Here is a 72,089-nt window from a genome sequence, read left to right as displayed (position 1 = left end):
CCATATAATAATTGGCAGCAAAAATGTTGTTATATGAAAAGAATGTCATAAAACAATCGCCACCTTGTGGACGCAAAAGTTTATATATATTTCGTAAAGCCATTCTAAAAAAACGAAGAAGAAAACCATAATTTAGTAAATTCAAGGAATTAAGGAATCGGCTTTATGGAGAACTACTCTATATACGAACAAGTATATACGGCCGTAAGTTCGGCCAGGCCGAAGCTTATGTACCCTCTACCATGGATTGCGTAGAAACTTCTTCTAAACACTGCCATCCACAATCGAATTACTTAAGTTGCGGTAACGCTTGCCGATGGCAAGGTATCTTAATACGTGATATATAATTCAGTTTGACAAACAACAACAACATTTTCTATAGAAATAAAATTTTCACATAATTTTCTATAGAAATAAAATTTTGACAAAATTTTCTATAGACATAAAATTTTGACAACATTTTCTATAGAAATAAAATTTTAACAAATTTTCTATAGAAATAAAATTTTCACATAATTTTCTATAGAAATAAAATTTTGACAAAATTTTCTATAGAATAAAATTTTGACAAAATTTTCTATAGAAATAAAATTTTAACAAAATTTTCTACAGAAATAAAATTTTAACAAAATTTTCTATAGAAATAAAATTTTAACAAAATTTCCATAGAAATACAATTTTGACAAAATTTTCTATAGAAATAAAATTTTGACAAAATTTTCTATAGAAATAAAATTTTCACAAAATTTTCTATAGAAATAAAATTTTCACAAAATTTTCTATAGAAATAAAATGTTAACAAAATATTCTATAGAATAAAATTTTGACAAAATTTCCTACAGAAATAAAATTTTAAAAAAATTTTCTATAGAAATAAAATTTTGGTAGATTATTTTTGGTTCGAGTGGCAACCATGATTATGTACCGAATAAAATTTTAACAAAATTTTCTATAGAAATAAAATTTTGACAAAATTTTGTCAAAATTTTCTATACACGCAAAGAAAAAAACGTTTGGAAAACGTGTACCGAAAACGTTTTTCTTTTGTTAGAGTTTTTTGAATTGCTTCGAAAATTTTAAACTTTTATTACCAAAAAAATTCGTTTGTTACAAAATTTTTATTTTTTCAATAAAAGAAGTTATTTTTGAAACAACAACATAGTCCATTTCGTTTATATCAAACACTGTTCTTTTCTGACTTTAGGTCTTTAATAAGACACATTGTACAGTTCAAAATTTAATATAGTAGTTACAATGTAATGTTGAACATTTTTTCGGAATCTTCCGAACATATCTGGAATATATGTAAAAACAAAACAAAAAACTTTGGTCGAAGCAGGGATCGAACCCACGACCCTTGGCATGCAAGTCGGACGTAGCATCCACTGCTCCACGGTGCCAAACTATATGTTTGTTTCTGTTAAATAAACTTTGTTTATTCGGTTCGTGGGCGCCGCATGCTATACTATATAAATATAACTTATATGGATAATTATCTATTGATGACCATAACAGGTACATAGCTCAGTGGTTAGAGTGTTGGCTTACAAAGTGCATGGTCCGCGGTTCGATTCTCCGTCCAGGCGAAAGGTAAAAAAATTTTAAAAATTTATAAAATCGTATAATTTCTTCTACATTGTTGGTATTACAGGAAAAGGTATTAAGAACTAAAAAAACTCGTGGATGTGAGAAAGGTGTGAGAGAAAATGCAATTAGCAAGAAAGCAATTTTTTTTTAAGTTAGTCTTTATGAAATTGTTTTTACATCCTGGAAAAGAATAAACGTTTATCACAAAAGGTATATACTTTTCTTCCAAATACACTCCCTTACAGCGAAAAGCAAATGAGAAACGAACTTTGTTTGTCAAAAATTTCGTTTGGGAGGAAAGAATTATTTTTTTGCGTGTAGAAATAAAATTTTGGTAGATTATTTTTGGCTCGAGTGGCAACCATGATTATGAACCGATAAGGACCAATTCTTGTGTGATTGGGGATCGCTTATATATAACTATAGACCGATATGGACCAATTTTGGCATGGTTGTTAGCGGCCATATACTAATACCCCGTTCCGAATTTGAACCGGATCGGATGAATTTTGCTCCTCCAAGAGGCTCCGGAGGTCAGATCTGGAGAACGGTTTATATGGGGGCTATATATAATTATGGACCGATATTGACCAATTCTGGCACGGTTGTTAAAGATAATGTACTAACACCATGTTCCAAATTACAACTGGATTAGAGGCTCCGCAAGCCAAATCTGGGGATCGGTTTATATGGGGGCTATATATAATTGTTAACCGATGTGGACCAATTTTTGCATGGATGTTAGAGATCATATACTAACACCACGTTCCACATTTGAACCGGATCGGATCAAATATGCTTCTGTTAGAGGTTCCGCAAGCCAAATCTGAGGGTCCCTTTATATGGCGGCTATACGTAAAAGTAGTCCAAAATGGCCCATTTCCCATACCATCCGACCTACATTAATAACAACTACTTGTGCCAAGTTTCAAGTCGATAGCTTGTTTCGTTCGGAAGTTAGCATGATTTCAACAGACGGACGGACGGACATGCTTAGATCGACTCAGAATTTCACCACGACCCAGAATATATACTTTATGGGGTCTTAGAGCAATATTTCGATCCTTGGTGGAGGGTATAAAAACAAGCCGAAAGTTCGGACAGGCCAAATCTTATATAGCCTGAGGCTACTAGCATCCACCATGGTACGGAAACTGTACCATTTCAAGTGATTGTCTCGAGAGAGATGTAGGTTCCATAAAATTCATTTGAAATTTTTATAAATATTAAATTTTTTGTCTCAAATGTCCATAACAGCAAAACTCTTTAAATTAGAGAGAGAGAGGTTTGCAAAAAAAAATGAATGCGTTTCATGTTGATGGGTATTTAAGATTCGGCACGGCCGAACATTCGGCAGTATATGCGTACTTGTTTTCAATTTACCTGCTATCTTCTACCCAATGCATGACCAACATAGAAGTAACATGATCAAATTTTCCTTCCATATCCATGGGCAGATCATTCTTTGTGGCAATATCCAAAATTTTTAATTCACATTTTTCGGGAATTTCATAATGCGTTTTCATATAATCCAACATATCTTGGGAAATATCACTGAATACTATTTTGCCACAATTACTTGGGATATTTGGATAAATATAACCAAAGGAAACATCGCCGGGTCCAGTGCCGACATCACAAAAAGACTCTCCGCCTTCATCTTTCCAATTTAATTTGGCAAAATATTCTTTCAACAGAAGAGCCGAATCACGTTTAACTTCAGCATGTGACTCGTGATATAAACCAGGTCTATTCATTTTTTTTATTGTTCTTTGCACTTACGTTGAATACTAAAAATCAAGTTAGCCGAGTTGAAGCTCGTGCTGTCTTTTAGAGTAACAAAGTACAACTGTATCTATAGAGACTATGAATATTTTTAATTATTAACATTTTCTATGGTATTTTGTTACCTTTGAAAATAGATTATAGCGACGTCATATAACTTATCTGTAAGACGACATTAATCCTACACTCAGAAAATAATGCTTATGTGGATCCCAAGAAAATTAATTGTTAGAAATTGATATTGTTCCGAAGGATTCTCAAGAATAAAGATATTTTGGGGAACCCACTTTAAATGTGTACTGAAAAAAATAACGAACTAAAATTAAATATAGGTCAATTTTAGGACATTAATTTTATACAATGTCAAAGAAAAATCTTTAAAAAATTATTAAAAAACAAGTATATACGGCCGCAAGTTCGGCCAGGCCACCACCATGGATTGCGTAGAAACTTCTACTAAAGACTGTCATCCACAATCGAATTACTTGGGTTGTGGTAACTTAAAACTTCTTAACATCGTTTTCTAAATTGTGATTTAGTCCATACATGGTATATATTAGACAAAAAAGTTATGTATAGTTAAGTCTACAAATAATTACGAATCGATATGGGCATGGTTGTTAACGACCATATACTACCACAATGTACCAAATTTCAACTCACTCGGATGAAATTTGCTCCTCCAAGAGGTTCCAAAACCAAATCTCGGGATCGGTTTATATGGGGCTATATACGATTATGGACTGATATGGACCACTTTTGGCATCGTTGTTAAATATCATATACTACCACCACGTACCAAATTTCAAGCAGATCGGATGAATTTTGCTTCTCCAAAAGGCACCGGAGGTCAAATCTGGGGATCGGTTTATATGGGAGCTATATATAATTATGGACTGATAGGAACCAATTCCTGCATGGTTGTTGGATACCATATACTAACAGCACGTACCAAATTACAACCGAATGGGAAGAATTTTACTCTTCTAAGGGGCTCTGGAGGTCAAATCTGGGGATCGGTTTATATGGGGCCTATATATAATTATGGACCGATATCGACCAATTTTTGCATGGGAGTTTGAAGCCATATATTAACACCACGTACCAAATTTCAACTGAATCAGATGAATTTTGGTCTTCCAAGAGGTTCCGGAGGTCAAATCTGGTGATCGGTTTATATGGGGACTATATATAATAATGAACCGATGTGGACCAATTTTTGCATGGCTGTTAGAGACCATATACTAACACCATGTACCAAATTTCAGCCGGATCGGATGAAATTTGCTTCTCTTAGAGGCCTCGCAAGCCAAATCGGTGGATCGGTTTATATGGGGGCTATATATAATTATGGACTGATGTCGACCAATGTTTGCATGGTTGTTAGAGACCATATACTAACACCATGTACCAAATTTCAGCCGGATCGGATGAAAGTTGCTTCTCTTAGAGGCCTCGCAAGCCAAATCGGGGGATCGGTTTATATGGGGGCTATATATAATTATGGACCGATGTGGACCAATTTTTGCATGGTTGTTACACGCTCACAAAAAATCGCTTCTGTAACATATACTCCCAAACATATTTTGCTTCAAGCATATATATTTTTGGGTATTGCCCAAACATTTATATGTTTGATCTCTTCCAATATATAATATGTTTGAAAGCATATTGGTCTAGACAATATATGTTTGGGTAGTCAATTTCCAAACATTTTGTATTTTTGCATCCAAATTCAATAATGTTGTCTTCCAAAAAACAATATGTTATTATGTGAACATATAATATGTTTGGAAGCATTTTGCACCCAAAAATATTATATGCTTAAAAAAAAATTCTCCCAAACAATATTGTGCTCAAAATTTTATTTATTTATTTATATACTTACAATCATAATGAATTATGAAAATAAACAGGTAATATAGGTGCTAACAACATAGGTTTTCGACCTGAATGCTTAAAATTTTGTTTCTGCCCAATTGTATATTCCCCCCGCATCTTTCTCACTTCCACGAGATTTTTTAGTTCTTAGCACCTTTTTCTGTAATACAAACATTGTAGAAGAAATTATTCAATTGTATGATTTTTTTTATTTTAATTTTACCTTTTGCCGGACGGGGATTCGAACAGCGGACCACACAGTTTGTAAGGATCAAAGAAGTAGCTGATCAATTGCCCAAGGAAAAATAAAATGTTAATTTTGTAATAACAAGCAACAACCACCAACTTAATTCAATATCGCTCCCTGTTAAATAGCGCTCCAAGCTACTAAACACACACATATATATATATATATATATATATATATATATATATATATATATATATATATATATATATATATATATATATATATATATATATATATATATATATATATATATATATATATATTTATAGGCTATTTCTAAATTAATATATGTTTGCATCCAAGCATATTATATTTACAAACATTTTATGTCCCAAACATAATATGTTGTAACATATTAACATATATGTCCCAAACATGTTATGCTAGTTTATGAACATTATATGCTTGCACTCAAAAATATTGTGTTTAAAAATTTGTGTTCCAAACATATAATGTTTATAGCCAAACATATGAAAAACAGTCTTTTTCATCCGTGTAGAGACCATATACTAACACCATGTACCAAATTTCAGCCGGATCGGATGAAATTTGCTTCTCTTAGAGGCCTCGCAAGCCAAATCGGTGGATCGGTTTATATGGGGGCTATATATAATTATGGACTGATGTCGACCAATGTTTGCATGGTTGTTAGAGACCATATACTAACACCATGTACCAAATTTCAGCCGGATCGGATGAAAGTTGCTTCTCTTAGAGGCCTCGCAAGCCAAATCGGGGGATCGGTTTATATGGGGGCTATATATAATTATGCACCGATGTGGACCAATTTTTGCATGGTTGTTAGAGACCATATACTAACACCATGTACCAAATTTCAGCCGGATCCGATGAAATTTGCTTCTCTTAGAGGCCTCGCAAGCCAAATTTTGGGGTCCGTTTATATGGGGGCTATACGTAAAAGTGGACCGATATGGCCCATTTGCAATACCATCCGACCTACATCAATAAGAACTACTTGTGCCAAGTTTCAAGTCGATAGCTTGTTTCGTTCGGAAGTTAGCGTGATTTCAACAGACGGACGGACGGACGGACGGACGGACATGCTCAGGTCGACTCAGAATTTCACCACGACCCAGAATATATATACTTTATGGGGTCTTAGAGCAATATTTCGATGTGTTACAAACGGAATGACAAAGTTAATATACCCCCCATCCTATGGTGGTGGGTATAAAAACTTAGTTAAAATTTTTTGTTTCACTTAAAGTGCGATACTCATTTTGAAATTTGCATCTTTGAATATTTCTGGCAAGAATTAAATTTCGCTCCTCATCTTGTGATCCGAAAGTAGTTCAAATTTAGATCATCGTTACTGAATTTGACATGGACTTGTCTTAGGGTGGAAGTACTGCGTTTTCGGATTCTTTACATTGCCTTACGCCTTAGAAGTTCATTTGAAGTTTTTCACCTAAAGGTTGGCACTATGTTCGGTTTTCGAGATGAGAACCACTTTAACATACTTTTCCTGAAACAATAAATGAAAAGAAACATATTCCTGTAAAGTCTTGCCGAATTTGAGCTTTCTATGGAAATATTTTAATACAGTAACCACGAACATTTCAATGCGAAAAGCGAACTTAGCACTGACCCTAAGATTTGAAGAAAATCGGATGAAAATATCGCTTCTTATACGATTCGAAATCTGAATTCTGTAGATTAATGCAGCGTCGGGCTTTAAATCTATTTGGATAAGTTTAATTTCTACACGGGAAATAAAATCGAATGAGCCAATATAAATCAAATTTGACAGGTAAAATAGATAGTATATATTATGGGTCGTGGTGAAAATCTAAGACGATCTATCGATGTCCGTCCGTTCGTCTGTTGAAATCACGCTAACTTCCGAACGGAACAAGCTATCGATTTGCAAATGGGCCATATCGTACTACTTTTACATATAGCCCCCATATAAACCGACCCCCCAGATTTGGCTTGCGGAGCCTCTTAGCGAAGAAAATTTCATCCGATCCGGTTGAAATTTTGTACGTGGTTTTAGTATATGGTCTCTAACTATCATGCAAAAGTTAGTCCATATCGGTCCATAATTATATATGGCCCCCATATAAACCGTTCAAACAGTTCTCCACTGTGGTATCACAATGGACTGAATAGTCTAAGCGAGCCTGAAATATCGGACTGCCACTATACCTAACAATATAAACCGATCTCCAGATTTGGCATTCGCATCATATTGGAGGTGCAAATTTCATACGATACGGTTGAAATTTGGTACGTGCACTGGAAAAACAGTGAACCCACCACGAAGAAAAATTTCGGTTAATTTTAGAAAATTTTTAATATTTGTAACCAATTTTAACTAAACAGTATTACAAACGTTGGCATCACGCCGATGTAATAAACAAAAGTAAATATTTTTCGACAAATTCAAGAAAATTTATTAGACATAACTAAGTTTTTCCACTTGTTAAAGAAAATTTTGTAGTTTGAAGGAAAAAAATTGGAGTTCAAATTGCAAGAATGTCTTTAGTGACATACGAAGTTCATTTTTGGTAAAATTTACAAATTGAAAGAAATTCTGAATGTGTATATTTTTTTCCTCGGTTTTAGTTAATTTAACTAACGTACACAAAAATTATAAGAGTAAAGGAAACTTTCTCCAAATATAATAATTTCATGAACTAAAATAAAGTTAAATTGGCTTTAGTGAAATAGAGAATTCACTTTTTTTTTGAGTGTGGTATTAGTATATAGTCTCTTACATTCGTGCACAAATTGGTCCATATCGGTCCATAATTATATATAGCCCCTATATAAACCGATCTCCAGAATTGAGTTCTGGAGCCTCTTGGAGAAGCAAACTTCATCCGATCCGCGTGAAATGTACGTACGTGGTGTAAGTACCATTCAACAACCATTCAAAAATTTATCCATATCGGTTTATATTATAATCATATATAAAGGGTGATACGGTCAAAATTTGTTCAATATAAACTTGACGTATTTCTTTCAATTTTGCATTTAAAAAATCTGAACACACCTCATTTTGAAGGTGTGTGTGTGTGTAGAATGTTTCTCTTATTTTGATTTTGGCATTCACTCTTCAGTTGTCAAAATGCCGTCCAAGCAAGAAGAGCAGCGTATCAAAATTTTGCTCGCGCATCGCGAAAATCCGAGCTACTCGCACGCAAAGCTGGCAAAATCGCTAAAAGTTGCCAAATCAACCGTTACAAATGTGATTAAAATGTTTGGGGAACGTTTGTCGACAGCCAGGAAGTCTGGATCGGGGGGAAATCGAAAACCGGAAGCCGCTGAGACGACAAAGAGAGTTGCCGGTAGTTTCAAGCGAAACCCTAACCTCTCTCTCCGAGATGCCGCAAATAGGCTGGGTGTATCGTCTACAACCGTGCATCGAGCCAAAAAACGAGCCGGACTATCGACTTACAAGAAGGTAGTGACTCCAAATCGCGATGATAAACAAAATACGACGGCCAAAGCGCGATCCCGGAGGCTGTACACGACGATGCTGACGAAGTTTGACTGCGTGGTAATGGACGACGAAACCTACGTCAAAGCCGACTACAAGCAGCTTCCGGGACAGGAGTTTTATACGGCAAAAGGAAGGGGAAAGGTAGCAGATATTTTCAAGCACATAAAACTGTCAAAGTTCGCAAAGAAATATCTTGTTTGGCAAGCCATCTGTACCTGTGGCTTGAAAAGCAGCATTTTCATAGCTTCCGGGACTGTCAACCAAGAAAGTTACGTGAAAGGGTGTGTGAATAAACGTCTGCTGCATTTCCTGAAGAAACACGGTTGTTCCGTATTGTTTTGGCCGGATTTGGCATCTTGCCATTACGGTAAAAAGGCCATGGAGTGGTACGCCGCCAACAACGTGCAGGTGGTTCCCAAGGACAAGAACCCTCCCAACACGCCAGAGCTCCGCCCAATTGAGAAATACTGGGTTATTGTCAAGCAGAACCTAAAGAAGACCAAAAAACTGCTAAGGACGAGCAGCAGTTCAAGGCAAACTGGCTTTCTGCGGCGAAGAAGGTGAACAAGGTGGCTGTGCAAAATCTGATGGCAGGTGTCAAGCGTGAGGCCCGGCAATTCGGATTTGAAAAAGCGAAAGCCCAACTGAATATTTTTCCTGAATTTTATACTAATTGAACTTGAACAAGTATATACGGCCGTAAGTTCGGCCAGGCCGAATCTTATGTACCCTCCACCATGGATTGCGTAGGAACTTCTACTAAAGGCTGTCATCCACAATCGAATTACTTGGGTTGCGATAACACTTGCCGATGGCAAGGTATCGTAAAACTTTTTAACACTGTCTTCTAAATTGTAAGTTAGTCCATAAGGGGTATATATTAAACAAAAAAAAAAATGCCGATTAAATATGTATATAATTCAGTTTGACAAAATTTTCTATAGAAATAAAATGTTGACAAAATTTTCTATAGAAATAAAAACTTGACAAAATTTTCTATAGAAATAAAATGTTGACAAAATTTTCTATAGCGATAAAATTTTGACAAAATTTTCTATAGAAATAAAATGTTGACAAAATTTTCTATAGAAATAAAATGTTGACAAAATGTTCTATAGAAATAAAATGTTGACAAAATTGTCTATAGAAATAAAATGTTGACAAAATTTTCTACAGAAATAAATTTTTTACAAAATTTTCTATAGAAATAAAATTTTGACAAAATTTTCTATGGAAATAAAATGTTGACAAACATTGCTATAGAAATAAACTTTTTACAAAACTTTCTATAGAAATGAAATTTTGACAAAACTTTCTATAGTAATAAAATTTGACAATTTTTACATGGCTGTTAGAGGCCATATACTAACGAAATGTACCAAATTTCAACCGCATCGGATGACTTTTGCTCCTCCAAGAGGCTCCGGAGGTCAAATCTGGGGATCGGTTTATATGGGAGCTATATATAATTATGGACCGATATGGACCAATTTTTGCATGGTTGTTAGAGACCGTATACTATTACCACGTACTAAATTTCAATTGGATCGGATGAATTTTGCTCATCCAAGAGGCTCCAGAGTTCAAATCTGGGGATCGGTTTATATGGGAGCTATATATAATTATGGACCGATATGGACCAATTTTTGCATGCTTGTTAGAGACCGTATACTAACATCAGGTACCCAATTTCAAACGGATCGGATGAATTTTGCCCCTACAAGAGGCTCCGGAGGTCAAATCTGGGGATCGGTTTATATGGGAGCTATATATAAATATGGACCGATATGGACCAGTTTTTGCATGGTTGTTAGAGACCATATACTAACACCACGTACCAAATTTCAATCGGGTAGGATGAAGTTTGCTCCTCCAAGAGTCTCCGGAGGTCAAATCTGGGGATCGGTTTATATGGGAGCTATATATATTTATGGACCGATATGGACCAATTTTTGCATGGTTGTTAGAGACCGTATACTAACATCAGGTACCAAATTTCAACCGGATCGGATGAATTTTGCCCCTCCAAGAGGCTCCGGAGGTCAAATCTGGGGATCGGTTTATTTTTGCATGGTTGTTAGAGACCGTATACTTAGACCACGTACCAAATTTCAACCGGATCGGATGAATTTTGCTGCTCCGGAAGGCTCCGCAAGATCGGTTTATATGGGGGCTATACGTAAACGTGGGCCGATATGGCCCATTTTCAATACCATCCGACCCACATCAATAACAACTACTTGTGACAAGTTTCAAGTCGATAGCTAGTTTCGTTCGGAAGTTAGCGTGATTTCCACAGACGGACGGACAGCCGGACAGACGGACGGACGGACGGACATGCTTAGATCGACTCAGAATTTCACCACGACCCAGAATATATATACTTTATGGGGTGTTAGAGCAATATTTCGATGTGTTACAAACGGAATGACAAAGTTAATATACCCCCATCCTATGGTGGAGGGTATAAAAAGAAATTTAATTTGATTTTTTAAATAAACGAATTCACCGATTTACACGCGTTTTCCCTTGACCAAATTTTGACCGTATCACCCTTTATATAGAGGTTTGTTCCAAATACATACATTTAAATATCACTCGATGTGGACAGAATTTGATAGACTTCTAAAAAATCTTTAGACTCAAAATTTAAGTCGGCTAATGCACCAGGGTGGAACACAATGTTAGTAAAAAATATGGGAAACATTTAAATCTGAAGCAACTTCGCAACAGTTTATTATTTTATTTATCGCTCGATATATATGTTTTGTATTAGAATTTTAGGAAAATTAGAGTCATTTTTACAACATTTCGACTAAGGAGTGGCGATTTTACAAGGAAAATGTTGGTATTTTGACCATTTTTGTCGAAATCAGAAAAACATATATATGAGAGCTATATCTAAATCTGAACCGATTTCAACCAAATTTGGCACGCATAGCTACAATGCTAATTATCACAATGGACTGAATAGTCTAAGTGAGCCTGAAATTTAATCGGGCTGTCACTTTAACCACTTTTACAAAAATGTGTTCACGGACAGACGGACATGGCTATATCGACTCAGGAGCCCACCCTGAGCATTTTTGCCAAAGACACCATGTGTCTATCTCGTCTCCTTCTGGGTATTGCAAACATATGCACTAACTTATAATACCCTGTTCCACAGTGTGGCGCAGGGTTTAAAAATGATTATCGGCTAAACACGAACTTATTACCTACCTTAATCACGAACATTTCAACGCGAAAAGCGAACATAGCACTGACCCTAAGATTTGAAGGAAATCGGATGCAAATATCGCCTTTTATACGATTCGAAATCTGAATTCTGTAGATTAATGCAGCATCGGCTTTTAAATCTATTTGGATAAGTTTAATTTCTAAAAGGGAAATAAAATCGAATGAACCAATATAAATCAGATTTGACAGGCAAAATAGTTAGTATACATATTATGGGTCATGGTGAAAATCCGAGTCGATCTATCGATGTCTGTCCGTCTGTTGAAATCACGCTAACTTCCGAACGGAACAAGCTATCGATTTGCAAATGGGCCATATGGTACTACTTTTACATATAGCCCCCATATAAACCGACCCCCCCGATTTGGCTTGCGGAGCCTCTTAGCGAAAAAAATTTCATCCGATCCATATCGGTCCATAATTATATATGGCCCCCATATAAACCGTTTAAACAGTTCTCCACTGTGGTATCACAATGGACTGAATGTCTAAGTGAACCTGAGATGAGATATCGGGCTGCCACTATACCTAACCATATAAACTGATCCCCAGATTTGGCATTCGCATCATCTTGGAGAGGCAAATTTCATACGATAGGGTTGAAATTTGGTACGTGGTGTTAGTATATAGTCTCTTACATTCACACAAATTGGTCCATATCGGTCCATAATTATATATAGCCCCCATATGTAAACCGATCCCCAGAATTGACTTCTGTAGCCTCTTGGAGAAGTAAACTTCATTCGATCCGCTTGAAATTTTCGTATTTACGTTAGTATGTGGTCTTTAACAACCATGCAAAAATTGGTCCATATATTATAATCATATATAGCCCCCATATAAACCGATCCACAGATGTGACCTCCGGAGCGTCTTGGAGGAGCAAAATTCATCCGATTCGGTTGAAATTTGGTACTTTGTGCTAGTATATTACCGCTAACAACCATGCCAAACTTGGTCCATAGTTATATATAGCCCCCCGATAAACGGAAATCGGTTTATATGGGGGCTATATGTAACTATGGACAATCACAATTATGAACCATATCGGTTCATAATTGTATAAAGCACCCAAATAAATTTAAATTATGGCTCTCTAATTACCGCGCAAAATTTCATATCGGTTCGTAATTAGACTTCCTATATATACCGGTTCCCTATATATACCGGTTAAGAACTGAATTACATACGTTTTTTGTGTAATATACACCACGTATGGACTAACTTACAATTTTAGAAGACAATGTTAAGAAGTTTTAAAATACCTTGCCATCGGTAAGTATTAACACAACCCAAGTAATCCGATTGTGGATGACAGTATTTAGTAGAAGTTTCTACGCAATCCATGGTGGAGGGTACATGGGTACAAGATTGGGCCTGGCCGCACTTACGGCCGTATATACTTATTAAATTCAATTTTATATGTATTTTTATTGTTTACATTTTTAATTTCAATCAACTTTTAAAATGGAAATACAATATTTTAGTGATATTTTTTCCAGTGTAAGGACATCTAAACTTGTCATTATTAAGGTAAAGGGTGATTCTTTTGAGGTTAGGATTTTCATGCATTAGTATTTGACAGATCACGTGGGATTTCAGACATGGTATCAAAGAGAAAGATGCTCAGTATGCTTTGACATTTCATCATGAATAGACTTACGATCTGCCACAACGTCGAATTTTCAGTGAATGGGCCCTAGAAAAGTTGGCAGAAAATCCGCTTTTTTATCGACAAATTTTGTTCAGCGATGAGGCTCATTTCTGGTTGAATGGCTACGTAAATAAGCAAAATTGCCGCATTTGGAGTGAGGAGCAACCAGAAGCCGTTCAAGAACTGCCCATGCATCCCGAAAAATGCACTGTTTGGTGTGGTTTGTACGCTGGTGGAATCATTGGACCGTATTTTTTCAAAGATGCTGGTGGACGCAACGTTACGGTGAATGGCGATCGCTATCGTTCGATGCTAACAAACTTTTTGTTGCCAAAAATGGAAGAACTGAACTTGGTTGACATGTGGTTTCAACAAGATGGCGCTACATGCCACACAGCTCGCGATTCTATGGCCATTTTGAGGGAAAACTTCGGAGAACAATTCATCTCAAGAAATGGACCGGTAAGTTGGCCACCAAGATCATGCGATTTGACGCCTTTAGACTATTTTTTGTGGGGCTACGTCAAGTCTAAAGTCTACAGAAATAAGCCAGCAACTATTCCAGCTTTGGAAGACAACATTTCCGAAGAAATTCGGGCTATTCCGGCCGAAATGCTCGAAAAAGTTGCCCAAAATTGGACTTTCCGAATGGACCACCTAAGACGCAGCCGCGGTCAACATTTAAATGAAATTATCTTCAAAAAGTAAATGTCATGGACCAATCTAACGTTTCAAATAAAGAACCGATGAGATTTTGCAAATTTTATGCGTTTTTTTTTTTTTTAAAGTTATCAAGCTCTTAACAAATCACCCATTAGATAATACATAAGTGTTTCATAGAGAAATTTATAATTTTTATACCCTCCACCATAGGATGGGGGGTATATTAACTTTGTCATTTCGTTTGTAACACATCGAAATATTGCTCTAAGACCCCATAAAGTATATATATTCTGGGTCGTGGTGAAATTCTGAGTCGATCTGAGCATGTCCGTCCGTCCGTCCGTCTTTTGAAGTCACGCTAACTTCCGAACGAAACAAGCTATCGACTTGAAACTTGGCACAAGTTGTTGTTATTGATGTAGGTCGGATGGTATTGCAAATGGGCCATATCGGTTCACTTTTACGTATAGCCCCCATATAAACGGACCCCCAAATTTAGCTTTCGGCTCCTCTAAGAGAAGCAAATTTCATCCGATCTGGGTGAAATTTCGTACATGGTGTTGGTATATGGGCTCTAACAACCATGCAAAAATTGGTCCACATCGGTTAATAATTATATATAGCCCTCATATAAACCGATCCTCCGATTTGGCTTGTGGAGCCTCTAAGAGAAGAAAATTTTATCCGATCCGGCTGAAATTTGGTAGATGGTGTTAGTATATGGTCTCTAATGACCATGCAGAAATTGGTCCACATCGGTTCATAATTATATATAGCCCCCATATAAACCGATCACCAGATTTGACCTCTGGAGCCTCTTAGAAGACCAAAATTCATCTAATTCAGTTGAAATTTGGTACGTGGTGTTAATATATGGCCTCAAACACCCATGCAAAAATTGGTCGAAATCGGTCCATAATTATATATAGGCCCCATATAAACCGATCCCCAGATTTGACCTCCGGAGCCCCTTGGAAAAGCAAAATTCATCCGTTTCGGTTGAAATTATGTACGTGATGTTAGTATATGGTATCCAACAACCATGCAGGAATTGGCTCATATCAGTCCATAATTATATATAGCTCCCATATAAATCGATCCCCAGATTTGACCTCTGGTGCCTTTTGGAGAAACAAAATTCATCCGATCTGGTTGAAATTTGATACGATATTTAACAGCAAAAAGTGGTCCATATCATTCCATAATCATATATAGCCCCCATATAACCGATCCCGAGATTTGGTTTTGGAGCCTCTTGGAGGAGCAAATTTCATCCGAGTCAGTTGAAATTTGGTACATTGTGCTAGTATATGGTCGTTAACAACCATGCCTAACTAGGTCCATATCGGTCTATAGTTATATATAGCCCTCAGATAAATCGATCCCCAATCACACAAAAATTGGTCCATATCAAGTTCATAATTGTATATAGCCCCCATATAAGCGACCCCCATATTTCAATTCTGGCTGTCTACGTATCGTGCAAAAGTCCACATCGATTCGTAATTATTTGTAGACTTACCTATACATAACTTTGATATATACCACATATGGACTAACTCACAATTTAGAAAACGATGTTAAGAAGTTTTAAGATACCACAACCCAAGTAATTCGATTGTGGATGACAGTCTTTCATAGAAGTTTCTACGCAATCCATGGTGGAGGGTACATAAGATTCGGCCTGACCGAACTTACGGCCGTATATACTTGTTTTATTGTTGTTTTTTTTACTATTTATTTATTTATGTATTTATTTATTTATTTATTAGTTATTAATTGTAACTGAACTCTCAGACAGCTCGAGAGTTGTCCAAGTTTATTAGAGATGTCAATGTATTTTAATAGCAGAACTAATTATCGTTATTTTGAATAAAACACAAATTTTCAAAAATCCTTTATTTTGCTTTTAACCCATTTGTTTTTTCTTTTTTATAGCCTTTAGTAAAATAGTTCAATATTTATTAATAGCGGTGACAGTCGTGAACTTACATGGCCAAATTCACATGATGTAATGTTTAATTTTCATTTTGATTTTTATCTTATAAAATACATTTATATATAATTGTTTCTTTTTTTGTTTCTTTTTTTTTTCACTATAAATTATACATCGGTAGTATCTACACTGTTTCACTTGGACCTTCCACAGCTTTAATTCTGTTCATTGGCAACTTTTGGCCATAGGCAACAATTAAATTATATTGCAAATTATATTTTGAATTTGAATGACTAAGATAACCATTACGAGTTCCGAATTCGCACATGATTGTAACAAAGTCATCTAAAAATTCCGAATGTAGAGAAACGGGAATTGCGTTCAATAAACCACACACTGATTTAACATTTTCTGAAATGTAAAAATAAATTGGAATAATTAAACATAATAAAAATATTTTTGTTATATATTGTGAATTCATATGCTGTAGCAGAATTAATTCCAATTAATATAACTGGTTGTAAAATCTAATAAAAATTCAACGACACCAATTAATGCCACACTCCATAAATGGTACACGTAAAAAAAAATATTAGTTCAATCTAAAACGAAATGGTGTTTTGATGCAAGTTAAAATAACGCTTACTTCGATCGAGTCATATACTTTTTACCATGGGTTAGAATCAAGGTTGCAACAGATGGTAGGTTAGGTTAGGTTAGGTTATGTGGCAGCCCGATGTATCAGGCTCACTTAGACTATTCAGTCCATTGTGATACCACAGTGGTGAACTTCTCTCTTATCACTGAGTGCTGCCCGATTCCATGTTAAGCTCAATGACAAGGGACCACCTTTTTATAGCCGAGTCCAAACGGCGTTCCACATTCCAGTGAAACCACTTAGAGAAGCTTTGAAACCCTCAGAAATGTTACCAGCATTACTGAGGTGGGATAATCCACCGCTGAAAAACTTTTTGGTGTTCGGTCGTAGCAGGCATCGAACCCACGACCTTGTGTATGCAAGGCGGGCATGCTAACCATTGCACCACGGTGGTGGAACAGATGGTAGAATTCTGCCACAAATTTTAGATTTTTTATTGTAGAAAAAAAATATTTACGTGAAATTAAAGATAACGCAACCTCAATTTTAGGATGCGCAATTTACACAATATTAAGGGCAGATTTCTTTAAAATAATGAGATTTTAATTAAAAGAAAGTTTATAGTCTTTGCTTCAAAAATGTTATACCCTCTACAATGGGAGGGGGGGAGGGGGGTATATTATCTTTGTCATTCCGTTTGTAACACATCGAAATATTGCTCTAAGACCCCATAAAGTATACAGTCGTGGTGAAATTCAGAGTCGATCTAAGCATGTCCGTCCGTCCGTCTATTGAAATCACGCTAACTTCCAAACGAAACAAGCTATCGACTTGAAACTTGGCACAAGTAGTTGTTATTGATGTAGGTCGGACGGTATTGCAAATGGGCCATATCGGTCCACTTTTAAGTATAGCCCCCATTATAAAGGGACCGTCAGATTTGGCTTGCACACCGTCTAAGAGAAGTATATTTCATCCGATCCGGCTGAAAGTTGGTACATGGTGTTGGTATATGGTTTCTAACAACCATGCAAAAATTGGTCCACATCGCTCCATAATTATATATAGCCCCCATATAAACCGATCCCCAGATTTGGTTTGCGGAGCCTCAAAGAGAAGCATATTTCATCCGATCCGGCTGAAATTTGGTACATGGTGTTGGTACATGGTCTCTAACAACCACACAAAAATAGTTCCACATCGCTCTATAATTATATATAGCCCCCATATAAACCGATCCCCAGATTTGGTTTGCGGAGCCTCAAAGAGAAGCAAATTTCATCCGATCTTGCTGAAATTTGACACATCGTGTTGGTATATGGTCTCTAACAACCATGCAAACATTGGTCCACATCGGTCCATAATTATATATAGCCCCCATATAAATCGATCTCCAGATTTGGCTTGCGGAGCCTCAAAGAGAAGCAAAATTCATCCGATCCGGTTGAAATTTGGAACGTGGTGTTAGTATGTGGTCTCTAACAAACACGCAAGAATTGGTCCATATCGGTCCATAATTATATATAGCCCCCATATAAACCGTTCCCCAGATTTGATCTCCGGAGCCTCTTGGAGAAGCAAAATTCATCCGATCCGGTTGAAATTTGCAACGTGGTGTTAGTGTATGGCCGCTAATAACCATGCCAAAATTGGTCCATATAGGTCTATAGTTATATATAGCCGATCCCCAATCACACAAAAATTGGTCCATATCGGTTCATAATCATGGTTGCCACTCGAGCCAAAAATAATTTACCAAAATGTTATTTCTATAGAAAATTTTGTCAAAACTTTATTTCTATAGAAAATTTTGTCAAAATTTTATTTCTATAGAAAATATTGACAAAATTTTATTTCTATAGAAAATTTTGTTAAAATTTTATTTCTATAGAAAATTTTGTCCAAATTTTACTTCTATAGAAAATGTTGTCAAAATTTTATTTCTATAGAAACTTTTATCAAAATTTTATTTCTATAGAAAATTTTGTCAAACTTAATTATATACGTCTTTAATCGGCCTTTTTATACCCTCCACCATAGGATGGGGATATATTAACTTTGTCATTCCGTTTGTAACACATCGAAATATTGCTCTAAGACCCCATAAAGTATATATATTCTGGGTCGTGGTGAAATTCTGAGTCGATCTGAGCATGTCCGTCCGTCCGTCCGTCTGTTGAAATCACGCTAACTTCCGAACGAAACAAGCTATCGGCTTTAAACTTGGTAGAAGTAGTTGTTATTAATGTAGGTCGGATGGTATTGCAAATGGGCCATATCGATCCACTTTTACGTATAGCCCCCATATAAACGGACCCCCAAAGTTGGTTTGCGATTGCTCTAAGAGAAGCAAATTTCATCCGATCCGGCTGAAATTTGGTACATGGTGTTTGTATATGGTCTCTAACAACCATGCAAAAATTAGTCCACATCGGTCCATAATTATATATAGCCCCCTTATAAACCGATCCCCCGATTTGGCTTGTGGAGCCTCTAAGAGAAGCAAATTTCAATCCGATCCGAAATTTGGTACATGCTGTTAGTTTATGGTCTCTAACAACCATTCAAAAATTGGTCCATATCGGTCTACTTTTACGTATAGCCCCCATATAAACGGACCCCCTAATTTGGCTTGCGATTGTTCTAAGAGAAGCAAATTTCATCCGATCCCGCTAAAATTTGGTACATGGTGTTGGTATGTGTTATCTAATGACCATGCAAAAAGTGGTCCAGATCGGCCCATAATTATATATAGCCCCCATATAAACCGATCCCCAGATTTGACCTCCGGAGTCTCTTAGAGGAGCAAAAGCCATCCTATCCGATTGAAATTTGGTACGTGGTGTTAGTATATTGTCTCTAACAACCATGCCAAAATTGGTCAATATCGGTCGATAATTATATATAGCCCCCATATAAGCCTATCCCTAGATTTGACCTCCGGAGCCTCTTAGAGAAGCAAACTTCATCCGATCCGGTTGAAATTTGATACGTGATGTTAGTATATGGTCTCTAACAACCATGCAAGAATTGGTCCATATCGGACCATAATTATATATAGCCCCCATATAAATCGATCCCCAGATTTGTCCTCCGGAGCCTCTTGGAGGAGCAAAATTCATCCGATCCAGTTGAAATTTGGAACATGGTGTTAGAATGTGGTCTCTAAGAAACATGCAAGAAGTGGTCCATATCGGTCCATAATTATATATAAACCGTTCCCCAGATTTGATCTCCGGAGCCTCTTGGAGGAGCAAAATTCATCCGATCCGGTTGAAATTTGCAACGTGGTGTTAGTATAAGGCCGCTAATAACCATGCCAAAATTGGTCCGTATCGGTCTATAGTTATATATAGCCGATCCCCAATCACACAAAAATTGGTCCATATGGGTTCATAATCATGGTTGTCACTCGAGTCCAAAATAATCTACCAAAATTTTACTTTTATAGAAAACATTGTCGAAATGTTATTTCTATAGAAAATTTTGTCAAAATTTTATTTCTATAGAAAATGTTGTCAAAATTTTATTTCTATAGAAAATGTTGTCAAAATTTTATTTCTATAGAAAACTTTTTCCAAATTTTATTTCTATAGAAAATTTTGTCAAAATTTTATTTCTATAGAAAATTTAGTTAAAATTTTATTTCTATAGAAAATTCTATCCAAATTTTATTTCTATAGAAAATTTTTTTCAAATTTTACTTCTATAGAAAATGTTGTCAACATTTTATTTCTATAGAAACTTTAAACTTAATTTTATACGTATTTAATCGGCCTTTTTAGTTAAATATATACCACGTATGGGCTATGTGGTATATATTACGGTGTTAGGAAATTTTAAAATACCTTTCCATCGGCAAGTGCTACCGCAACCCAAGTAATTCGATTGTGGATGACAGTCTTCAGTAGAAGTTTCTACGCTTTCCATGGTGGAGGGTATATAAGCTTCGGCCTGGCCGAACTTACAGCCGTATATACTTGTTTTTTTTTTCGACCGTGCCAAGAAGTAGCTGTTTGAGAACCATCTCTTAGTATACCGATCGTCTTAAAATTAAATTCTTAGCCGGTTTTCGATGTCCGTCTGTATGTCTGTCTGCCCGTCTGTTCATGTATTTTTGTGTGCGAAGTACAGCTTATTCCCTATAGTCCTCAAATTTGTGATATATACAGTTTGTCAAGAAAGTGTTTTGACAATGGGATAAAAATTATGTTTTGTTCCAAAATTAAATATAATGAAATTATAAAAAAATATTTTATTATGTATTTTGCAAAGTATACATACGTACACAGAATTAAAAATTTAATAAAATATTTAATATTTCAATTATTTCTAGAAGTTGAAATAGTTGGCAATGTCAAAAGACTTTCTTGACATACTGTAGATCCCATATAAACCGACCCGCCCTCAAGATTTGACTTCTGGAGCAAAGTTTATTCGATCCAGTTGAAATTTGGTAACGACTATTCAAAACATTTTCTTTATCGTATTTGTGTGTGTCATATAAACAATCAAAATTAATTAGATTATTTAGATATTTAATCTGCCTTTTCAACTAGCATTGTATCCACATAGGACAATTTGGAAGACAATTCGATTGAGGATGATTGGCTTTTAGTGGAATTTTGTACATAATCCATTGAGCAGGGTACATAAGATTTGATCTCGTAAATACTTGTTATTTGTTTCTGCTTGTTTTTTTCTTCTTCAGCTGTAAATGAAAAATATATACTTTGAATTACCTTTCAGATTATCCAAATCTCCATAGTTGAAAATCTTTTTCTTTAGCTCTACGGTGATATTGGAGAATCCAGCTTCTATCATAATTTCTGTAAATTCAGCCTTGGGATCGACTGAAAAGTGTAAAGATGATATAAAGCGATGGACATCCTTAACATATTCAGACCATTTATTAAAATGGCTGATATAATTGTAAGCATCGAATATAGCATGATCGGCCATGAAAATAAGAAGACAATCTCCACCCTCTGGACGTAATAATTGGAAAATATTTCTCGTAGCCGTTCTTGAAATAAATACAAAAATACAATATTTTTTAATTCATTTGATTACTACTTACTAGACTTGAAGATCCACTAACTAACCTAAGATCTTGAATCCAATGCAAACATAATATTGAAATCACATGATCCATTTGTTCACGCAGCTCTGGGGATAAAGGTTTTTTGGTGGCAATATCTAAAATTTCGAATTCTATTCTATCCAAGTTCTTCATATATTGTTGGGCATAATCGATCATCTCCTTGGACTTGTCGGAACATACAATTTTGCCATGACGTGTTGGTATTAAGGGTAAAATGTAATCGGCTAATACATCTCCAGGACCGGAACCAATATCAAGTACGGTATCACAACCATCTTTACGCCATTGTATTTTGGAAGAGTATTCTCGGAAAATATCTCCCACTGTCGATTTAATTTTACTATGGGATTTGTGATACAATGCCGGTTGATTCATTCTCGAGATTTTATCTTTCACTTCAACAAGCTCTAAACTAATCTGATCATTTAAAGATTTAACATACGTCCGTGTGATGTCATTGCTAGATATTGGATTTTATATATGCATTGACTTGGGTTTTAATAGCCTACTTGAATATCTAAACGATAGCTTTGCTTAAAACTTCGATTTAGTTTACTTAATAATATTTAAATCATTCCTATGTGACCAGTAGCTTCTTCAAGATGACTCGATATACCAAATTTGCTACCGTGTTTTATGGGTTTCAAAATACAAAGCAAAATAACTTGCTACGCAATTTGATATTTTCGCCACAAACACAATTCTCTTGTATTGTTAAATATTTTTATACCCTAAAACACATAGTGGTCGGGGTATAATAACTTTGATCTGCCAAAAAATGTGCCTACCACAAATATTGATTTTTAGATTCCATAAAATATACCGATCGACTCAGAATCGCCTCCTGAGTCGATCAAGAGCTGGGGTCCCGTCCGTCCGTCCGTCTGTCCATGTATCTGTTGTTCACAGGATTCAAATTTAGATATAGCTCCCATATATATGTATAGCTCCCATATATAGGTACCCCCCGATTTTTCTAAATTTGGTTTTAAAAGATATTACTCAAAGTTGGCTAAATGTAATCTTCTATAGTACTAACTATATGTGCAAACTTTCATCGAAATCGGTTCAGATTTACATATAGCTCCTATATATATGTATACCCCGATTTTCCCAAATTTGGCCATAGAACCCTTATTTATTAACTGGCCTTACTCAAAGTTGGCTAGATTCAGTCCTCTATAGTACAAACTGTATGTGCAAAATTTCATCGAAATCGGTTCAGATGTAGATAGAGCTCCCATATATATGTATTGCCCGATTTTGAAAAAAATTGCCCCTAATAACCTTATTTTTGACCATAGAGGCCTCGTTTCTTACATGATCTTACTCAAATTTAGCACAAGCTCACCTTCTGTGGTTTCAATTAATCCTGGAAAATATCATCGAAATCGGTTCAGATTTAGATATAGCTCCCATATATATACATCGCTCGATTTTCCCAAATTTGGCCATAATAATCTTACTTATTAACCAATGCTACTCAAGTCTCAAATTTTTAAGTATTATCCGATCGTATTTAGACTTACATATAACTCTTACATAATAATATTGTCCGATTTTCCCGAATTTTGATTTATTCCCCACATCAATTGAGCGATTTCCTCTTTTTTTAATAATGGACTCAATATTAGTTATATATTAACTCTGTAAGTGCAAAATCAATTACAGCTACAACTACATATAATATCGGATATATCTGCTCAGATTGTGCAAAACCTCCCATAAAATGTACCCCTTAATGTTCTTGAATATGGAAATTCGGTTTATCGCTCAAACCAATACCAATGTTACCCCACAAATGCTTATGTTTACTAATTCAGTAGGAGTGGTTTAGTGTATGATATTGTCGGCCCCGCCCGACTTTATACTTTACATACTTGTTTCTTTCAATTTTTCATATCATTTCTATTTTTATACCCTCCACCATAGGATGGGGGTATATTAACTTTGTCATTCCGTTTGTAATTCCGTTCCGTCTGTTGAAATCACACTAACTTCGGAACGAAACAAGCTATCGGCTTGAAACTTGGCACAAGTAGTTGTTGTTGATGTAGGTCAGATGGTATTGCAAATGGGCCATATCGGTCCACTTTTACGTATAGCCCCCATATAAACGGACCCCCAAATTTGGCTTGCGATTGCTCTAAGAGAAGCAAATTTCATCCGATCCGGCTGAAATTTGGTACATAGTGTTAGAATATGGTCTCTAACAACCATGCAGAAATTGGTCCATATCGGTCCTCCTTTACGTGTAGCCCCTATATAAACGGACCCCCAAATTTGGCTTGCGATTGCTCTAAGAGAAGCAAATTTCATCCGATCCGGCTGAAATTTGGTACATAGTGTTAGTATATGGTCTCTAACAACCGTGCAGAAATTGGTCCATATCGGTCCACTTTTACGTATAGCTCACATATAAACGGACCCCCAAATTTGGCTTGCGGAGCCTCTAAGAGAACCAAATTTCATCCGATCCGGCTGAAATATGGAACGTTGTGTTAGTATGTGGTCTCTAACAACCAAGCAAGAATTGGTCCATATCGGTCCATAATTATATATAGCCCCCATATAAACCGATCCCCAGATTTGACCTGCGGAGCCTCTTAGTGGAGCAAAAGGCATCCGATCCGATTGAAATTTGGAACGTGGTGTTAGTATATGGTCTCTAACAACCATGCCAGAATTGGTCCATATCGGTCCATAATTATGTATAGCCCCCATATAAATCGATCCCCAGATTTGTCCTCCGGAGCCTCTTTGAGGAGCAAAATTCATCCGATCCAGTTGAAATTTGGAACATGGTGTTAGAATGTGGTCTCTAACAAACACGCAGGAATTGGTCCATATCGGTCCATAATTATATATAGCCCCCATATAAACCGTTCCCCAGATTTGATCTCCGGAGCCTCTTGGAGAAGCAAAATTCATCCGATCCGGTTGAAATTTGCAACGTGGTGTTAGTGTATGGCCGCTAATAACCATGCCAAAATTGGTCCATATAGGTCTAAAGTTATATATAGCCGATCACCAATCACACAAAAATTGGTCCATATCGGTTCATAATCATGGTTTCCACTCGAGCCAGAAATAATCTACCAAAATTTTATTTTTATAGAAAATATTGTCTAAATTTTATAATTATAGAAAATTTTGTCAAAATTTTATTTCTATAGAAAATTTTTCCAAATTTTATTTCTATAGAAAATGTTTTTATAGAAACTTTAAACTTAATTATATACGTATTTAATCGGCCTTTTTTAGTTTAATATATACCACGTATGGACTATGTGGTATATATTACGTTATTAGGAAGTTTTAAGATACTTTGCCATCGGCAAGTGTTACCGCAACCCAAGTAATTCGATTGTGGATGACAGTCTTCAGTAGAAGTTTCTACGCAATCTATGGTGGAGGGTACATAAGCTTCGGCCTGGCCGAATGTTCTTAAATATGGAAATTCGGTTTATCGCTCAAACCAATACCAATGTTACCCCACAAATGCTTATGTTTACTAATTCATTAGGAGTGATTTAGCGTATGATATAGTCGGCCCTGCCCGACTTTATACTTTACATACTTGTTTCTTTCTATTTTTCATAGCATTTCTATTTTTTCTCTTTACTCTTGCTCTCTCTCTGTCAGAATAAGACATAGACCTTATAATACCCAGCAAAAAAATTTGGAAGTACTTCTAAAGGCACAACTTTAAAAGCACTTCCAAAAATGTCCATCCAGAGATGTTCTTTATTTTAACTACTCAGGAAGTTCTTTTAATTCAATTTTTTATAACTCGCTTTTTTCATACTTTTAAAGGGCAATTTTAACATTTTTTGTTTTAAATATGTTAAAAACAGGGTAAGGATTAACAAAATGGTATAAATTATCTAAATTTTGTCCAAAAAATTGCTAAATTCATTCTAGAAAAATTGCGAAATTTTGAAAATGTTTGAGGTCAAGGGTTTCAGACAACTGTTAGATTGCATTAAAAATCATAAAAAATTATAAAAATTAATTATTTGTCAAAATACCACAAAATTTTTTAATTCACATCCAAAACACTGAATTCGGATCACATTTAAAGAAGTGGTGCATATTCAGTGCAACGGCTGTTGAAATGGTGGACATCCGTCCTATGACAAGCCCATGTTAAATTTATCGCTTCTGCGCCAATTTTGCATCACTTCCGGATCCAAAAAGAACATTTTCACTACTTTTTTGGCGACGCTTTTTTTGCTGGGTATATATAGATGATCCATTATTCTCTTTTAAAAAAATGTGTCAGTTCCAAAAATTAATTTTCTGACATTTCGTTTTGATTTTTTCTTAAAGAGTCAGTCCCAAATATTAATTTTCGAGCATTTGCTTTTGTGTTGTTCGTAAAGAGCAATGCTGCTCAAAATTAAATTTCGTATTTTCGCGGTTTTGGTCACAATTTTTTGTTCATATATGAACTTTTAATATATTAATTTATTTATAAATCCTCTGTTGCATCATAAACGTTCTAATTTTGTGTAAAATTGGCAAACTACAAAAAGGAAAACGAAAGAGATTGTAAGCGTGCTCTTATTTTTCTCGTTTAGTCTTAATCTTCGCAACTGTCAAACATAGTTTGACACCCATGGCTCATCTATGTATTATAAGGTCTATGAAATAAGATATCGCAACATATACAGTGAAACCTCTCAAACTTGGACACTCTGAAAACCGGATATCACCCAAACGTGGACAATTGTCTGGGGACGTTTGCTATATTCACACATTAAAATTAACCTCTCATACCTGGACACCTCTCAAATGTGGACAAAGTTTAGGTGACCGTGGGTGTCCACAATTCGGAGGTTTCACTGTATGCGTTTACTTGAAATTTCTAAATTAATATATGTTTACATTCACATATATTAGTTTTATGAAACATGCCCCAAACATAATATATTTTAACACATTAACATATGTGTCCCAGGCATTTTATGATAATTTAGTAACATAATGTTTTTGCAGTTGAATATACTATGTTTAAGAAAAAATTCAGCCTGAAACATATTTTTTACATCGGAACATATGAAAAACATATTTTTCTAGCCGTGTACAAACCCCATACTAACTGAATTGTTTTTAAAGAAACTTATGTACTATCCGATCGTATGATTAGCTCCGTCCATTTTTTGTCGAATTTACTTGTTTTATTGTAACTGATTGAACAACCTCGCCCAATTGCTAATATAATATAATTTGCAACAAACTCGACACTATATAATAATTAAGCTTTTTTCCTAATGTAAATTCATTATAATAAAATACGATTTATATATTTTATTAGGTTTTGAATACCCAATAAACATTTTACGATTATGTTTGCTCTATTTGTTTATGTCAAACAAAATATCCATATAATTAATATGAATATAGGCGGCATAATTTCACACATAACTACGAGTAGAAATCAAAACAAACATTTTAATATATCTAGATAGTTGATTTTTTAAAATTCTCATTAAGCATTAAAAAAATGATTAGCAAAAGCATATGGCACAAGTCCACCCAGCAACACTGTATATTTGGGAACAATTACTTACAATCATCGGAAGGTTTCGGTTAACGTATATCAGAGTGCTAAATAGTGATTTTTTTAACTATTATCTTTTTGACAACACTGGTGTAAACAGCTGACGAAGGTGTCGTGTTTTGTTCAAGTATCTTTAGTTTGGTATATAATTAAACCATGAATTGTCTTCCAATCGAAAAACTCTTGCAAATTATTAAATTTTGTTATCAAAATGCGCGCTCTGTTAATAAAAGTTCATCACGCCCACACGGTTGAAAAAGACTGTTTTTCATATGTTTGGCTATAAACATTATATGTTTGGAACACAAATTTTTAAACACAATATTTTTGAGTGCAAGCATATAATGTTCATAAACTAGCATAACATGTTTGGGACATATATGTTAATATGTTAGAACATATTATGTTTGGGACATAAAATGTTTGTAAATATAATATGCTTGGATGCAAACATATATTAATTTAGAAATAGCCTATAAACATATATGTGTTTAGTAGCTTGGAGCGCTATTTAACAGGGAGCGATATTGAATTAAGTTGGTGGTTGTTGCTTGTTATTACAAAATTAACATTTTATTTTTCCTTGGGCAATTGATCAGCTACTTCTTTGATCCTTACAAACTGTGTGGTCCGCTGTTCGAATCCCCGTCCGACAAAAGGTAAAATTAAAATAAAAAAATCATACAATTGAATAATTTCTTCTACAATGTTTGTATTACAGAAAAAGGTGCTAAGAACTAAAAAATCTCGTGGAAGTGCGAAAGATGTGGGGGAATATACAATTGGGCAGAAACAAAATTTTCAGCATTCAGGTCGAAAACCTATGTTGTCAGCACCTATATTACCTGTTTATTTTCATAATTCATTATGATTGTAAATATATAAATAAATAAATAAAATTTTGAGAATTTTTTTTTAAGCATATAATAATTTTGGGTGCAAAATGCTTCCAAACATATTATATGTTCATATAATAACATATTGTTGTTTTGGAAGACAACATTATTGAATTTGGATGCAAAAATACAAAATGTTTGGAACTTAGGCTACCCAAACATATATTGTTTAGACCAATATGCTTTCAAACATATTATATATTGGAAGAGATCAAACATATAAATGTTTGGGCAATACCCAAAAATGTATATGCTTGAAGCAAAATATGTTTGGGAGTATATGTTACAGAAGCGATTTTTTGTGAGCGTGCAGTTTGTGGTCAGTTTAATCGATCCACTGAAGCGTCTATTGTGACAAATTTTCGCACCAAATTTACAATTTTTGACATTAAACCAAAAACACGCTTACGTCCAGTGCGAGCTGGAGTAAATATCGTAGCATGGATTCGTCGCCGTTCGCACCAATTGAGCCTCTGTTGCTCATCAACGTGGACATTTTTGCGGAAAGATTTCTGTCTGAACCTTTCAAAATACAATGATGAGTCTCATTTTTGGCTGAATTGTACGTAAATAATTTCGGTCATAATTTTATTTAACATTCCGGTAAATAGCCTACTTCGTGCAATTTAACGGCTTTAGATAATTTTTTGTGGGGCAATGTCTATACAGATAAACCCGCCGAGTATGTCAAACTAGGACTAAGCGGATGGACCATTTGAGGCGTAGTCTTAAGAAAATAACCCTTTATCACATAGCCAATATTTTTATACCCTCCATCATAGGATGGGGGTATATTAACTTTGTCATTCCGTTTGTAACACATCGAAATATTGCTCTAAGACCCCATGAAGTATATATTCTGGGTCGTGGTGAAATTCTGAGTCGATCTAAGCATGTCCGTCCGTCCGTCCGTCTGTTGAAATCACGCTAACTTCCGAACGAAACAAGCTATCGATTTGAAACTTGGCACAAGTAGTTGTTATCGATGTAGGTCGGATGGTATTGAAAATGGGCCATATCGGTCCACTTTTACGTATAGCCCCCATATAAAGGGACCCTCAGATTTGGCTTGTGGAGCCTCTAACTGAAGCGTATTTCATCCGATCCGGCTGAAATTTGGTATATGGTGTTGGTATATGGTCTCTAACAACCATGCAAAAATTGGTCCACATCGGTCCATAATTATATATAGCCCCCATATAAACCGATCCCCAGATTTGGCTTGTGGAGCCTCTAACAGAAGCGTATTTCATCCGATCCGGCTGAAATTTGGTATATGGTGTTGATATATGGTCTCTAACAACCATGCAAAAATTGGTCCACATCGGTCCATAATTATATATAGCCCCCATATAAACCGATCCCCCGATTTGGCTTGCGGAGCCTAAAAGAGAAGCACATTTCATCCGATCCGGCTGAAATTTGTTACATGGTGTTGGTATATGGTCTCTAACAACCATGCAAAAATTGGTTCACATCGGTCCATAATTATATATAGCCCCCATATAAACCGATCCCCAGATTTGGCTTGCGGAGCCTCAAATAGGAGAAAATTTCATCCGATCCGGCTGAAATTTGGTACATGATGTTGGTATATGGTCTCTAACAACCATGCAAAAATTGGTCCACATCGGTCCATAATTATATATAGCGCCCAAATAAACCGATCCCCAGATTTGGGTTGCGGAGCCTCAAAGAGAAGCAAATTTCATCCGATCCGTCTGAAATTTGGTACATGATATTGGTATATGGTCTCTAAAAACCATGCAAAAATTGGTCCATATCGGTTCATAATTATATAGCCCCCATATAAACCGATCCCGAGATTTGGCTTGCGAAGTCTCCAAGAGAAGCAAATTTCATCCAATCCGGTTGTAATTTGGAATATGGTGTTAGTATATGATCTTTAACAACCGTGCCAGAATTGGTCCATATCGGTCCATAATTATATATAGCCCCCATATAAAACGTTCTCCAGATTTGACCTCCGGAGCCTCTTGGAGGAGCAAAATTCATCCCATCAGGTTCAAATTAGGAACGTGGTGTTAGTATATGGTCGCTAACAACCATACCAAAATTGGTCCAATCACACAAAAATTGGTCCATATCGGTTCATAATCATGGTTGCCACTAGAGCCAAAAATAATCTACCAAAATTTAATTTCTATAGAAAAATTTGTCAAAATTTTATTTCTAGAGAAAATTTTGTTAAAATTTTATTCGGTTCATAATAAAATTTTCATCATTGTCAAAATTTTCTTTCTATCGAAAATTTTGTCAAAATTTTTATTTCTACAGAAAATTTTGTGAAAATTGTGTGAAAATTGTTATTTCTATAGAAAATTTTGTGAACATTTTATTTCTATAGAAAATTTTGTTCAAATTTTATTTCTGTAGAAAATTTTGTCAAAATTTTATGTCTACTTTGTCAAACTGAATTATATATGTATTGGATCGATCTTTTTTGATTTAATATATACCACGTATGGACTTACATACAATTTAGAAGATGGTGTTAGGAGGTTTTAAGATACCTTGCCATCGGCAAGCGTTACCGCAACTTAAGTAATTCGATTGTGGATGGCAGTGTTTAGAAGAAGTTTCTACGCAATCCATGATGGAGGGTACATAAGCTTCGGCCTGGCCGAACTTACGGCCGTATATACTTGTTGTTGTTTATTTTTCGCAAGCTTCAGTTTTTAGTCATATCACGTCCGCGCTTACTTTACAATTTAGTTCGTGGTAAAACGAGGTTTGCCTACTATTTGGTGAAGGAAAATTTGAGACATTTCTACAAGTTTTCGAGCAGTGGCAATTTTACAAGAATGATTTTGGTATTTTGGCCACTTTTGCCAAAATCAGAAAAACATATACACGGACGAAAAAGATTGTTTTTCATATGTTTGGGTGTAAAAATTATATTTTACACAATATTTTTAAGTGCAAGCATATAATGTTCATAAACTAGCATAACATATTTGGAACATATATGTTAATATGTTACAACATATTATGTTTGAGACATAAATTGCTTGTAAATATAAAATGCTTGGATGCAAATATATATTAATTTAGAAATGGCCTATAAACATATATATGTTTAGAAAGAGAGACCTAGAGAGTATGCTGCAAGTAAAATAATGGAAGTAACTTAAAAATATATCCAAACAAAGAAAATTTCATTAATTTTTTTTACTACCAGTATATGGTCTAAGGGGAAACATAATATGTTTGAATAATACAAACAATACTTTGGTTGGACCAATCCGGAAAATATATATTGAAGCAAAATGTGTTTGGGGCATATGTTACAGAAGCGTTTTTATTTTGAGGGTGTATGGTGTCAATATATAATTATGGAACGGTATGAACCAATTTTTGCATGTTTGTTAGAGACCATATAATAACACCACGTACTAAATTTTAATCGGATCGGATGAAATTTGCCAAGCCAAATCTGGGGGTTGATCTATATAGGGGGCTATACGTAAACGTGGTCCAATATGGCCCATCTGCAATACCATCCGACTTACGTTAATAACAACTACTTATGCCAAGTTTCAAGTCGATAGCTTGTTTCGTTCGGAAGTTACAATTAAAGGGTGGTTAAATTGTAAGGGCCGATGTTGAATGTGAACCACACCTAAACGCCAAGTTTTCTTCCGAATTTTATTTGACATTTCTCTATTTCAGACTTACTCAATTTGAACCATTGATAGATACATAATGAAACAACGTGTTAAATGGTTCCAAGAAATGGCAACAGCGGATGATCAATTTTCGAAGAAAATCATCTTCAGTGATGATGCACATTTTCACCTCAGTGGATTCGTCAATAAATAGCATTGCCGCATTTGGGCGAATGAGAATCCAAGAGTGATTGTCGAAAAACCAATGCGCCCACAAAAAGTGACTGTTTGGTGCGGTTTATGGGCTGGCGGCATCATCGGGCCGTATTTTTTCCAAAATGAGGCCGGTCAGGCAGTTACTGTGAATGGTGTTCGCTATCGTGAGATGATAACGAACTTTTTATGGCCCGAATTGGAAGATATGGATGTGGACGATATGTGGTTTCAGCAGGACGGTGCCACTTGCCACACAGCTAACGAAACAATGGCTCCTTTGCGCAACAAATTCAATGGCCGTGTTATCTCACGTACCCAGCAAAAACTCCTATTACCAGGTATGAGTACAAGTATGCCTGCGCCAAATTGGTAAGAACTTCCTCGTACATATATCAGTAGTAATACTTTTACACGGACATGACATTAGAGGAAAGTACTTCCGTGCAAGCATACCAGCAGTCGAAAAATAAGTACTTCTTCGCATGCATACCAGCTCTCCAAAAATAATATCTTCACCATAAAGATACCCAAAAAGTGCGAACTCACCCCTGTTGTTTTGTAATCCAACACACTAACATATACCACGCTCCACGACATGGATATATTCAATGATGTTATTTTGTAATATAAATTATGTACTATACAGCTTTAGAAAACAAAGGTATATTTTATTAGCAATTTTTTTTCTGAAATGTAATTTGGCATTACTTATCGCTACTATTAACGGTGCCCACTGTAGAGTCGAACCCGGACCTCAAGATATGATTTTGATTACCGATATTAATAGAAAGAATCACTTTTTGCCTACACAGGTAAGTTATTATTTTTAAATCCCAGGTAATACTGCAAGTAGTAACTTTTTGATTACCGGTATTACTGAAAGAATCACTAGTGCTTACCAAGTTTTTGCTGGGTAATGGCTATGTCAATTGGCCGCCAAGATCATGTGATTTGACACCGTTGGACTTTTTTCTTTGTGGTTATTTGAAAGAAAAGGTGCACGTCGATAAGCCAACAACATTTTAAGAGCTAAAGGATGAAATAATTCGGCACATTAACGGCATAGAACCTCCATTATGCCTCAGCGTCATCGAAAATTTGGACCATCGGATGAAGGTGTGCCACCGAGGTCGCGGCGCCCATTTCACCGATATTTTGTTCCTACATAATTGAATAATACCAATATATCATAATAAAATAAAATTACAATAATTTTCTAAATAGTTTGTGTTTTATTCAAAATCAACATCGGCCCTTGAAATTTTAACCACCCTTTATAAATCTTTGATGCACATTTTATTATAACTTGATGCGGAATAGCCAAGTTTATATTCTTTAAAATGGATTATTTAAGAAAAGTAATAGTGGAAAAATTGTGATTTTAGCGGCAAAACTCGAACTTAATGTGGTCAACATCTTCGGATGTTATACTTAGATTTGAATTGTAATTCACAAAATATTTATGTTCACAGTATAATATGTTATTTTGAAATAGACAGAAAGTGTTCACTATACCGTGCAAAGTACCTAACACTTGGTATTAACTGTTAACTGATCGAATGTAATTTCACTGGCACCTCAATGTCAAATGACTGTGTCCAATAAGGCTCATATTATCGTCAACATTACATCGAATTACCTAGAAATAATCGCAATCGTAGACTTGCAGGAACTGATCATAAGTTGTTGTTGTTGATATGAGAGCAATTAAGATGATAACTATTGATTTTGCTCTAACGTTTATGATTATAAGTGATTAGAGTTATTAGATCAGAAAACTTTGACATCCGGTATAATAATGTTGAGACTGTTGTACATTTTTTTTTTAGTGGAAAGAGTACCGTGGTGGTCGACCGATAATTACAAGTCGATCACTACATAAATAACATCTACGTGTGCCAAGTTTCAAGTCAATACCTTATTTCGTTCGGAAGTTTGCTTGATTTAAACAGACGGACTGACATCGCTACATCAACTAAGAATTTCACCAGGACCCAGGATATATACAGTGCCACACATAAGTATTGACATAGTACCCTAAACACATAGTGGTCAGGGTAGCTGCGAAAAAATGTGCCTACCAGAAATATTGAACACTATTATTAACCGATTTTGATTAAATTTAGTACAGTATTGATGGAAGAATGGGGTATATAGGTACAAAAAAAAAATAAACAATTAGTCCATTCATTGTCTAGACTGCTGGATGCTGTTATCAAATAAACAAGAATGTCCAAAAAGTACTAAATGTACCAAAACAAGTATATACGGCAGTAAGTTCGGTCAGGCCGAATCTTATGTACCCTCAACCATGGATTGTGTAGAAACTTCTTCGAAAGACTGTCATCAACAATCGAATTACGTGGGTTGTGGTAATACTTAAAAATTCTTAACATCGTCTTCTAAATTGTAAGTTAGTCCATACGTGGTATATATTAGAAAAAACAAGTATATACGGCCGTAAGTTCGGCCAGGCCGAATCTTATGTACCCTCCACCATGGATTGCGTAGGAACGTCTACTAAAGGCTGTCATCCACAATCGAATTACTTGGGTTGCGATAACACTTGCCGATGGCAAGGTATCGTAAAACTTTTTAACACTGTCTTCTAAATTGTAAGTTAGCCCATACGGGGTATATATTAAACAAAAAAAGGCCGATTAAATACGTATATAATCTAGTTTGACAAAATTTTCTATAGAAATAAAATTTTGACAACATTTTCTATAGAAATGAAACCTTGACAAAATTTTCTATAGAAATAAAATTTTGACAAAATTTTCTATAGAAATAAAAATTTGACAAAATTTTCGATAGAAATAAAAACTTGAAAAAATTTTCTATAAAAATAAAATGTTGACAAAATTTTCTATGGAAGTAAAATGTTGACAAAATTTTCTATAGCAATACAATTTTGACAAAAATTTCTATAGAAATAAAATGTTGACAAAATTTTGTATAGAAATAAAATTTTGACAAAATTTTGTATAGAAGTAAAATGTTGACAAAATTTTCTACAGAAATAAATTTTTTACAAAATTTTCTATAGAAATAAACTTTTGACAAACATTTCTATAGAAATAAACTTTTGACAAAACTTTCTATAGAAATGAAATTTTAACAAAACTTTCTATAGTAATAAAATTTGACAAAATTTTCTATGGAAATAAAGTTTTGGTAGATTACAAAAATTTTCTATAGAAATAAAATTTTGACAAAATTTTCTATGGAAATAAAATTTTGACAAACATTTGTATAGAAATAAACTTTTGACAAAACTTTCTATAGAAATGAAATTTTGACAAAACTTTCTATAGTAATAAAATTTGACAAAATTTTCTATGGAAATAAAGTTTTGGTAGATTATTTTTGGCGATATGGACCAATTTTTGTGTAATAAGTCACCGGCTATATATAACTAAAGACCGATATGGACCAATTTTTACATGGCTGTTAGAGGCCATATATTGACAAAATGTACCAAATTTCATTTATTTCATATCGGATGAATTTTGCTCTTCCAAGAGGCTCCGGAGGTCAAATCCGGGGATCGGTTTATATGGGGGCTATATATAATTATGGACCGATATGGACCAGTTTTTGCATGGTTATGAGAGGCCGTAAACTAATATCAGGTACCAAATTTCAACCGGATCGGATGAATTTTGCCCCTCCAAGAGGCTCCGGAGGTCAAATCTGGGGATCGGTTTATATGGGGGCTATATATAATTATGGACCAATAAAGACCAATTTTTGCATGGTTGTTAGAGACCATATACTAACATCAGGAACCAAATTTCAATCGGATCGGATGAATTTTGCCCCTCCAAGAGGCTCCGGAGGTCAAATCTGGGGATCGGTTTATATGGGGGCTATATATAATTATGGACCGATATGGACCAATTTTTGCATGGTTGTTAGAGACCGTATACTAAGACCACGTACCAAATTTCAACAGGATCGGATGAATTTTGCTGCTCCGGGAGGCTCCCCAAGCCAAATTTGGGGATCGGTTTATATGGGGGCTATACGTAAACGTGGTCCGATATGGCCCATTTTCAATGCCATCCGACCTACATCAATAACAACTACTTGTGCCAAGTTTCAAGTCGATAGCTTGTTTCGTTCGGAAGTTAGCGTGATTTCCACAGACGGACGGACAGCCGGACAGACGGACGGACGGACAGACGGACGGACGGACGGACATGCTTAGATCGACTCAGAATTTCACCACGACCCAGAATATATATACTTTATGGGGTCTTAGAGCAATATTTCGATGTGTTACAAACGGAATGACAAAGTTAATATACCCCCATCCAATGGTGGAGGGTATAAAAATGTATAGGTAAGTCTACAAATAATTACGAACCGATATCGACTTTTTCACAGTACTTAGAGAGCCAGAATTGAAATATGGGGTTCGCTTATATGGGAGCTATATACAATTACGAACTTGATATGGACCAATTTTTATGTGATTGGGGATCGATTTATCTGTGGGCTATATATAACTATAGACCGATATGGACCTAGTTAGACATGGTTGTTAACAGCCATTTACTAGCACAATGTACCAAATTTCAACTGACTCGGATGAAATTTGCTTCTCCAAGAGGCTCCAAAACCAAATCTCTGGATCGGTTTATATGGGGGCTATATATGGCATGGTTGTCAAATATCATATACTGCCACCACGTACCAAATTTCAACCAGATCGGATGAATTTTGCTTCTCCAAAAGGCACCGGAGGTTAAATCTGGGGATCGGTTTATATGGGGGCTATATATAATTATGGACTGATATGAACCAATTCCTGCATGGTTGTTGGATACCATATACTAACATCATGTACCAAATTTCAACTGAATCGGATAAATTTTGCTCTTCCAGGGGCTCCAGAGGTCATATCTGGTGATCGGTTTATATGGCGGCTATATATAATTATAGACCGATGTGGATACATTTTTGCATGGTCATTAGAGACCATATACTAACACCATGTACCAAATTTCAGCCGGATCGGATGAATTTTTCTTCTCTTAGAGGCTCCGCAAGCCAAATCGGGGGATAGGTTTATATGGGGGCTATATATAATTATGGACCGATGTGGACCAATTTTTGCATGGTGTTTAGAGACCATATACTAACAACATGTACCAAATTTCAGCCGGATGGGATAAAATTTGCTTCTCTTAGAGGCTCCACAAACCAAATCAGGGGATCGGTTTATATGGGGACTATATGTAATTATGAACCGATGTGAACCAATTTTTGCATGGATGTTAGAGACCATATACTTACACCATGTACCAAATTTCAGCCGGATCGGATGAAATTTGCTTCTCTTAGAGGCCTCGCAAGCCAAATTTTGGGGTCCGTTTATATGGGGGCTATACGTAAAAGTGTACCGATATGGTCCATTTGCAATACCATCCGACCTGCATCAATAACAACTACTTGTGCCAAGTTTAAAGTCGATAGCTTGTTTCGTTCGGAAGTTAGCGTGATTTCAACAGACGGACAGACGGACGGACGGACATGCTCAGATCGACTTAGAATTTCACCACGACCCAGAATATATATACTTTATGGGGTCTTAGAGCAATATTTCGATGTGTTACAAACGGAATGACAAAGTTAATATACCCCCATCCCATGGTGGAGGGTATAAAAAGTATACAATTGAATAATTTCTTCAACATTATTTGTATTGCAGAAAAAGGTACCAAGAACTAAAAAATGTTGTGGAAGTGAAAATTATGTGAGGGAATGAGCACAATCTTCTTGGGGAGAAAATTCTTCCAAGCATATAATATTTCTGTGCTTAAAATGCATCCAAACATATAATATGTTCACATAAATAAACATATTACATGTTTTGGCAGTATCCAATAATATGTGTGTTGCCTGCAAAATAGGTTTGGAACATATGTCAGAGAAGCGATTTTTTTTGAGGGTGTTTACACACAAAAAAACATGAGCAGACAGACGGACAGACAGATGAACATCGCTAAAATAAAGAATTTAATGAAATTAAAGATACATGTATTCCGTTCTTATGTTGAAGTAAGAGGATTACCATTATTTCTAAGAAAATTACATCCTTCAAAAGAAAACAAATAACAATAATGTCTCTGGCCTTACACAAAGTTCAATTTCCTTTAAAATTAGTTCATTTATTTATCTTATGAATGGTGTCACTTTGTTTGCGTGTTTGATAATGTAAACATAATATTAGCCAATAACTGTCAAAAATTAACAAGTCAATGACTTGGATTCCCATTGGCATTGTATTTATGTTTTACATTATGGGGCAATTGAAAGTGTGATATCAAATATTTACTCTAATTAACAATGAATTGAATGTTAATCAATGTCTATTCTAACAAACATTGAACTTTCGGTTTGAAAACATATATCATTTGTAGCACAAAATAATTAAGGCCTTATAAAAGAGGGCCTATCTACATCTTACAAAGTGAACAAATTCTTAATCAAACTCATAACAGTTCTGGCATGAATAATAATTTCAATAAACTAAACTAGGGTTAAATTCGATTTAGTGCCCTCACGGATTTTGAGTGAATATACTTATGATCTTGAACCGATAAAGACGAATTTTTGAAATTTGCTCCTCCAGAGGGCTCAAGAAGTCAAACATTGGTAACCCGGATCGGATGAAATTTGCTCCTCCATAAAAATTCAAAAATCAAATTTGGAGATCGGTTTATGTGGAGGCTAAATATAATTATGAACTGATATCGACCAATTTGTGCAAAAATTGTAGAAAATACGTGTCAATATGCATCATTATCACGTGTCAATATACATCTTTATATTACTGGCGGATCTGGAAAGCGTTAACTTCAGCAGTCTGCTAATGTTTTTGCAACAATCTGGTGGTTCAGCAGAAGAAAATAATCGAGTAGGTTCAGGAGTTAAAACTAGAAGTGTCCATATGTAATAGGTACTTTTAGTTGATGTGGTATTACAATGAACTGAATAGTCTAAGTGAGCCTGAAAATAAAACGGGCTGCCACTTTAAACTAACCTAATCTAACAGGTTGGCTGATAAGTCCCCGGTCTGACACATAGATGGCGTCGTTAGTACTAAATGCATATTATTTTTATATAGTACCAACCTTCAAATGATTCGTGTCAAAATTTGACGTCTGTAAGTCAATTAGTTTGTGAGATAGAACGTCTTTTGTGAAGCAACTTTTGTTATTGTGAAAAAAAAAAATGGAAAAAAGGAATTTCGTGTTTTGATAAAATACTGTTTTCTGAAGGGAAAAAATACGGTGGAAGCAAAAACTTGGCTTGATAATAAGTTTCCGGACTCTGCCCCAGGCAAATCAACAATAATTGATTGGTATGCAAAATTCAAGCGTGGTGAAATGAGCACGGAGGACGGTGAACGCAGTAAACGCCCGAAAGAGGTGGTTACCGACGAAAACATCAAAAAAATCCACAAAATGATTTTGAATGAAATGAAGTTGATCGAGATAGCAGAGGCCTTGAAGATATCAAAGGAATGTGTTGGTCATATCATTCATCAATATTTGGATATGCGGAAGCTCTGTGCAAAATGGGTGCCGCGCGAGCTCACATTTGACCAAAAACAACAACATGTTTATGATTCTGAGCGGTGTTTGCAGCTGTTAACTCGTAATACACCCGAGTTTTCCGTCGATATGTGACAATGGATGAAACATGGCTCCATCACTATACTCCTGAGCAGAGAATGAAGCCGCCGAGTCGCGCCACCGATTTCAGTCGCCGCCGATCATTTTTCGCCAGTCGACGCCGCCGCCGAATATGTCGACTCATCTCTACTCAAATTTAGCCGCCAATTAATCAGAAATATCGATTTAAATCAGAAAAATTTATGTATAATTGTCGTATTTTTTCCAAAATTTTGAACACAACCAATCATTTAAGCTGCTATAAAATTTAGCAAAAATTTAGCTCAGAAAATTTTAACGAAAAGTAAATTTGTTTGTAAGATAGGTTGTACAACTAATCTCATTACCATTCAATTAACTTTAAATTGATTTTATAATGGATAATCGTCCGCCACCGAGTGCAAAAATTTATATCGGCTCAGCCGCCAAGCCGCCGCCGCCGGAGGTAAAAATTTAGTGTCCGCCGCCGCCGACAAAAATGGGTCGGCTTCATTCTCTGCTCCTGAGTCTAATCAACAGTCGGCTGAGTGGACAGCGACCGGTGAACCGTCTCCGAAGCGTGGAAAGACTCAAAATTCTGCTGGCAAAGTAATGGCCTCTGATTTTTGAGATGCGCATGGAATAATTTTTATCGATTTGAGAAGGGAAAAACCATTAACAGTGACTATTATATTGCGTTATTGGAGCATTTGAAGGTCGAAATCGCGGCAAAACGGCCCCATATGAAGAAGAAAAAAGTGTTGTTCCACCAAGACAACGCACCGTGCCACAAGTCATTGAGAACGATGGCAAAAATTCATGAATTGGGCTTCGAATTGCTTCCCCACCCACCGTATTCTTCAGATCTGGCCCCAGCTGCCTTTTCTTGTTCTCAGGCCTCAAAAGGATGCTCGTAGGGAAAAAATTTGGCTGCAATGAAGGGGTGATCGTCGAAACTGAGGCCTATTTTGAGGCAAAACCGAAGGAGTACTACCAAAATGGTATCAAAAAATTGGAAGGTCGTTATAATCGTTGTATCGCTCTTGAAGAGAACTATGTTGAATAATAAAAACGAATTTTGACAAAAAATGTGTTTTCTTTGTTAGACCGGGGACTTATCAGCCAACCTGTTAACTAAGAAAACAATGCTACGAAATTTAAAGATACCTTACCATCGCCAAGTGCTACCACAACCCAATTAATTCGATTATGGATGACAGTCTTTGGTATAAGTTTCTACGCAATAGGGAGTCACCGTGGTGCAATGGTTAGCATGCCCGCCTTGCATACGCAAGGTCGTGGGTTCGATTCCTGCTTCGACCGAACACCAAAAAGTTTTTCAGCGGTGGATTATCCCACCTCAGTAATGCTGGTGACATGTCTGAGGGTTTCAAAGCTTCTCTAAGTGGTTTCACTGCAATGTGGAACGCCGTTCGGACTCGGCTATAAAAAGGAGGTCCCTAGTCATTGAGCTTAACATGGAAACGGGCAGCACTCAGTGATAAGAGAGAAGTTCACCAATGTGGTATCACAATGGACTGAATAGTCTAAGTGAGCCTGATACATCGGGCTGCCACCTAACCTAACCTTCTACGCAATCCAATATAAGATTCGGATTGGCCGAAATTTGCCTGGATAAATACTTCATGAGAGGATTTATTTCTATAGAAAATTGTGTCAAAATGTTATTTTTATAGAAAATTTAGTAAAAATTTTATTTCTATAATAAATTTTGTGAACATTTTATTTCTATAGAAAATCTTGTCAAAATGTTATTTCTATAGAAAATTTTGTCAAAATTTTATTTCTATACAAATTTTTGTCAAAATTTTATTTCTATAGAAACTTTTGTCAAAATTTTATTTCTATAGAAAATTTTGTCAAAATTTTATTTCTATAGAAAATTTTGTAAAAATTTTATTTCTATAGAAAATTTTGTCAAAATTTTATTTCTATAGAAAATTTTGTCAAAATTTTATTTCTATAGAAAATTTTCTATACAAAATTTTGTGACATTTTTATTTCTATAGAAAATTTTGTCAAAATTTTATTTCTATAGAAAATTTTCTATAAAAAATTTTGTGAAATTTTTATTTCTATAGAAAATTTTGTCAAAATTTTATTTTTATAGAAAATTTTGTCAACATTTTATTTATATACAAACTTTTGTGAACATTTTATTTGTATACAAAATTTTGTCAAAATTTTATTTGTATAAAGAATTTTGTGAAAATTTTATTTCTATAGAAAATTTTGTCAAAATTTTTATTTCTATAGAAAATTTTGTCAACATTTATTTCTTAGAAAACTTTGTCAAAATTTTATTTCTATAGAAAACATTGTCAGAATTGTATTTCTATAGAAAACTTTGTCAAAATTTTATTTCTATAGAAAATTTTGTCAAAATTTTATTTCTATAGAAAATTTTGTCAAAATTTTATTTCTATAGAAAATTTTGCAAAAATTTTATTTCTATAGAAAATTTTGTCAAAATTTTATTTCTATAGAAAATTTTGTCAAAATTTTAGTTCTATACAAAATTTTGTCAACATTTTATTTCAATAGAAAACTTTGTCAAAATTGTATTTTTATAGAAAATATTGTCAAAATTTAATTTTAAACTACACGAGTAGCTTAACCAAGTGAGAAAGAGTATGTTTGTTAAATTTAGTTGGATAATGTCCTTTAGAATCCATGATGGCTGGATGGATGGTTGTGTCGGAACTCCCACATTCCTCATCAATATTGTGTACTTGCAGCGAAATCAATTATAAGAATGAATTCGTATAGTTCATTGAACAGAAAGTGAATTACACTTGAACTTCCCGAAAAAAAGGTTTTTGATAGTCAACTGGGCCTTAATAAATTTGCACAAATGTATCACTTTTCCTGTACCTTCGATTTGTTTAATCTATTCTTGTATTTTAGTCAACGCATGGTTTTAAGCTAAAATTTTATTTCTATAGAATATCTTATGAAATTTTTTTTCTATAGGCAATTTTGTAAAATTTTTATTTCTATAAAAAAACTTTTCAAAATTTTTTTATTTAAAATTTTGCAAAACTTTATTTCTATAAAAAAAATTGCAAAAATTTATTTTTATAGACAATTTGAGAAGTACCTCTTAGTTGGAGAGAAATATTTTGCAAAATCTACCAAACCATCAAGAACTCTACCAATTTAGCAAGCATTAAAAAAATCTACCAATTTTGATAGAATTGTACCACCTGAGGCATCCGTGATTGCCTAGCCCTTGCATAACGGTGTCATTGGCTGGTGACCGCATTACGCTCCTGTATAAAAATTGCATTTGTTAATAGTACAAGTATCCATTATAAGTATGACACTCTAATCATTTGCTTACACGTTTTTCTTAAAAATTTTGCTTAAAAACAGATGCGATTGCTGCCAAATATCCATAAATATTAAATTCTCATAGAGTGTTCGCATTAGTAGAGATTCAAATTTTCAGTGCCCATTACTTATACTTTCACCGCTGTCGATATGATTAAACCAGATTTATATCACAAATCTCATCGGGCCATTAAAGAGGATGTGGGAATGCTTTTCAAACAGTTCTCCAGCATGATACAATGGGGTAGCAAAGGCCAGGATACATTTTGTGATATTGGCAATGGACCAGGTGACTTTTTTGTGGATCATATTTTTCCAGTAATCAATGGAAAATGTAGTAAAATTTTACTGAACGATATTGATCCTGAAATGCTAGAATATTGTCAAAGAAATTTTCATCACGTTTCCGACAAGTTTGAATATAAAAAATTCGATATATCTTCCGGAGATGGTTTGCCATTGGGCGTTGATGGTAAATTTGATCATGTTACATCGATGTTGGTTTTACATTGGGTTCCGGATATAAGGCAAGTTAATGATGATTAATATAATGAAGAAAATATATTGAATTGTTTTTATTATTTGCAGAATGTCTTTGGAAAACACCTTTAATCTCTTGAGACCCCAGGGGGGAGATTGTATTTTGGTTTTCTTTGCCTTTAATACAATTTTTAATGCCTGCAATGATTTGACCCAGAGACCCAAATGGAATCACTACACTAAAGCAGAGGATAAATTTCTTGTGCCATTTCAAGAATCCAATGATCCCAGGAAACAGTTTTTCGATATGATGGAAACCGTAGGATTTCAAAATGTAAAAGTCGAAATTAAATCTTCTGTATATGACTACGATAGTGTGGAAATGTTGAAAGGTTAGTAAAAATGGTGGCCACAGTTGGTAGAATTCTACCAAGAATGGTAGATTTTTTACTGTTTGGAAAATTAGTAGAATTCTAGCAATATATTCCTCTCAACCTAAGAAGTGTTTACCTTTTCTATAGATAAAATTTTCTATAGAAATAAAATTTTGACAAAATTTTCTATAGAAATAAAAAATTGACAAAATTATCTATAGAAATAAAATATTGACAAAATTTTCTATAGAAATAAAACTTTGAAAAAATTTTCTATAGAAATAAAATTTTGACAAGATTTTCTATAGAAATGAAAATTTTGAAAAACATTTCTATAGTAATAAAATTTGGACATAATTTTCTATATAAATAAAATTTTGACAAAATTTTCTATAAAATAAAATGTTAACAACATTTTCTATAGAAATAAAATTTTGACAAAATTTTCTATAGAAATAAAATGTTGATAAAAATTTTCTGCAGAAATAAAATTTTTATAAAACCTTAAGGATAAGAAATGTTAGTGCTCACAACAATATTTTTTGTTCGAGATCTAGTAGATGTTGTAATGATATTATTCTAGCGTGGAAGATTCCTACTTTTATGACCTTAACAGTTTGGATGATGATCATATGTTATTGTTATGTTTACCTATAATTTTGACAAAATTTTCTAAAGCAGTAAACTTTTAAACTTTTTTTTATAGAAGTAAAATTTTGACAAAATTTTCTATAACAATTTTGACAAAATTTTCTATAGAAATAAAATTTTGACAAAGTTTTCTATAGAAATAAAAATTTTGACAAAATTTTCTATAGAAATAAAATTTTGACAAATTTTTCTATAGAAATAAAATTTGGACAAAATTTTCTATAGTAATAAAATTTGGACAAATTTTCTATAGAAATAAAATTTTGACAAAATTTTCTACAGAAGTAAAATTTTGACAAAATTTTCTGTAGAAATAAAATTTTGACAAAATTGGCTATAAAATAAAATTTTAACAACATTTTCTATAGAAATAAAATTTTGAAAAAAGTTTCTGTAGAAATTCAATTTTGAGAAAATTTTCTATAGAAATAAAATGTTGATAAAATTTTCTGCAGAAATAAAATTTTTATAAAATTTTAAGGATAAGAAATGTTTGTGCTCACGGCAATATATTTTGTCCGAGATGTAGTAGATTTTGTAATGAAATATTTTTCTAGCGTGGAAGATTCCTACTTTTATGACCTTAACATTTTGGATGATGATCATATGTTATTGTTATGTTTACTAGTCGAACCGACGAAAAAAAAACTATGCTCAATGAAATTTTTAGGCTTTTTGAATACGATCAATTTTGTTCTAATTTAAATCTAAAAATTTTTTTGTGATTGTAGATAATATGGTATCCGTTTGTCATGCCCTTGATTTCATACCTCCATCAAGACACAAAGAGTTCATGGATGAATTAGCAGTAGTTTTGTTCAAATTAGCAACTGAAAGATTGGGGTCCGAATTTGCCAGAGCGAATACTGTTCTAAGTGCTGATGTTATAGTCGCATATGGTCAACGACTGGATGTGGACAAAAAATAATTTATATATAAATATTGTTGAAAAAATGATTTGTTGTTAAATTTATATATATTCATTGTTAAAAATATTTTATGCAAATATTAAATATATATGTAATACCTATTTCTATATAAAAATAAACATTCTATTTACATGCGAGAAAAAATGAGAATTCTCTTAAATTGCAAATCTTTCTTCAAAACACCTTTTTAATTATGTTTTCGCCGATTTCTTTTCTCATTTTTATTGGTGTTATGCGTAAATTTATTTTTTCTTTGGTTAATATTGATTTGTTTTGTATGTAGGTGGGCAAATGTTTGACGTTTGATCGTTAAAACTTATTTGTCCACATGATTGGTTTTTGACAAAAACAGGTTTTTAATCACAAACAAACCATGTCAATTCTCTTAATCTAGGTTTTTTTTTTTATAAAATATAAATTTATTACTTATTTAATTAATTAATTATAACATTTTTGATAGGATTGTTGGTACATTAAAAACAAATAAGAAAGAGCTAAAGTCAGTCTTTATGATAATCTGGACAAAATGAAGGGTAACAAGTACATACGGCCGTAAGTTCGGCCCGGCCGAAGCTTATGTACCCTCCATCATGGATTGCGTAGAAACTTCATCTAAGCACTGCCATCCACAATCGAATTACTTAAGTTGCGGTAACGCTTGCCGATGGCAAGGTATCTTAAAACCTCCTAACACCATCTTCTAAATTGTATGTAAGTCCATACGTGGTATATATTAAATCAAAAAAGATCGATCCAATACGTATATAATTCAGTTTGACAAAGTAGACATAAAATTTTGACAAAATTTTCTATAGAAATAAAATTTTCACAAAATTTTCTAAAGAAATAAAAATTTTGACAAAATTTTCTATAGAAAGAAAATTTTGACAAAAATTTCTACTGAAATAAAATTTTAACAAAATTTTCTATAGAAATAAACTTTTGACAAAATTTTCTATAGAACTAAAATCTTGGTGGATTATTTTTGGCTCGAGTGGCAACCATGATTACGAACCGAATAAAATTTGAACAAAATTTTCTATAGAAATAAAATTTTGACAAAATTTTCTATAGAAATAAAATTTTGACAATGATGAAAATTTTATTATGAACCGAATAAAATTTTAACAAAATTTTCTCTAGAAATAAAATTTGACTAAATTTTCTATAGAAATAAAATTTTGACAAAATTTTCTATAGAAATAAAATTTTGGTAGATTATTTTTGGCTCTAGTGGCAACCATGATTATGAACCGATATGGACCAATTTTTGTGTGATTGGACCAATTTTGGTATGGTTGTTAGCGACCATATACTAACACCACGTTCCTAATTTGAACCGGATCGGATGAATTTTGCTCCTCCAAGAGGCTCCGGAGGTCAAATCTGGAGAACGTTTTATATGGGGGCTATATATAATTATGGACCGATATGGACCAATTCTGGCACGGTTGTTAAAGATCGTATACTAACACCATGTTCCAAATTACAACCGGATTGGATGAAATTTGCTTCTCTTGGAGACTTCGCAACCCAAATCTGGGGATCGGTTTATATGGGGGCTATATATATTTATGAACCGATGTGGACCAATTTTTGCATGGTTGTTAGAGACCATATACCAATATCATGTACCAAATATCAGGCGGATCGGCTGAAATTTGCTTCTCTTTGAGGCTCCGCAACCAAAATCTGGGGATCGGTTTATATGGGGGCTATATATAATTATGGACCGATATGGACCAATTTTTTCATGGTTGTTAGAGACCATATACCAACACCATATACCAAATTTCAGCGGGATTGGATGAAATTTGCTTCTCTTTTAGGCTCCGCAAGCCAAATCTGGGGATCGGTTTATATGGGGGCTATATATAATTATTGACCGATGTGGACCAATTTTTGCATGATTGTTACAGACCATATACCAACACCATGTAGCAAATTTCAGCCGGATCGGAAGAAATATGCTTCTCTTAGAGGCTCCACAAGCCAAATCTGGGGATCGGTTTATATAGGGGCTATATATAATTAAGGACCGATTGGGACCAATTTTTGCATGGTTGTTAGAGACCATATACCAACATCATGTACCAATTTCAGCCGGATCGGATGAAATTTTCTTCTCTTTGAGGCTCCGCAAGCCAAATCTGGGGATCGGTTTATATGGGGGCTATATATAATTATGGACCGATGTGAACCAATTTTTGCATGGTTGTTAGAGACCATATACCAATACCTTGTAGCAAATTTCAGCCGGATCGGATGAAATTTGCTTCTCTTTTAGGCTCCGCAAGCCAAATCCGGGGATCGGTTTATATGGGGGCTATATATAATTATGGACCAATGTGGACCAATTTTTGCATGGTTGTTAGAGACCATATACTAACACCATATACCAAATTTCAGCCGGATCGGATGAAATATGCTTCTGTTAGAGGCTCCACAAGTCAAATCTGAGGGTCCCTTTATATGGGGGCTATACGTAAAAGTGGACCGATATGGCCCATTTTCAATACCATCCGACCTACATCGATAACAACTACTTGTGCCAAGTTTCAAGTCGATAGCTTGTTTCGTTCGGAAGTTAGCGTGATTTCAACAGACGGACGGACGGACATGCTTAGATCGACTCAGAATTTCACCACGACCCAGAATATATATACTTTATGGGGTCTTAGAGCAATATTTCGATGTGTTACAAACGGAATGACAAAGTTAATATACCCCCATCCTATGATGGAGGGTATAATAAGCCTTAATATTCATATAGGCTGATTTCCCTTAGATTTAAAAAATTATTAGGCACCCTCCACTATGGATTGTTGTACTATCAAAAGCACAACCTAACCGAACTTGGTTGCTAGAAGGACGGAAGGGATGAAATTTGCTCTTCCAGGAGGCTCATATTTAACAGAGATGAGTTATGGCCCATTTACAATATTATCTGACCTACATCAATTGCAAATACTTGTGCTAAGTTTCAAGTCGAAAGCTTGCTTTGTTAGAAAGTAAGACGGACAGCATTCCACCACAGTCAAGAATATTTAATTTTTATACCCTAAACCATATATGTAGTGGTCAGAGTGTAATAGCTTTGATATGCCAAAACATGTGCCTACCAGCAATATTGGTTTTATAACCCATCAAATATATACCGATCGACTCATAATCACCTCTTGAGTCGATCCAAAAACAACATTTTGCTCTTGAAACATGTGCCTACCAGAAATATTGGTTTTATAACCCATCAAATATATACCGATCGACTCATAATCACCTCTTGAGTCGATACAAAAATAACATTTTGCTCTTGAAACATGTTTGAGGTGATCATATTCTTCTCTGCGTGTGGTCGCATTTATCATTTAATGAGAGTTAGATATAGCCCCCATATATATGTATCGCCAGATTTTCGGAAATTTGGCCATAATACCCTCATTTAGTAACTGATATTTTTCAAATATAGATCAAACCAAGTATATACGGCCGTAAGTTCGGCCAGGTCGAATCTTATGTACCTCCCACCATGGATTGCGTAGACATTTCTACAAAAGACTGTCATTAATTACTTGGGTTATAGCAATACTTGCCGATGGCAAGGTATGTTAGGTTAGGTGGCAGCCCGGTGCATCAGGCTCACTTAGACTATTCAGTCCATTGTGATACCACAGTGGTGAACTTCTCTCTTATACTGAGTGCTGCCCAATTCCATGTTAAGCTCAATGACAAGGGGCCTCCTTTTTTGATAGCCGAGTTTGAACGGCGTTCTTTCTTTTTGGTGTTCGGTCGAAGCAGGAATCGAACCCACGACCTTGTGTATGCAAGGCGAGCATGCTTCCCATTGCACCACGGTGGCTCTTAAACTCCTTAACATCGTAAATTTGAAGTTAGTCCATACGGGGTTATATTAGGCAAAGAAGGCAGATTAAAAACCTTGACGGGTATAAATATTTGCGCGGTAAAAGAGAGGCAGAAGGGAAATATGGTGGTCGGGGCCATCTAAAATTATGAACCCATATGCTCCAATATTTGTGTGATTAGTACCAAATTTTAGCCAGATCAAATGAAATTTGCTTATCCAGCAAGAAATAAAATCTGGGGATCGGTTTATCTGGCACCGATATGGACCACTTTTGGAATGGTTGGTAGAGACCATATACTAACACAACGTACCAAATTTCAGCTGATTCGGATGCAATTTGCGCCTCCAAGAAATTTGCTCTTCCCAGAGGCTGCCGAGGTTAAATCTGGGGATCAGTTTATATGGGGGCTATATATAATTATAGACCGATATGAACCAATTTTTGCATGGTTGTTAGAGACCATGTACTAATATAACGTACCAAATTTCAAACGAATCGGATGAAATTTACCCTTCCAAGAGGCTCCGAAAGCCGAATCTGGGGATCGGTTTATATGGGTGCTATATATTATTATGGACCGACATTGACCAATTTGTGCACGGTTGTTAGAGACCCTATAGTAATAAAACGTACCAAGTTTCAACCGAATCGGATGGAATTTGTTCCTCCAAGAGGCTCTCGAGTTCAAATCTGGGGATAGGCTTATATGGGGGCTATATATAATTATGGATTATGGATTATAATTATCCAAGCGGCTACGAAAGCCGAATCTGGGGTCGGTTTATATATAAGCTAGATATATTTATTCACCGATATGAACCAATTTGTGCATGGTTGTTAGAGACCATATATTAATATAACGTACAAAATGTTAACCGAATCGGATGAAATTTGCTCCTCCAACAGGCTCCGGAGGTCAAATCTGGTGAGCGGTTATATATAATTATATATAATTATTGACCGCTATGGGCCAATTTTTGTACGGGTGCTAGAGGTCATATAAAGGGTCGTTAAAATTTCAAGGGCCGATGTTGATTTTGAATAAAACACAAACTATTTAGGAAATTATTGTAATTTTATTTTATTATGATATATTGGTATTACTCAATTATGTATGGAACAAAACATCGGCCAAATGGGCGCTGCGACCTCGGTGGCACACCTTCATCCGATGGTCCAAATTTTCGATGAGGCTAAGGCATAATGGAGGTTCTATGCCGTTAGTGTGCCGAATTATCTCATCCTTTAGCTCTTGAATTGTTGCTGGCTTATCGAGGTAAACCTTTTCTTTCAAATAACCCCAAAGAAAAAAGTCCAACGGTGTCAAATCACATGATCGGCCATTGAATTTGTTTCGCAAAAGAGCCATTGTTTCGTTAGCTGTGTGGCAAGTGGCACCGTCCTGCGGAAACCACATGTCGTCCACATCCATATCTTCCAATTCGGGCCATAAAAAGTTCGTTATAATCTCACGATAGCGAACACCATTCACAGTAACTGCCTGACCGGCCTCATTTTGGGAAAAAATACGGCCCGATGATGCCGCCAGCCCATAAACCGCTCCAAACAGTCACTCTTTGTGGGTGCATTGGTTTTTCGACAATCACTCTTGGATTCTCATTCGCCCAAATGCGGCAATTCTGTTTATTGACGAATCCACTGAGGTGAAAATGTGCCTCATCACTGAAGATGATTTTCTCCGAAAATTGATCATCCACTGTTGCCATTCTGCTCATTCACGATGTCAATGGTTCAAATTGAGTAAGTCTGAAATAGAGAAATGTCGAATAAAATTCGGAAAAAAACTTGGCGATTAGGTGTGGTTCACATTCAACATCGGCCCTTACAATTTAACCACCCTTTATTAACACCAGGTACTAAATTTCAACCGGTTCGGATGACATTTGCTTCTGCTAGAGGATCCGCAAGCCAAATCTGGGGGGTCGGTTTATATGGGAGCTAGACGTAAGCGTGGTCCCATATGGCCCATTTGCAATACCATCCGACCTACATCAATAACAACTACTTGCACCAAGTTTCAAGTTAGCGTGATTTCCACGGACGGCCGGACAGACGGACGGACATTGCTAGATCGACTCAGACTTTACCCACAACCCAGAATATATATATGTATACTTTATGGGGTCTTAGACCAATATTTCGATATGTTACAAACGGAATGACAAAGATGCGAAATATAACCTTAATCGGTTCAAATTTATTCATATATATGCATTGGCCGATTTTCACAAAGTTCGCTATATTACCCCCACACTAAGTGGGCGTTACCTATAAGTATAAAATCAAGTATAGCTCATAATATTCCATAAACATGTACCACTTACCCCCATTTTCATAAAGCTCCGTTAGTGTTCCGTTAACTAACCAACTTTTAAACCGTATTATGGACGAAGCTGTCATCTTGCCTTTATATTCCATAGGCCAATTAGGAACTTAACTGACGAAAATTTTTCAGTTAAAATTAACCGGAGAGAAGATATTTGCAATTTACTTTCTGTTAACTGGCAGTTAAATCCTAACGGAGCTACATGAAAATGGCCGTTAATGTTCTTAAAAGTGAAAATGCGGTTTATATTCCAAACCTATTTTAATGATATCCCACAATCTTATGTTTACTTCTTCGGTAAGGGTGGTTTAGGGTATAATATAGTTGGCCCTCCCGACTTTCTACTTTACTCACTTTGTTTTTTGTAAAAAATTTTTCATTTGCGGTGACAAAGCTATATATATTTTATTGGGTATTGGGCCAATATTACGGTGTGTTACAAATGGAATGATAAATGGAGGTTGGTTTATAAGTACAGAAAAACAATACTTTCGTCCGGAAAACAATTTTAGACTAACTAAATTTGTTACATAGTTTTTTTAAGAGCAAATAAACGAGAATATTTGACTAGCGATACAACGATAACCATCCGTTGTAAAGCAACAAATTTGGGTTTATTAGCTTTTACTCGTAAATAAAATAATTTACAATAAAGGCGAATTTAGTTTATCTAAAAATTCGTTCCAGTGGAAAATATTTGTTTCTTTGGTGTGTGTGGTAATAACGGTAATGTACAAAAAATAAGGATAACTCTCCACGGTCAAAGAAAAACAGTTTTTGCGTCACAAGAAAATTTCGTTTATACAGCCAACAAAAAAAAAATATTCATACAAAATTTGTTGATCAAAAATTTTGAACTTTTTGATTAAATTCCAAAGAATGCAATATTTTCAAAACTCTGTCTATATACATTAAGGAATTATTTTCTAGCATATATAATTACAGCTTTGTAAGGGAACGAAATACGTCCATTTGTTGTGTCTTTGAAACCTAAGGATATGGCTGTATCCACAAATGCACGGCGAAATTCTTGATGACTTTCTGCCGGTATAAATTTCAGAAAAGGATTTACACCATTCATATTTTCTACAATAAAAAAAGGGAAAGTCAATTAATTTCATTGAATAAAAATTTAATTTAATTTTGCTCACCTTGAAATATTTCCTCGTTATCATAATCGAAAACTTTATGTTTAATATGAATTTCGTATTCAGAAAATCCCACATCATTTAAAATTATAGATAAATCTTTTTTTGGGGATCTTTAGAATGATGGAGAGGTGCTGTCATACATCCCACATCACTTATATATTTAGACCATTTGGAAGCAATTCTAAGCCTATTCAATATGTCATACAATCCACCAAAATCAGTCAGAAAAAGAAGAAGACAATCCCCATCCAGTGGCCTTAGTAGATCGTAAATGTTATGAAAAGCTTGTCTATGTATGGAAATTTTGGGAATTTTTAAAATTTCAAACATTAAAGTACTTCTAGAAGTTAATACCCACCTAAGATCTTTAGTCCAGTGTAAAACATTAAACGAGGTTACATGATCAAATTGTCCTTTCAGATCCTTGGCCAATTCATTTTTACTTTCAATATTCAAAGTTGTGAATTGAATTTTTTCCAAATGTCCATAATTGTTTTTAGCATATTCTACCATATTTGGATTTAAATCAGAGCATACAATTCTACGAAAATCTCTTGGCATTTTGGGATATACAAAATCAAAGAGAACATCCCCTGGTCCCGAGCCGATATCAATCAAGGAATCTTGGTAATCCAAACGCCATTTAAATTTCGGAAAATAGTCTTTTATAATTTCCAAAGAATCACGTCTTTGGAATTGATTGGCCTTGTGGTATGAAGTTGGTGAGTCCATTACTTTTGTGAGACTATTCATTTGCATGGACAAAAGATGCCCTTTTAAAAGCTTGCCAAAGTCGCCAAAAGAATTTTTAATGCAAATCCGTTTGCTATATTCCTTCCGGTTTTCGTTAAAAAATTAAGGTGTAATTTTTATAGCTCATTATCGATCTTTTATTTAAATAAAATCTTTATTATAATTACAAATTTTAATAAATACAATATGTCAAGAATGACTTTACACATTTTAAATGAATTAGGAATTTTAACATCGTCGCCAATGATTTATTTAGGATGTGCAAAGTCATTCTTGTACACAAAAAATAATTTTTGAATTCAATCACGAAATTAATTGATCCAATTAAATTTTAATTGAAATGTCTTCAATCACAGAATTGATACTATTAATTTTTGTTTTAATTAAATATTTTTTTTAATCAATTAAATTGTTGATTGAATATATTTTAAAATTCAATTAAAATTGTAATTGGAAATACTTGGTGAACATTTTTTCTGTGTTTTTCTGTATATAAAAAAGCAGCTAGCAACATAGGCTTTCGGTTTGTTATCATACACTAATAGATAAAACTACACTGTTAGAAAAATATGTTTTTCATATGTTCCGATATAAACAAAATGTGTTTCGGGCACAATTTTGAAACACAATATATTTAAGTGCAAACATGTAATGTTCCTAAACTAACACTAAATGTTTGGGACATCTATGTTAATATGTTAGAATATATTATGTTTGGGGCATGCATGTTTCATAAAAATCATATGTGTGAATGCAAACATATATAAATTTACAAATTTCGACTAAACATACATATGTTGTGATATTTTTTTCAGAGAGCGACAGAGAGAGAGAGTATAGAGAAAGAAATAGAGATGGAAACAGGGAGAGTTGACGAAAGATATCAACATAACACAGCAAAAGAATCAAAAGAGAACAATTTCTGTGAAACCGCTTGTATGTTGTTTCGGAAAACTGTTTTATGATCAGGCCAAAAATTTGATATGCTTAAGTCTAAATATTATTTAATTTGAATAAAGAGAATGGACATTCGGAACCAAGAGAATAGACATTTGAAAAACAAACAGCATATGTTTTCGCCTTGGGAGCAGCATTTTATGTATGTGTGAACATGTGTTTTGTTTATCATTTTGGCATTATGGGCACAATTTTTTTCTTGGTTCGTTAAAAGAAATCAGGGGTCTTCATAAAAATAACGAAAGGGCACTATACTCTTTTTAGAGTTGGGACAGTAAAATAAAATAAGGAGGAAATAGTGAAAAATTACAAAGTAAAATGTATAAAAACAAAGTTTAGTTCCTCCTTATTAATAAGTAGTCCACGAGGAGTTGACGGACACCTTCAAATATAAAAGCGGGCATTAAGTTCGAGTTTTGCAGCTAAAACAATTTAAAAAGTTTATTTTCTTTAAAATGAATTATTAAAGAAAAATAAAAGGCATTTTATAGCGATGTTGTTAAATGCTAGTAAACAACTGTTCACGCCTAAATAAATTTATGTTTATATTATAAAATTGTTTATGTATGTTTATACTCGACTCCACGTTCTTCTTTTGTTAGAGTTTTTGAATTCCTTCCAACAGTTTTTGTTACAAAATTGTTATTTTTGCAATAAAAAAATAATATTTTATCCAAAAATCAGTCAATTTCGTTTATACCAAGCACTGTTACTGACTATAAATTTTTAATAACCCACATTTCGAAGTTTCATTATAAAAATTTAATATAGTATAAATATAAATGTGTAAATTAAAAACAAAAAAAGTGTTTGGTCGGAGTAGGGATTGAACCCACGACCCTTTGCATGCAAGGCAGACATGCTAACCACTGCTCCACGTAGCAAACAAATGTATGTTTCTGTTAAATAATGTTATGTTTGCATGGGCTCGTGGGCGCTGCAAACTATGCTATATAAATGTAACTTATAACGATAATTATCTACTGGTGACTATAACAGCTACGTAGCCCAGTGGATAGTGTGTTGGCTTACAAACTGTATGGTCCTCGGTTCGATTCTCCGTGCAGGCGAAAGGTAAAATTTATAAAAGTGAATAATTTCTTCAACATTATTTGTATTACAGAAAAAGGTGCCAAGAACTAAAATATTTCGTGAAAGTGAAAATTACGAGTATGTTAGGGAATGAACACAATCGTCTTTGCGAAAAATTCTTCCAAGCATATAATATTTTTGGGCTCAATATGCTTCCAAACATATAATATGTTCACATAAAACAAACATATTAATGTTTCGGCAGTATCCAATAATATATATGCTTCCTGCAAAATATGCTTGGAACATATGTTAAAGAAGCGATTTTTTTTGAGGGTGTACGTCTCACAACCGTGAACGGACGGTAACAAAATGAAAACGTTCTCGAAAAATCAAAACGGAATGTTCACGGGCGTTCACGATTTCATGAACGGCTTTCGTTTTTCTTTGGCCATGAAAACACCCCGTGCCACACTGTGGAATAGGGTATTGTCCGTTAGTGCATATGTTTGCCAAACCCAGAAGGAGGCGAAATATACACATGGTGCCTTTGGCAATAATGCTCAGGGCCGGCCCTTGAGTCGATCTAGTCATGTCCGTCTGTAAGTGAAGACATTTTTGGAATCAGTCTAGGTCGCAGTTTTAGTTAAATCGACTTCAAATTTGGAACAAGTATAGTTTTTAGGGTCTGAATGGAATCCTATTTATTTTGGAATAAATCGGTTGAGACTTAGCTCTAGCCGATATGCCCATATATGACCCCGAAGCCAGAGTTTTACCTTAATTTGCTTGAAATTTTGCAAAAGGAATATAATCAATAATGTCGTAGAGTTAGTCAAATTTGGTTGAAATTGGTTCTGAGTTAGATATAGCTCCCATATATATATGGCTTTTTCTGGTTAAAGTCATATGACCACAGAGGCCATAGGTCACAGAGAATTGCTATGCGTGCTGAATTTGATCGAAATCAATCCAGGTTAGATATAGATTCTATACGTATCTTTCGCCCGATATGCCCATATGTGCTTCAAGAAGCCAGTGTTTTACCCTAATTTGTGTCAAATTTTGCACAAAGAGTACAATTGACGTATCGTAAAGTCCGCAAAATTTGATTGAAATCGGTTCATTTTTAGATATAGCTCCCATATAACTTTCGCCCGATTTACGCTCATATGATCACAGACACCACATTTTTACACCGATGTAGTTGAATTTTTGCCATATTTGCCATCGATCCCATATTTCCATAAATATGTTTTTCCGATTTGGGCAAAATTCCGATTTGGGTAAAAATCGCTTCTGCTAAATCGAAAACTTGTAGGTTAGGTTGGGTGGCAGCCCAATGTATCAGGCTCACTTAGACTATTCAGTCCATTGTAATACCATAGGATGGGGGAATATTAACTTTGTCATTACGTATGTAAAAAATCGAAATATTGCTCTAAGACCCCATAAAGTATATATATTCTGGGTCGTGGTGAAATTCTGAGTCGGTCTGAGCATGTCCGTCCGTCCGTCTGTTGAAATCACGCTAACTTCCGAACGAAACAAGCTATCGACTTGAAACTTGGCACAAGTAGTTGTTATTGATGTAGATCGGATGGTATTGCAAATGAGCCATATCGGTCCACTTTTACGTATAGCCCCCATATAAACGGACCCCCAAATTTGGCTTGCGATTGCTCTAAGAAATGCAAATTTCATCCGATCCGGCTGAAATTTGGTACATGGTGTTAGTATATGGTCTCTAACAACCATGCAGAAATTGGTCCATACCAGTCCATAATTACATATAGCCCACATATAAACCAATACCCCGATTTGGCTTGCGGAGCCTCTAAGAAAACCAAATTTCATCCGATCCGGCTGAAATTTGGTACATGGTTTTAGTATATGGTCTCTAACAACCATGCAAAAATTGGTCCACATCGGTCCATAATTGTATATAGCCCCCATATAAACCGATCCCCCGATTTGGCATGCGGAGCCTCTAAGAGAAGCAAATTGCATCCGATCCGGCTGAATTTTGGTACGTGGTGTTGGTATATGTTCTCTAATGACCATGCAAAAATTGGTCCACATCGGTCCATAATTATTTAAAGCCCCCATATAAACCGATCCCCAGATATGAACTCCGGAGCCTCTTAGAGGAGCACACGTCATCCGATCCGATTGAAATTTGGTACGTGGTGTTAGTATATGGTATCCAACAACCATGCAGGAATTGGTCCATATCGGTCCATAATTATATATAGCCCCCATATAAACCGATCCCCCGATTTGGCATGCGGAGCCTCTAAGAGAAGCAAATTGCATCCGATCCGGCTGAATTTTGGTACGTGGTGTTGGTATATGTTCTCTAATGACCATGCAAAAATTGGTCCACATCGGTCCATAATTATTTAAAGCCCCCATATAAACCGATCCCCAGATATGAACTCCGGAGCCTCTTAGAGGAGCACACGTCATCCGATCCGATTGAAATTTGGTACGTGGTGTTAGTATATGGTATCCAACAACCATGCAGGAATTGGTCCATATCGGTCCATAATTATATATAGCCCCCATATAAACCGATCCCCCGATTTGGCATGCGGAGCCTCTAAGAGAAGCAAATTGCATCCGATCCGGCTGAATTTTGGTACATGGTGTTGGTATATGTTCTCTAATGACCATGCAAAAATTGGTCCACATCGGTCCATAATTATATATAGCCCCCAGATAAGCCGATCCCCAGATTTGACCTCCGAAGCCTCTTAGAGGAGCAAAATTCGTCCGATCCGGTTTAAATTTGGTACGTGGTGTTAGTATATGGTATCCAACAACCATGCAGGAATTGGTCCATATCGGTCCATAATTATATATAGCCCCCATATAAATCGATCCCCAGATTTGGCTTGCGGAGCCTCTAAGAGAAGCAAATTTCATCCGATCCGGTTGAAATTTGATACATGGTGTCAGCCTATGATATCGGTTCATAATCATGGTTGCCACTCGAGCCAAAAATAATCTACCAAATTTTATTTTTATAGAAAACATTGTCAAAATGTTATTTCTATAGAAAACTTTGTCAAAATTTTATTTCTTTAGAAAATTTTGTCAAAATGTAATTTCTATAGAAAATTTTGTCAAAATGTAATTTCTATAGAAAATTTTGTCAAAATGTAATTTCTATAGAAAATTTTGTCAAAGTTTTATTTTTATAGAAAATATTGCCAAATTTTATTTCTATAGATTTTTTCCAAATTTTACTTCTATACACACAGAGAAGGAATATGCTCACCTACACCATGTTTCGAGAGCAAAATGTTATTTTTGGACGGTGACCATGGAGCTCTTTTGTCGCAAAAATGTTGTTTTCTCGACAAACATATACATGTTTGCCGAAGTAAGACATAGGCTTTTTGAGAAAATAACATGGTTGCCGCAAACATGTTACATGTTCTCCGTCCTAAAATAACATTTTGCTCTCGAAACATGGTTGATGTGATCATATTCCTTCTCTGGGTGTAGAAAATGTTGTCAAAATTTTATTTTGTCAAAATTTTATTTCTATAGAAACTTTAAACTTAATTATATACGTATTTAATTGGCCTTTTTTAGTTTAATATATACCACGTATGGACTATGTGGTATATATTACGGTGTTAGCAAGTTTTAAGATACCTTGCCATCGGCAAGTGTTATTGCAACCCAAGTAATTCGATTGTGGATGACAGTCTTCAGTAGAAGTTTCTACGCAATCCATGATGGAGGGTACATAAACTTCGGCCTGGCCGAACTTACGGCCGTATATACTTGTTTTTAAATAAAAACTTATTTATCACTATTTCTTCAAAAAACACATAAATTTTTTTTTGAAAAAATTTGGTATGCAGATGTTCATTTTTTTACAATTGTGCATAGTATATATATTTTCGGAGGAATCGGTGATCTTGTGCATTTAAGGGTTAAATTTAACTATTTTCCATATTTTATTTACTACACAGAAAAAAATTTCCTTAGTTAAACTAACGCTAAATTAAACTTATTTTTATTGCAAAAAAAATATTGTTTTGTAGTTAAATTTTATTATTTTTTGCAAAATTTTCCACAGCCAGATGAAAATTTCGTTTTTTATAGTATGTCTCAAACATTTTAAGAACTAAACGTGAGTATAAAGTTCATTGACCGTACACATAAGTTCAATATGAACTGAAGCAAATGAAAATTTTCGTACGATTCCCAAAAATAGGAAGAATGAACTACTGTTGGAGTGGTATGTTTTACCAAATCTACCAAAACATCAAGATTTCTACTAATCTACCAAACATACCGATCTATATACAGTACCGATCTATTTGTCGGCAGACGTTGATTGCGATAATAAAAAGGTTTAGTTTTTTTTCTGAAAATGTTTGCATTTACGATTAAAATGCTATTCATGCTTTATGAGGTCGCGAATCCACCAATACTATGGTGGAAGGCATACTGAAAAATGGTTTTTACCCGGCTCCAAAGATTTTGACTTTACACTAATGATTTTGGTATTGATTGAAAATTGAATTAAGGATAAATTTAAGGCACAATTCTCTTTTAAATTAGGGCTTTGGGTCCTTGATATCAAGAAACAAATTTGATTTCATTCATTTTTACTGGGGTTTTCTTCCAGTTATATCAAAGTTATTTAAAAGGGTGTTAAAGATTTCTTAAATTCTTAAAATTCGAACTCGGCTTGATGTAGAAATTATGCTATGTTTCAAGTAAAAAACGTCTTGAAATACATTTTTGAAACTTTTTTTGCTTTATAGTCAGGATGCAAAAAGACAACAAATTTAATTATCTTTAAATTTGTTGTCTTTAATTAATCTTTAAGAATTATTCAGAATTATTAAAGCCAAGTTGACCTTCGTTAAACCAAAAAATGTCTTTCATGTTAATATACCCATTTTTATGTCAAATCATAATTTTTACAGCAAAGTTAAAAATATGAATACAAAACTATGTTAAATGATAAAAATTTTTCGAAGATATTCAAAGAATGCAATGTTTGCAAAAATCTGTGTATATTAAGGAATTATTTTCTAGCATATATAACTACAGCTTTGTAATGGAAACGAATACGTTCATTTGTCGTGTTTTTGAAACCTAGGGATATGGCTGTATCCACAAATGCACGGCTAAATTGTTGATGACTTCCTGCCGGTATAAATTTCAAAAAAGGATTAACAGCATTCATATTCTCTGTAAAAGAGGATAGTCAATTAATTCCATTGAATAAAAATTTAGTTTAATTTGCTCACTTTGAAATATTGCCTCATTATCATAATCGAACACTTTATTTGTTATATGAATTTCGTATTCAGAAAATCCCACATCATTCAAAATTATAAATAAATCGTTTTTGGGATTTCTAGAATGATGGAGAGGTGCTGTTATACATCCCAAATTATTTAGATATTTAGACCATTTGAAAGCCATTCTCAGCCTATTCAGTATATCATACAATCCACCAAAATCAATCGTAAAAAGAAGAAGGCAATCTCCATCATGTGGCCGTAGTAAATCGTAGATATTATGAAAAGATTGTCTATAGATGGAAATTTTTGGAATTTGTAACATTTCAAAGCTTAAAGTACTTCTAGAAGTTAATACCCACCTAAGATCTTTAGTCCAGTGTAAAACATTAAACGAGGTTAGATGATCAAATTGTCCTTTCAGATCCTTGGCCAATTCATTTTTACTTTCAATATTCAAAGTTGTAAATTCAATTTTTTCCAAATGTCCATAAATGCTTTTAGCATATTCTACCATATTTGGATTTAAATCAGAGCATACAATTCTACGAAAATCTCTTGCATTTTGGGATATACAAAGTCAAAGAGAACATCTCCTGGTCCCGATCCGATATCAATCAAGGAATCTTGGTAATCCGAACGCCATTTAAATTTCGGAAAATACTCTTCTATTATTTCCAAAGAATCACGTCTTTGGAGTTGATTGGCCTTGTGGTAGGAAGCTGGTGAATCCATTACTTTTGTGCGACTATTCACTTAGACTAAACACGATCTTCTCAAATCTTGCAAAAATTGCCAAAATAAAAAAAAAAACAATAATTTTTAATGCAAATCCGTTTGCTATACTCCTTCAGGTTTTTGTTTAAAAGATCAATTTGTATTTTTATAGCTCATTATCGATTTTTTTTATTTAAATAAAATCTTTATTATAATTACAAATTATAAAATATATATATATAAAAAAGCAACTAGCAATTTAGGTTATCGGCTTGTTATCCATACACTGATGCAAAAAATAAGTTCCAAAACCGTAAGTGGTGGACGTATACGTTGGGGTTTTAAAACGTAAAGATATAGCTGTATCCACGCAGAGAAAAAAAAACGTTTGGAAAACGTGTACCGAAAACGTTTGTCTTTTGTTAGAGTTTTTGAATTGCTTCGAAAATTTTAAACTTTTATCACCAAAAAAATTCGTTTGTTACAAAATTTTTATTTTTTTTCAAAAATAAAAAATTATTTGTGAACCAACAACACAGTCCATTTCTTTTATATCAAGCACTGTTCTTTTCTGACTTTAAGTCTTTAATAAGACACATTTAATATAGTATGTTAGTATGTAATGTTGAACATCTTTTCGGAATCTTCCGAACATATCTGGAATATATGTAAAAAAAAAACAAAAAAAACTTTTTGGAACTCGGTCGAAGCAGGGATCGAACCCACGACCCTTGGCATGGTAGGCGGATGTAACAACCACTGCTCCACGGTGCCTAACTATATGTATGTTTCTGTTAAATAAAGTTTGTTTAATCGGCACGTGGGCGCTGCAAACTATGCTATATAAATATAACTTATATGGTTAATTGTTTATTGATGACAATAACAGCAACATAGCTCGGTGGATAGTGTGTTGGCTTACAAATTGCATGGTCCGCGGTTCGATTCACCGTTCAGGCGAAAGGTAAAATTTAAAAATTTTGTAATATCGAATAATTTCTTCTACATTGTTTGTATTACAGAAAAAGGTGCTAAGAACTAAAAAACATTGTGGAAGTGATAAAGATGTGAGGGAAAATGCAATTAGTCAGAAAAGTTTTTTTTTTTGAGTTAGTCTGTATTAAATTGCTTTTACATCCTGGGAAAGAATAAACGTTTATCGCAAAAAGAATATACTTTTCTTCGTAATAAACTTCCTTACAGCGAAAAGCAAATGAGAAAAGAGCTTTATTTGTCAAAAATTTCGTTTGGAGGAAAGAATTATTTGTTGGAGTGTAAATTGTTGATGACTGGCTGCCTGTATAAATTTCAAAAAAGGATTAAAGGATTAGCGAATTAATTTCATTAAATTATAATTTGAAATATTTCCTCACTTTGAAATATTTGTTCATTGTCATAATCGATAAGTTAATATTTGATATGGAGGTCGTATTTTAAAAATCCAACATAAATTAAAGTTTTAGATAAATATATATATATATATATATATATATATATATATATATATATATATATATATATATATATAATATATATATATATATATATATATATATATATATATATATATATATATATATAAAACTTTAATTTATGTTGGATTTTTAAAAATATATATATATATATGTATATATATATATATATATATATATATATATATATATATATATATATATATATATATATAAATATATATATATATATATATATATATATATATATATATATATATATATATATATATATATATATATATATATATATATATATATATATATATATATATATATATATATATATATATATATATATATAATATATATATATATATATATATATATATATATATATATATATATATATATATATATATATATATATATATATATATGGGTATTTCCAGGATCGATAACGTGACATTCGTACGCCTTTAAATGTAAAAAAACATGGTAAAAATGAATATTTCCACAAATGTTTTTTACGAGAATACAGCATTTCATCAACACTATTTTTGTTACAAAAGACAAACATTGGGAACTTATCGTTATTAAAGAATTTTTGGAAAACATTGGATAGATAACGTGACAATAAATGGAAGTCATTTGTGACTTGCTATTGAAAAAATCAAAATTCTGCGAAATGTGGCCATTAATTTGTAAATAAATGCTCTTAAAGCATAATAAAGAAATGTAGTTTTCCATTTATAAGTGTTATTTTTATCTAAAACTATTGCTTTATATATTTATAATGTTTTTTAGTGATTCGTAACGTGACATCGGTAACGTGACAAAATTTCCACATAGAATTTTTCTCATCAAATTTTTATTTGGAAAATCAAAAAATAGTAATTCTAATGTTTTAAATGTATAAATAATAATAAAAATTAAGAATGCATGTATAAGAATATAAAACAGGTTAAGTAACAACAATTTTTTTTTTGAATATGCAGTTTGAGCTACTTGTGTTTTAAAATGTTCATCGTAAGAAATATGATGTATTTTCCTTATCCCTGGAACATTTGGCGACTGCTCCCATTTTTTCTTTAATGTATTTGAAATCATAATTTCACGTTCATCAACATACATAATATGAATTCCAGAAACATTGACTTTATTGGTTTTCGTCATTTGCCAAATCCGGCTCCAATACGGCTCCAACCCCATCGACTGCACCCTTGCCATGCGACGATGCAAAATAATTCCACTCAATGTTATCGCTGCCTTAGACGATCCTTTTCCCGCTTACTTTCCAGAAGGTTATTGTTTTTGTTCTCCAGTTCCTTCAACTTTGCCCGATGTATTTTCATTTTCATTGCAACATTTTGTAGGTACTTCTGGCGCTTGACGGGGTCCGACTTAATTTTTGTAGATATCGTCGTGATGCTTCTTTATTTTTATTTTTAGCCATCTGCATAAAAAGTAAGCATAATACGTATGTAAAGGGTGATTCTTTTGAGGTTAGGATTTTCATGCATTAGTATTTGACAGATCACGTGGGATTTCAGACATGGTGTCAAAGAGAAAGATGCTCAGTATGCTTTGACATTTCATCATGAATAGACTTACTAACGAGCCACAACGTCGAATTTTCAGTGAATGGGCCCTAGAAAAGTTGGCAGAAAATCCGCTTTTTTATCGACAAATTTTGTTCAGCGATGAGGCTCATTTCTGGTTGAATGGCTACGTAAATAAGCAAAATTGCCGCATTTGGAGTGAAGAGCAACCAGAAGCCGTTCAAGAACTGCCCATGCATCCCGAATCCTGTTTGGTGTGGTTTGTACGCTGGTGGAATCATTGGACCGTATTCAAAGATGCTGTTGGACGCAACGTTACGGTGAATGGCGATCGCTATCGTTCGATGCTAACAAACTTTTTGTTGTCAAAAATGGAAGAACTGAACTTGGTTGACATGTGGTTTCAACAAGATGGCGCTACATGCCACACAGCTCGCGATTCTATGGCCATTTTGAGGGAAAACTTCGGAGAACAATTCATCTCAAGAAATGGACCGGTAAGTTGGCCACCAAGATCATGCGATTTGACGCCTTTAGACTATTTTTTGTGGGGCTACGTCAAGTCTAAAGTCTACAGAAATAAGCCAGCAACTATTCCAGCTTTGGAAGACAACATTTCCGAAGAAATTCGGGCTATTCCGGCCGAAATGCTCGAAAAAGTTGCCCAAAATTGGACTTTCCGAATGGACCACCTAAGACGCAGCCGCGGTCAACATTTAAATGAAATTATCTTCAAAAAGTAAATGTCATGGACCAATCTAACGTTTCAAATAAAGAACCGATGAGATTTTGCAAATTTTATGCGTTTTTTTAAAAAAAAAGTTATCAAGCTCTTAACAAATCACCCTTTACATATATGAAAACCAATACTTTTTGTTATAATATTTCACACTTACGATGAGTAACGTGACAAACTTTTGATTGAGATTAAACCTTCTTCAATATCAAAAGCGGACTATTTTTTTTTTTATTTATGTTAAGCACGATTAACTTTATTTAAATAATAATTTTCAGCTTCTTTCTTCGACGGGATGAACAGACTGAGAAAAAACAGTGTTTTGGCATCGATAACGTGACACAGAAATAGCAGGACAAAAAAAAGGCAAAAATATACGGTTTGTCAAAGCCTAATATGTGTCTACTTATATTTTCTTATTAGTTTATCGTTGGAACAAAATTGTTGAAACAAGATTGCAATAATAAAACATATATATAATAAATAACAACGAAAAGCAAAACCAGAGGAAAGAGTCACAAAAAAAGAAAAATAAAATATTGTAAGTTTTTGTGTAAATTTTTCACAACAAAAACAAAAATATGCTTTAAACGCATTATATTCCTTAAATTCCTTTATAACCTAAATAACCTTTTGCTGGAAATACCCACATATATATATATATATATATATATATATATATATATATATATATATATATATATATATATATATATATATATATATATATATATATATATATATATATATATATATATATATATATATATATATATATATATATATATATATATATATATATATATATATATATATATATATATATATATATATATATATATATATATATATATATATATATATATATATATATATATATATATATATATATATATATATATATATATATATATATATATATATATATATATATATATATATATATATATATATATATATATATATATATATATATATATATATATATATATATATATATATATATATATATATATATATATATATATATATATATATGTTTACATTCACACATATAATTTTTATGAAACATGCTTGCCCCAAACATAATATATTCTAACATATTAACATATGTGTTCCAAACATTTAGTGTTAGTTTGGGAACATTACATGTTTGCACTTAAATATATTGTGTTTAAAAATTGTTCCCGAAACACATTCTGTTTATATCGAAATATATGAAAACCATATTTTTCTAACAGTGTATTTACTTCATTATACCCCGCATCGAAATAAAATAATTAGTGAATTAACTGAGTATGGATTTGCAACTAAACTGAAAGTTTAATCAAAAGCAAGTATAGACAACTGTAAATTCAGCAGGGCAGAATCTTAAATAGCCACCGTCATGAATCATCCTAAAAGTTTTCGTCGTAGCAGGTTACTTGGCAATATGAAAAATTTTAGGTGGATTTTAAGAAACATACTACCTCAAGCTGCTAGATTCAAATGATACGCTTCCCGAAGTTGAATTTAGAATTTCTACATAGGGGGACTACATCAGACTCTTGGTGTACATATAAGAAACAAGTAAAGAGAGTCGAAAGTCACACCACTTTGCAGATCTACATTTTCGATAAGGCGTGCTCATTTCAAAACGATACGTTCATGAAAGTGAATCAACATATATGTGGTGTCAAACGTCAATCTAACAACGATATAATGACACCATGCGTTTTCAAAACAACAACCAGCGTTAATGATCTGAAAACGTAATGGGTACGAATTTATAAAAACAAATTCAATATCTGCTACCGTGAATCGAACCTGGAATGCCTGCTCCATTCAGGCTAACAATAGCCTTAGCGTATTGCATCACCGACGGAGTTGTCATAAGAACGTCTAACGAATATTTTCACGAATATTTAAAGAAAAGCGAAAGCCGTTCATCAAATCGTAAACGCCCTTGGACGAAAACGTGAACATTCCGTTTTGATTTTTCGTGAACCTTTCCGTTTTAGTTTGTCACCGTTTGTTCACGATTTTGGAACGTAACTATGTCTATTAGTGTAAAATCTTTCTAAACTTGAATCGATTTCTTCCAAAATCAATAGGGCTCTATTCGGACGGAAAGTACATACTCGGGCGAAATTTGAAGTCGATTGAACTAAACTTGTGACTTAGACTGACAGACGGACGATCATGGCTAGATCGAATCAGGAACGGCCCTGAGCATTATTGCCAAAGACGACATGTGTCTACCTCGCCTCCTAACTAATAAATAAATAAATTGGTGCAGAAGTGAAGAATTTAATATGGGCTTCCCAGAAAAAAAGCGTTGCCAAAAAAGGACTGAAAATTTTCTTTTTGGATCAGTAAGTGGTGCAAAATTAGCGCAGAAGCGAAGAATTTAACATGGGCTTGTAATAGGACGGTTGCCCACCATTTCAACAAACGTTGCACTGAATTTGCATCACTTCTTAAGGTGTGATCCGGATTTATTGGATTGGTTGTAAATTAAAAAAAATTGTCATATTTTGCAAAATAAACAATTTTTATAAATTTTTATGATTTTTAATGCTTGTCTGAAACGTTTGAGCTAAAATATTTTCAAAAAATCGCAATATTAAAAATTATTAAAACTTTGTCAAAGAGAAATGCTAAATCTATTGTAGAAGGATTTAGCATTTTTTTCGACAAAGTTTTAATAATTTGTACCATTTTATTAATTCTTACTCTGTTTTCAAGTTACATTTGCCAATTAAAACCAGTAAGGAAAGTCTAAAGTCGGGCGGGGCCGACTATATTATACCCTGCACCACTTTGTAGATCTAAATTTTCGATACCATATCACATCCGTCAAATGTGTTGGGGGCTATATAAAGGTTTGTCCCAAATACATACATTTAAATATCACTCGATCTGGAAGAATTTGATAGACTTCTACAAAATCCATAGACTCAAAATTTAAGTCGGCTAATGCACTAGGGTGGAACACAATGATAGTAAAAAAAAATATGGGAAACGATTAAATCTGAAGCAATTTTAAGGAAACTTCTAAAAAGTTTATTTATGATTTATCGCTCGATATATATGTATTAGAAGTTTAGGAAAATTAGAGTCATTTTTACAACTTTTCGACTAAGCAGTGGCGATTTTACAAGGAAAATGTTGGTATTTTGACCACTTTTGTCGAAATCAGAAAAACATATATATGGGAGCTATATCTAAATCTGAACCGATTTCAACCAAATTTGGCATGCATAGCTACAATGCTAATTCTACTTCCTGTGCAAAATTTCAACTAAATCGGAGTTAAAAATTGGCCTCTGTGGTCATATGAGTGTAAATCGGGCGAAAGCTTTATATGGGAGATATATCCAAATCTGAACCGATTTCAAGCAAATTTGGCACGCATAGTTACAACGCTAATTCTACTCCCTATGCAAAATTTCAACTAAATCGGAGAAAAAAATTGGCCTCTGTGGGCAAATGAGTGTAAATCGGGCGAAAGCTATATATGAGAGCTATATCTAAATCTGAACCGATTTTGCTGATATTTTGCAAGTTTTTCGAGACTCATAAAATATTCGGATGTACGGAATTTGAGAAAGATCGGTTGATATACACGCCAATTATGACCAGATCGGTGAAAAATATATATGGCAGCTATATCTAAATCTGAACCGATTTTTTCCAAAATCAATAGGGATCGTCCTTGAGCCAAACAGGACCCTATACCAAATTTTAGGACAATCGGACTAAAACTGCGAGCTGTACTTTGCACACAAAAATACATCAACAGACAGACAGACAGACAGACAGACAGACGGACAGACAGACAGACGGACATCGCTAAATCGACTCAGAATTTAATTCTAAGCCGATCCGTATACTAAAAGGTTGGTCTATGATTACTCCTTCTTGGCGTTACATACAAATGCACAAACTTATTATACCCTGTACCACAGTAGTGGTGAAGGGTATAAATATGGGAAACATTTAAATCTGAAGCAATTTTAAGGAAACTTCGCAAAAGTTTATTTATGATTTATAGCTCGATATATATGTATTAGAAGTTTAGGAAAATTAGAGTCGTTTTACAACTTTTCGACTAAGCAGTGGCGATTTTACAAGGAAAATGTTGGTATTTTTACCATTTTTGTCGCAATCAGAAAAACATATATATGGGAGCTATATCTAAATCTGAACCGATTTCAACCAAATTTAGCACACATAGTTACAAAGCTAATTCTACTCCCTGTGCAAAATTTCAATTAAATCGGAGTAAAAGATTGGCCATTGTGGTCATATGAGTGTAAATCGGGCGAACGATATATATGGGAACTATATCTAAATCTGAACCGGTTTCAATCAAATTTGGCACACATGACTATACTACTAATTGTACTCCTAGTGCAAAATTTCAACCAAATTCGGCCAAAAATCTGGCTTCTGGGGCCATATAAGTCCCTATCGGGCGAAAGATATATATGGGAGCTATATCTAAATCTGAACCGATTTCAATCAAATTTTGCACACTTAATTGCACTACTAATTGTACTTCTAGTGCAAAATTTCAACCAAATTCGGCCAAAAATCTGGCTTCTGGGGCCATATAAGTCCATGTCGGGCGAAAGATATATATGGGAGCTATATCTAAATCTGAACCGATTTCAACCAAATTTGGCACGCATAGCTACAATGCTAATTCTACTCCCTGTGCAATATTTCAACCAAATTGGGGTAAAACTCTGGCTTCTGGGACCGTATTAGTCCATATGGGGCGAAAGATATATATGGGAGCTATATCTTAATCTGAACCGATTTCAATAAAATTTGGCTTTGACTTTAGTACTAATTGTTCTTCTTGTACAAAATTTTAAGTAAATTAGGGTAAAACTCTGGCTTCTGGGGCCATATAAGTCCATATCGGGCGAAATATATATATATGGGAGCTATATCTAAATCTGAACCGATTTCTTCCAAAATCAATAGGGATCTATTCAGAGCCAAAACACATACTTGTGCCAAATTTGAAGACGATTGGACTAAAACTGCGACCTAGACTTTGATTACAAAAATGTGTTTACGGACAGACGGACATCGCTATATCGACTCAAGAGCCCACCCTGAGCATTTTTGCCAAAGACACCATGTGTCTATCTCGTCTCCTTCTGGGTGTTGCAAACATATGCACTATCTTATAATACCCTGTTCCACAGTGTGGCGCAGGGTATAAAAAACACACTAGGGACCCACAAATTTGCAAACTTAGAGGAAAACACTTCAGCTTTCACACACAGATATTATGTTGATATCTTTATCCGTTCAAAAGTTACGGAATTATTTCCAAAAAAAAAAAACGATTTGGAACCACTGTGTGTCGGTTTATATGCGGACTATATCAAGATATGGTACGTTGTATACTAAATTTGGAAAAACTCTCTATGAACTTCTAGATCTCAAACATATTGGAGGAAAATTGCAGCTCCCATACCCACAAGAAGTCAAATCGGGAGATCGGTCTATATATGGGGGCTATATCGAACCATGGATCGATATTTACGAAATTTAGCATAGCCCCATACGAGCCTAAAATACTCCTAGATTTCCCATTTCAAGAAAATCGGGGAAAATTGCGGCTTCCATGCTCTCGAGAAGTCAAATCGGGGGATCGGTCTATATCAAGCCATAGATTTGGTATATAATTTGGCACAGCTCCGTACGAGCCTAAAATACATCCGAATTGCAAATTTCAAGCAAATGGGATGAAAATTGCGTTTTCTCTGCTCTCAAGATGTCAAATCTGGAGATCGGTCTATATGGGAGCTATATCAAAACATGGACCGGTATATACCAAATTTAGCACAGCTCCATACGAGCCAAAACTACTTTTGAATTCAAATTTCGTGCAAATTGAATGAAAATTACGGATTCCATTCCCTCAAGAAGTCAAATCGGAATATCGGTCTATATGGGGGTTATATCAAACCATGGACCGATATATATAAAATTTGGCATAGATATAAATAATAACAAAGATAACATTATTCTCATCAAGGAAGGACTTTCAACTCTTGTTCGCACTCACACTCTCTCAAAAGTAATCTTCAACCGTAGTCGTATGTCTCAATGATGAGGTACTATAATTTTCTTGAATGGGACGATTTTCCGTGAGTCATGACATTTCTAGTCGTGAGTGCGAATCTTTTAAAGTTTTTCGTACGTGAGTACTATTTTTTTCGTAACTGTGCCTGAGTCCTACCAAAAATATCGTGCGTGAGTAAAATTTTTTTGTCGTGAGTGTGATTAAAATATTGCTCAGGTGCA

The 72,089-nt window shown here is 34.3% G+C and overlaps 4 protein-coding genes across 6 annotated transcripts in view; 1 reads left to right on the top strand and 3 right to left on the bottom strand.

Annotated features, from left to right (window-relative positions):
* The window catches only part of LOC142226472 (juvenile hormone acid O-methyltransferase-like), a 5,323-nt gene extending 1,898 nt beyond the window's left edge, over positions 1–3,425 (bottom strand). The window contains exons 1-2 of the mRNA XM_075296517.1: positions 2,971–3,425; positions 1–104 (exon numbers count right to left, since the gene is read on the bottom strand). The exon at positions 1–104 is cut by the window's left edge and continues 183 nt beyond it. Of these exons, the coding sequence (XP_075152632.1) occupies positions 1–104; positions 2,971–3,344 (478 nt within the window). The 5' untranslated portion in view covers positions 3,345–3,425. The remainder of the gene's footprint in view (positions 105–2,970) is intronic.
* A 12,967-nt stretch (positions 3,426–16,392) lies between these two features.
* LOC142225101 (juvenile hormone acid O-methyltransferase-like) lies at positions 16,393–54,025 on the bottom strand. The gene is made up of 6 exons (XM_075294873.1): positions 53,652–54,025; positions 53,294–53,403; positions 53,109–53,228; positions 22,169–22,634; positions 21,806–22,089; positions 16,393–16,876 (listed from the first exon to the last, which is right to left on the bottom strand). The coding sequence occupies exons 1-6, from the start codon at positions 54,023–54,025 to the stop codon at positions 16,650–16,652; spliced, it is 1,581 nt and encodes a 526-aa protein (XP_075150988.1). The 3' UTR covers positions 16,393–16,649.
* LOC142226473 (juvenile hormone acid O-methyltransferase-like) lies at positions 34,370–46,073 on the top strand. 3 transcript variants are annotated; one of them, XM_075296519.1, is made up of 5 exons: positions 34,379–34,495; positions 43,247–43,453; positions 43,538–44,022; positions 44,084–44,367; positions 45,732–46,073. In XM_075296519.1, exons 3-5 carry the CDS (start codon positions 43,646–43,648, stop codon positions 45,926–45,928), a joined length of 858 nt encoding a protein of 285 aa, XP_075152634.1. In that variant the 5' UTR covers positions 34,379–34,495; positions 43,247–43,453; positions 43,538–43,645; the 3' UTR covers positions 45,929–46,073. The 3 variants fall into 3 exon arrangements, with proteins under 3 accessions (XP_075152635.1, XP_075152633.1, XP_075152634.1); XM_075296520.1 differs by lacking the exon at positions 43,247–43,453 and having other exon boundaries at positions 34,370–34,495; positions 43,659–44,022; XM_075296518.1 differs by lacking the exon at positions 43,247–43,453 and having other exon boundaries at positions 34,373–34,495.
* Positions 54,026–61,091: 7,066 nt separating the features above from the next.
* LOC142225099 (juvenile hormone acid O-methyltransferase-like) lies at positions 61,092–61,828 on the bottom strand. Its single transcript, XM_075294872.1, has 3 exons — positions 61,674–61,828; positions 61,318–61,604; positions 61,092–61,258 (listed from the first exon to the last, which is right to left on the bottom strand). The coding sequence occupies exons 1-3, from the start codon at positions 61,826–61,828 to the stop codon at positions 61,092–61,094; spliced, it is 609 nt and encodes a 202-aa protein (XP_075150987.1).
* Between the last annotated feature and the right edge of the window lie 10,261 nt (positions 61,829–72,089).

The sequence above is a fragment of the Haematobia irritans genome, chromosome 2 (assembly GCF_050003625.1).
Source record: "Haematobia irritans isolate KBUSLIRL chromosome 2, ASM5000362v1, whole genome shotgun sequence".
Taxonomy (NCBI): domain Eukaryota; kingdom Metazoa; phylum Arthropoda; class Insecta; order Diptera; family Muscidae; genus Haematobia; species Haematobia irritans.
The sequence above is the reverse complement of the archived record's forward strand: the minus strand, read 5'-3'. Positions and strand labels throughout refer to the sequence as shown.

Coding starts and splice junctions, on each gene's coding strand:
- LOC142226473 (XM_075296518.1), top strand. CDS start 43,646: ATGATTAAACCAGATTTATATCACAAATCTCATCGGGCCATTAAAGAG. Junction 44,023..44,083: donor CATTGGGTTCCGGATATAAG/GCAAGTTAATGA, acceptor TATTATTTGCAG/AATGTCTTTGGAAAACACCT. Junction 44,368..45,731: donor TAGTGTGGAAATGTTGAAAG/GTTAGTAAAAAT, acceptor TTGTGATTGTAG/ATAATATGGTATCCGTTTGT.
- LOC142225101 (XM_075294873.1), bottom strand. CDS start 54,025: ATGGACTCACCAACTTCATACCACAAGGCCAATCAATTCCAAAGACGT. Junction 53,404..53,651: donor CACTGGACTAAAGATCTTAG/GTGGGTATTAAC, acceptor ATCATTCTAAAG/ATCCCCAAAAAAAGATTTAT. Junction 16,877..21,805: donor AGATTTGGATAATCTGAAAG/GTAATTCAAAGT, acceptor TTTACATTTCAG/AAAATGTTAAATCAGTGTGT.
- LOC142225099 (XM_075294872.1), bottom strand. CDS start 61,828: ATGGTAGAATATGCTAAAAGCATTTATGGACATTTGGAAAAAATTGAA. Junction 61,605..61,673: donor CACTGGACTAAAGATCTTAG/GTGGGTATTAAC, acceptor TTCCATCTATAG/ACAATCTTTTCATAATATCT. Junction 61,259..61,317: donor TAATGAGGCAATATTTCAAA/GTGAGCAAATTA, acceptor CCTCTTTTACAG/AGAATATGAATGCTGTTAAT.